The sequence below is a fragment of the Balaenoptera borealis genome, assembly GCF_965194805.1.
Source record: "Balaenoptera borealis genome assembly, chromosome: 5".
NCBI classification, from domain to species: domain Eukaryota; kingdom Metazoa; phylum Chordata; class Mammalia; order Artiodactyla; family Balaenopteridae; genus Balaenoptera; species Balaenoptera borealis.
This window is the reverse complement of record NC_138862.1, coordinates 81,645,107-81,701,009: the sequence shown is the minus strand read 5'-3', so window position 1 is coordinate 81,701,009 and position 55,903 is coordinate 81,645,107. Positions and strand designations below refer to the sequence as shown.

Here is a 55,903-nt window from a genome sequence, read left to right as displayed (position 1 = left end):
TACAGATCTTTCACTTCCTTGGTTAAATTTTTTCCTAAGTATATTATTATTGTTTTTGATGTTATTGTGAATGGAATTGTTTCCTTTATTTATTTTTCAGATAGTTTGTTTTTAGTGTATAGAAGTACAACAGATTTTTGTATGTTTATTTTACATCTTGCCAATTTACTGCATTTGTTGATTAGTTCCAATAGTTTTTTGGTTGAGTCTTTAGGATTTTTTAATATAAAATTATGTCATCTGCAAATAATAACAATTTTACTTTTTTGTTTCCAATTTGTATGCCGTTTATTTCTTTTTCTTGCCTAATTGCTTTGGCTACAACTTTCAGTATGATGTTGAATAAGACTGGTGAGATTGGGGGATCTTAGAGGTAAAGCTTTCAGTTTTTCACTGTTGAGTGTAAGTTAGCTGTGGATTTGTCATATATGGCCTTTATTGTGTTGAGGTATATTCCTTTTATACCCAATTTGTTGAGAGTTTTTACCATGAAAGGCTTTTTCAGCATCTATTGAGATGATAATATGATCTTTATTGTAATAAGATGATAACTTTCATTCTATTAATATGGTGAATCACATTTATTGACTTGCATATGTTGAACCATTCTTGCATCAAGATAAATCCCAGTTGGTCATGGTGTATAATCCTTTAAATGTGTTATTGAATTTGATTTGCTAATATTTTGTTGAGAATTTTTGAATCTATAGTCATCAGGGATAGTGGCCTATAGTTTTCTTTTTGTCTAATGTCCTTATCTGGCTTTGGTTTCAGGATGATGATTATCTCATAAAATGAGATTGGGAATGTTCCCTCCTCTTCAATTTTTTGGAAGCATTTGAGAAGGATTGGCATTAATTCTTCTTTAAATATTTGGTAGAATTCACCAGTGAAACCATCTGGCCCTGGGCTTTTCTTTGATTACTGATTCAGTCTCCTTAACTCTTTGTTGGTTTGTTCAGGTTTTCTATTTCTTCATGATTCAGTCTTGGCAGGTTGTATGTTTCTAGAAATTTATCCATTTCTTCTAGGTTATCCAGGATGTTGGTATATAATGCTCATAATATTCTTTTATGATTCTTTGTATCTCCACGGGTATGAGTTATTAATATCTCCTCTTTCATTTCTGATTTTATTTATTTGGGTCTTCTCTCTTTTTTTCTTAGGTAGTCTAGCTAAAGTCTTGTCAATTTTGTTTATCTTTTCAAAAAGCCTTTCTCTCTTAGCTTTGTTGATCTTTTCTGTTGTCTTTGTAGTCCATATTTCATTTATTTCTGCACTGATCTTTGTTCTTTCTTTCTTTCTGCTCACTTTGAGCTTTGTTCTTCCTTTTCTAGTTCCATGAGATGTAAAGTTGCTTTTTTAATTCAAGATTTTTCTCCGTTTTAATGTAGACATTAATTGCTATAAAGTTTCCTTTTAGAACTGCTTATGCTGCATTCCATAAGTTTTGGTATATTGTGTTTCCACTTTCACTTGTTTCAAGATTTTTAAAAATTCCCTGTTTATTTCTTATTTGATCCATTGGTTGTTTAGGAGTGTATTAATTTCTACATATTTTGAAAACTTTGTTTTATTCCTGTTATTGATTTCTAGTTTCACATATTGTGGTTGGAAAAGATACTTGATATAAATTTCCAATCTTCTTAAATTTGTTCAGATTTGTTTTGTGTCCTTAACATATGACATATGTACTGGAGAATGTTCTGTGTGCGATTTAGAATATGTATTCTGGTGCTGTTGCATGGATGTCTGTTATGTTCATTTGGTCTAAAGAGTGGTTCAAGTCCAAATTTTCCTTATTGATTTTCTGTCTGGATAATCTATCCATTGTTGAAAGTGGGTTATTGACCTCCCCTGCTATTATTGTATTGCTGTCTATTTCTCCCTTCAGATCTGTTAATATTTGCTTTGTATATTTAGGTGCTTTGATGTTGGGTGCACATTTATACATTGTTATATCCGCTTGATGAATTGAATGAATGGCTTTCTTATCTACCACAAATTTTGCTTTTATCCTGAAGTTGAAAATTATCCTTTCATTTTTTAAGTTTTTCATATGCATATACCTAATTTCCCCCAATTACTTGGAAAAATAACAAATCATCTCTCAATGATTTTTCCAAATGCGGAAACTACAGTTCCATTTTCTTTGTGGAGACTTCCCTCCAAAGGGGATGTGGGTATCTCTAGACTGGAGACACAGCTGTCATCCTGGGCTTCCCTTTGCTGTTTTTCTGGCTGGAATCCTCAATCTCTTAGATTCCATTTCTTTCTCTTTCTTGGGTTATGCCCTAATTTTGCCAAAGCCTATCTCCTAGGGGATTCCTTAAAAGTCATGTAGGGAAATTTTTCTTTAAAGAGAGTCTTTGTATGTCTGAAAACATCTTTATTCAATCCTCATAGTTAATTAAGTTTGAATGAGTGTAGGATTCTATGTTGAAAATAATTTTCCTCAGAATTTAAAGGCATTTACCCACTATTTTCTGGCATCCAGCATTGTTTTTGAAAAGTTCCATGTCGTTCTGATTCAGTTATCTGTATCTTTGAATGGTACATGTGTTCTCTCTCTCTCATGTCCTCCTCTGTTTCTCTCCTTCCCTCTCCTTCTGCCCCACTCCACCCTTTTAGGATTTTTTTCTCTTTTTTTAGTATTTTTAAGCTTCTTGACATGGATTTCTGTGCTTGGGTACTGAGTGGGCTTTTTCAATATGAAGACTTTTCCTTTAGCTCTGGGAAATTTCTTTATACTATATCTTAGATAATTTTCTTCCCTCCATATTCTCTGGTCTCTCCTTCTGCAACTTCTGTGATCCCCAATCTCCTGGAATACTGTTCTACTTTTTTCTTATCATCAATAATTTCCACCTCTTTGGTTTTTGTATTCTATTATACTGTTCAGAGGTTTTCCTCAACATTACCCTTCAACCTTTTATTAACTTCTATTCCACTCATCATGTTTTTAATTTTGAAGAGCTCTATCTTGTTGTCTGATTGTTCCTGGTTTTAGATGTAATATTCTTAGTTCATAGGTGCAATAATTATCTTATTACTCTGATGCTTTAGTAATAATTTTAAAATATTTTTCTTCTGTTCCCTGTATAGTCTATCTTTTATATAGATCCCCCCCCACTTTAGCTTTTCTTCCCCAGACATTCCTAATGGCAGGTCAAAACCAGGTGAAAAAAAATTTTTTTTATCACAGCTGTGTCTTAATTAAAGACAAATCATTATTTAACAATTTATAATCACAGAATGGAAACTTTCAGGAACACATTTTTACATGACAGAAGAACCTTTGTTTTACCAAGGATCCACCAACGGTCCCTCAAACAGGCTGCCCCATTTCTCATACTCCCCATCATGATTTTAAACCTTCTTTATTTATTTATTAAATTTTAAACATTTTTACACGAATTTTAAGGGTTACGTTCCATTTATAGTTATTACAAGATATTGGCTATATTCTCTGTGCCATACGGTACATCCTTGAGCCTATCTCACACCCAATAGATTGTACCTCCCACTTTTCTACCCCTTCATTGCCCCCCACTCCAGTTTAGCTTTTTAATTGAGGTATAACTCACTTACTGAAATCTATAGAGAATTCAGTTATACAGCTTGACAAATTTTACATATCATTACATTCATATAACTGTACCCAGATCAAGATACAGAACATTCCAGTAATACAAAAGGCTCCCTCATTTCCCTTCCCAGGGAATACAACCCCCTAAGAAATAATCACTTTCTTTTTTTTTTAATTAATAAATTAATTAATTAATGTATTTGGCTGTATTGGGTCTTCGTTGCTGCCTGCGGGCTTTACTCTAGTTGCTGCGAGCGGGGGCTACTCTTCGTTGTGATGCGTGGGCTTCTCATTGCAGTGGCCTCTCTTGTTGCAGGGCACGGGCTCTAGGTGTGCGGGCTTCAGTAGTTGTGTCACACGGGCTCAGTAGCTGTGGCTCGAGGGCTCTAGAGTGCAGGCTCACTAGTTGTGACGCATGGGCTTAGTTGCTCCGCGGCATGTGGGATCTTCCCAGATGAGGGCTCAAACTCGTGTCCCCTGCATTGGCAGGCAGATTCTTAACCACTGTGCCACCAGGGAAGTCTGAAATAAATCACTCTTAATGATTTCTATCAACAGCAGTTTGTTTTGCTTGTTCATGAACTTCCTATCACTGGACTCATATAGTATGTCTCTTCCATGTCTGGTTTATTTCATTCTAATACTATGCCTGTGAGATTCATTCATGTAATAAAATTTAGCAGTTAATTATTTTTATGGCTATATAGTATCCTATTATATTAATATATCACTATTTATTCATTTCCTGTTGACACATCTTTGAATTGTTTCCAGTTTGGATATATTATGAATAAAGCTACTATGAACGTTCCTGTACATCAGATGTAAGCACTCAGTTCTGTGGGGTACATATCCGGGAGTGAAATTGCTAGGTCAGAGAGTTTATGAAGGTTTAGCTTTAAAATATAGTCAAATAATTTTTCAAAGTGACTGTATCAATTTACACTCCTGCCGGCAATGTATGAAAGTTCCAGTTGTTCTGCAGACTCATCAACGCTTGTTATTGTCAATTTTTAAATTTTAGTCATTCTAGTGGGTATGTGGCAATATTTCATTGCAGTTTTAATTTAAATTTCCTTGCTAAGCTTATTAGCTATTTGCATATCCTTTTTGTACATGAAATCCAGTTCAAGATTTTGTCCACTTTTAGAAAATTGGGTTATGTATTTATTCTCTATTCTTTTTTTTTTCAATATTTCCATTCCCTATAACTGTATTATAATTGCTATAATTCTATCCTGTTCTAAAGGAAACCTGTCTTAAATGTTAAATTGCCCAACTACCTGTCTTTTTTTTTTTTTTTAATTTATTTATTTTTGGCTGTGTTGGGTCTTTGTTTCTGTACGAGGGCTTTCTCTAGTTGCGGCAAGTGGGGACCACTCTTCATCGCGGTGCGCAGGCCTCTCACTATCACAGCCTCTCTTGTTGTGGAGCACAGGCTCCAGACGTGCACGCTCAGTAGCTGTGGCTCACGGGCCTGGTTGCTCCGCGGCATGTGAGATCTTCCCAGACCAGGACTCGAACCCGTGTCCCCTGCATTGGCAGGCAGATTCTCAACCACTGCGCCACCAGGGAAGCCCTATTCTCTATTCTGAGTAACAAATTAACTCAAAACATACTGGGTGAAAACACTAACATTTATTATCTCAGTTTCCATGGGTCAGGAATTCTGCAGTGGCTTGTATTGGTGGTTCTGGCTTGGGTTTTCTCATGAAGTTAGAGTCAAGAGGTTAACTGGGGCTGTAGTCATCTGCAGGCTCGAGTACGGTTGGGGGATCCACTTCCAACATGGCTTACTAACATGGCTGTCAAGTTGCTATCAACTGTTGGCAGGAGGCCATAGTTCCTTGCCACATGGATTCTTCATAGGATAGCTTGACTTTCCTCACAGCAGTGTTGCTGGCCTTGCCCAGAGCAAGTAGCTCAAGAGAGAGCAAGGCAGAATCTTCTATGTGTTTTCTGATACAGCTTTTGAAGTTACAGTTTGTCATTTCTATAAAACTGTTGGTTGCATAAATCAGTCTAGTTCAATATGGGAGGAGACTCATTAAACAAGGGTGTAAATACCAGGAAGCAGTGACCACTGGGGCTATTTGGGGAGCTGGCTTCCACAGGTTGTCTATCCTTTTGTGCGTATTCTGACTAGAAATTCTGTGAGGTATGACAAGTCTGTCAGAGTGACTGGCCTTTTCAGTCTCTTTTTAAAAAAAAAAAAAATTTATTTATTTATTTCTTTATTTTTGGCTGCGTCGGGTCTTAGTTGAAGCACACGGAATCTTTGGTTGTGGTGCGTGGGCTCTCCGTTGCAGCATATGAGCTCCAGGGCCTGTGGGCTCTCTAGTTGTGGCGCGCAGGCTCCAGAGTGCGTGGGCTCTGTAGTTGCAGCATGTGGGCTTAGTTGCCCCACAGCATGTGGGATCTTAGTTCCCTGAGCAGGGATCTAACCTGTGTCCCCTGCATTGGAAGGCAGATTCTTAACCACTGAACCACTGAAAAGGGAAGTCCCCCCTTATCACTCTCTTAATACTGCCTTTTGATGACTAGAGGTTCTTAACAGCTATGTTAAAATTAATCCATCTAAAGTGTACAATAGTTTTAGTACATTCACAAAGTTACACAATCATCACCCCAGTCAGTGCTAGAATATTTTCATCATCCTTAAAGGAAATCCCACACCTATCACTAGTCACTCCCCATTCCTTCTGCAAACTCCCAGCCCTAGGAAGCCACTGATCTACTTTCTCTGGATATAAAATTGCCTGTTCTACACATTTCATATGAATTAAATCCTATAATAAGTTCTTTTTCGACTCACCTCTTTAATTTAGCAAAATGTATTGAAGGATTATCAATGTTATAGCATGTGCTGGTATTCCATTCCTTTTAATCGATTATAAAGATATATTTTATTTATTCATTTACCAGATGGAGGGCCATTTGTGTTGTTTCTACTTTTTGGATATTATAAATAATGCTACTATGAATATTCATATATAAATTTTTGTATGAACATATGTTTTCAGTTATCTTGGATAAATACCTAGGAGTGGAATTGCTGGGCTGTGTAACTCTCTGTTTAACTTAAAAAAAAAAAAAGACTTCATTCTTTCAGAGCAGTTTTACATTCACAGCAAAATTGACAGGAATGTACAGAGATTTCTCATATACATCCTGCCCCCACACGTGCATAGCCTCCCCCATTATCAACATCCTCCAACAGAGTGATGCGTTTGTTACAATTAATGAACCTACATTGCCACATCATAATCCCCCAAGGTCCACAATTTACATTAGTTTACTCTTGGTGGTGTATATTCTATGGGTTTAAAAAAATGTATAATGACGTGTATTTACCCTCATAGTGTCATACAGAGTACTTTCATTGCCCTAAAACTCCTCTGTGCTTAGCCTATTCATCCCTCTCCTTTGCCCCCAACCCTTGGCAACTACTATATTTTTACTGTCTTCATAGTTTTGCCTTTTCCAGTATGTCATATTAGTAGGAATCATACAGTATACAGCCTTTTCACATTGGCTTCTTTCATTTAGTAATATGTATTTAAGTTTTCTCCATGTCTTTTCATGGCTTGATAACTCTTTAGTGATAAATAATATTACATTGTCTGGATGTACCAGTTTATTTATCTATTCACCCACTGAAGGATACCTTTGTTGCTTCCCACTGTGGGGAATTATGAACAAAACTGCCAGAAACAGGGGTTTGAGTGGACCTAAGTTTTCAACTTCTTTAGGTAAGTACCAAGGAGTGTGATTGCTGGATTATACAATCCAAGAGTATGTTCAGTTTTGTAAGAAGCTGCCAAACTGTTTTCCAAAGTGTCTACCATTTTGCATTCCTACCAGCAGTGAGTAAGATTTCCTGTTGTTTTACATCCTCACCAGCATCTGATGTTGTTGGTGTTTTGGATTTTGGTCATTCTAATAGATGCGTAGTGGTATCTTGTTTTAATTTGCATTCCCTGGTGACATATGATGTGAGCATCTTTTCGTATGTTTATTCACCTTGTGTATATTTTCCCTTTGGTAAAGTGCTCTTTGGCCCATTTGTTAATTGAGTTGTTCATTTTTTTATTGCTGAGTTTTAAGAGTTCTTTGTATATTTTAGATAACACTCCTTTATCAGATGTGCCTTTTGCAAATATTTTCTCCCAGGGTGTGGCTTGTCTCCTCATTCTCTTGACATTATCTTTCACAAAGTCGAAGTTTTAAATTTTAAATGAGTCCAGGTTATTATTTCTTTCATGGATTATTCCTTTACTGTTCTATCTAAAGAGTCATTGCGATATCCAAGGTCATCTAAGTTTTCTCCTATGCTACCTTCTAGAAGTTTTATAGTTTTCTATTTTACATTTAGGTCTGTGATGCATTTTGAATTAATTTTTGTAAAAGGTTTAAGGTCTGTGTCTACGGTTTTTTTTTGTTTGTTTTTTTTTTGTTTTGTTTTTTGCATGTGAATATCCAGTTGTTTCAGCACTATTTGTTGAAAAGACTATCTTTTCTCCATTGCATTACCTTTGCTCCTTTGCTGAAGATCAGTTGACTTTATTTATATGGGTCTATTTCTGGGTTCTCTATTCTGTTTTATTGATCTCTATTCTTTCTCTAATACCACATTGTATTTATTACTATTAAGTCTTGAAGCCATGTGGTATCAGTCCTTCAAATTTGTTCTTTTCCTTCAATATTGTGTTGGTCATTCTGGGTCTTTTGCCTCTCCAAATAAACTTTACAATCATTTTGTCAATATCCATGAAATAGCTTACTGAAATTTTTATTGGGATTGCATTGAATCTATAGATCAATTTGGAAAGAACTGACATCTTGACAATATTGTCTTCCTCTTCATGAACATGGAACACCTCTCCATTTATTTATTCTTGGATTTTGTTCATCAGAGTTTCATAGTTTTCCTCATATAGTTCTTACACATATTAGATTTATACCTAATTATTTCAATTGTGTAAATGTACTGTGTATTGTACAATTTACAAATTGTACAATTTACAAATTGTGTAAATTGTACTGTAAACGGTACTGTAATTTTAATTTCAAATTCCACTTAATTGCTGGTATATAGGAAAGTGTTGGCCTTTGTATTATTAACCTTGTGTACTGCAACCTTGCTATAATTGCTTATTAGTTCCAGGAGGGTTTTTTGGGTCAATTCTTTAAGATTTTCTACATAGACAATCATGCCATCTGTGAACAAAAAGTTTTGTTTCTTCCTTCTCAATCTGTATATTTTTATTTCCTTTTTTTGTGTTATTGCCTCAGCCAGGACTTTGAGGATGATGTTGAAAAGGAATGGTGAGACATCCTTTTCTTGTTCTTGATCTTAGTGGGAAAGCTTCTAGTTTATCTAGTACAATGTTAGCTGTAAGGGTTTTTGTAGTTTTTTCTTTTTTTTTAATCAAGCTGAGGAAGTTCCCCTCTATTCTTAGCTTACTGAGAGTTTTTATCATGGATAAGTAAATTTTATCAAATGCCTTTCCTGCACATGATCATGTGATTTTTCTCCATTACCCTGTCAATGTAATGGATTACATTAATTGATTTTTGAATTGTGAACCAGTCTTTCATAACTGGGATAAATCCCACTTGGTCATGGTGTATAATTCTTTTATACATTGTTGGATTTGATTTGCTAATATTTTGTTGAAGATTTTTGCATGTGTGTTCATGAGAGATATTGGCCTGTAGTTTTCTTGTAATGTATTTGGTTTTGGTATTAGGGTAATGCTATCCTCATAGAATAGGGAGGATAGTTAGAAAGTACTTCCTTTGACTGAAGAGAATTGGTACAATTTCTTCCTTAAATGTTTGGTAGAATTCATCAGTGAATCCATCTGGGTCTGGTACTGTTTTGGAAGGTTATTCATTAGTGATTCAATTTCTTTGATATAGGCCTATGCAAATAATTTTTTTTACTGTATAAACTATTAACAGACAATGCCCACAAATTTATTTCTTCTTGGACACACCCATGGTGTGGCCATGGCGACCTGTGGTCTTGGTGTGCTGGCTTTGGACACAGAGTCCCCAGAAGTAGAACAGCCATCTGTGGGCCCAAATCTTCTATTTTTCTCTTCTGTGGGTTTTGGCAGATGTGTCTTTTAAGAAATTGCTCCATTTCATCTAGGTTATCAAATGTGTGGGCATAGAGTCGTTCATACTATTCCTTATCCTTTTTAATGCCCACGGGCCTGAGATTACATTCCTTTTTCTATTTATGATATTAGTAATTTGTGTCCCCTGTCTCTTTTTTAAGTTAGCCTTGCTAGAAGCTTATCAATATTTTTGAAATTTTCAAAGAACCAGCTTTTGTTTTGCTTTTCTCTATTGATTTCCTGTTTTCAATTTCATTGGTTTCTGCTCTAATTTTTATTATTTCCTTTTTTCTGCTTACTTTGGATATAACTTGCTCTCCTTTTCCTAATTTCCTAAGGTGGAAGCTTAGGAAATTGATTTTAGACCTTTCTTCTTTTCTAATATTCACATTCAATGCTATAAATTTCCCTCTAAGCACTGTTTCCATTGCATCTCACAATTTTTAATTCAAAGTATTTTAAAATTTTTCTTGAGATTTTCACAATGACCTATGTGTTATTTAGAAGTGTGTTGTTTAATCTCCAATTATTTGGGGATTTTTCCAATTTTCTGTTATTGATTTCTATTTAATTCCATTGTGGTCTGAGAGCAGGCATTGTATGTTTTTTTTTTAAATTTGTTTAGTTTAATTTTACGGCCCAGAATGTTATCTAGGTGAACTTGAGAAAAATGTGTATTCTGCTGTTGGTGGTGATGAAGCTATCTATAGATGTCCATTATATCCAGTTGATTGTTGGTGGTGCTGAGTTCAGCTATGTCCTTACTGATTTTCTGCCTGTTGGATCTGTTCATTTCTGAAAGGGGAGTTGAAGTCTCTATCCAAGCTAGTGGATTTATCTATTTCTTCTTGCAGTTCTATCAGTTTTTGCTACACATATTTTGACGCTCTGTTGTTAGGTGCATAAGGATTCTTGTATCTTCTTGAAGATCCCTTTATCAGTATGCCTCTTTTTATTAACCCTGGTAATCTTCCTTGCTCTGAAGTCTACTCTGTCTGAAATTAGTAAGAGTACAGTAAGTCCTCTACATACGAACAAGTTCTGTTCCGAGAGCACATTCATAAGTCCAGTTTGTTCCTAAGTCCAACAAAGTTAACCTAGGTACCCAACTAACACAATTGGCTGCAGTGTACCAGCTATATCACTGCTTTTATGCTTGCTTCCAGACATCATGGGCTTGAAATAAAGATACTGTGCTCTATACAGTAAAGTACACAAAAGCACAACCACTTGTAGAGGATGCACACACATGACAATGTACACTAGACACATGAACTGACGTATGTGATTGGACATGCAAATGCACATTTGCATCTTTGAAAGTTCATAACTTGAAGGTTCGTATGTAGGGGACTTACTGTACTCCTGCTTTCTTTTCATTAGTATTAGCATGGTACATCTTTCTTCATCCATTTACTTTTAATCTATACTTGTCTACAATAAACCCACTTTATTTTTTTGATCCACTTTGATAATGTCTTTTGTGTATTTATACCATTGACATTCAAAGTGATTACTGATATAGTTACATTAACACCTACCATGTTTGTTACTATTTTTATGTGTTACACTTGTTCTTTGTACCTATTTTTGTTCTTTTTGTGGTTTTGAGCATATTTCCATTTTCTTTTCTTAGCACATCAGTTATACATTTTTACTTTTAAGTGGTTATCCTAGAGTTTGCAATATACAGCTAATCCAAATCCACTTTAAAATGCTACTACACTGCTTCACCAGTAGTGTACTTTTTAATAAAGTAATTATAGTTCCTTCCTAGCATCCCTTGTATCATTGCTGTCATTATTTACATATAAGAATATGCAAATATACACATATATGACATATGTAAGCATAATCAAACACACTATTAACATTTTGTTCAAAATAATTGTTAGGTCAATTAGGAATAAAAAATTTTTATTTTACCTTCACTAATCCTTCTTTGATGCTCTTCCTTTATGTAGATCTGTTTATAATCTATATTATTTTCCTTTTCTCTCAAGAGCTTATCTTGCAAGGCAGGTGTACTAGCAACGAATTCTTTCAATTCTGATAGTCTGAGAGTCTTCACTGTTCACTTTTGAAGGATAATTTCACAAGGCACGGAAATTCTACATTGGTGGGTTTTTTTCTCTCAACATTTTAAGTAACACATCACTCTCTTCTTTCATGGTTTCTGAGAAGTCAGATATAATTCTTATCTTTGCTCCTCTATAGGTAAAATGCGTTTTTCCTCTGGCTTCTTTCAGCATTTTTAATCTTCAATTATTTGCAGGTTGAAAATGACATGCCTTGTTGTGGTTTTGGGGCATTTACCCTGTTTGGTGTTCTGAGTTTTTTGGATCTGTGCTTTGGCATCCAGTCTGTTCAGGCTGCTCTAACAAAGTATCATAAACTGGATTGGCTTATAAACAGAAATTTCTTATAGTTCTGGAGGCTGGGAAATCCAAGATCAAGACACTGGCAGATCCAATGTCTGGTGAAGATCCACCTCCTGATTCAGGTATCTTTTCACTGTTGTGCTTGCATGGTGGAAGGAGCAAGGGAGCTCTCCGGTGTCTAATCCCATTTATGAGGGCCCCATCATCATGACCTAATTACCTCCCAAAGGCCTAAGCTCCAAATAACATGACATTAGAGATGAAGTTTCAACATATTATTCTGAAGACAACACAGTCTATAGTACACATTAACTTGGGTAAATTCTCAATCATTGTTTAAAATATTTCTTCTGTTCCTTTCTTCTTTTAGTATTACCATTACATATGAGCTATACCTTTTGCAATTGTCTTAGTTCTTGGGTTTTGGGGGGTTTTTTTTTTTCAGTTTGGCAGTTTCTATTGAGAATTCCTTAAGCTCAGCAATTCCTTCCTTAGCTATGTCCTGTTTTATTATCTGGTAAAGGCACTTCTTTATTTCTGCAGTGTTTTTGATCTCCAGCATTTTTTGATTTCTTCTTCGTTTGCATCTTTGCTTGCATTGCCCATCTGTTCCTGCATGCTGTCTACTTTATCCATTACAGTCCTTTGCATATTAAACAGTGGTTTTAATTAAGTTCCCAGTCTGTTAATTCCAACATCCCTGCCATATCTAAGTCTGGTTCTAATGCCTACTGTCACTTCAAACTGTGGCTTTTGCCTTTTAATATGCCTTGTATTTTTTTTCCCCTGTTAGCTGGACATAATGTACTGGCTATAAGGAATTGCTGTAAGCCTTTAGAAATGTGGTGGTAAGGTATGGGTGGAAGGAAAACCATCTGTACTCCTGTGATTAGTGTCAGTCTTCTAGTGTGCCTATGCCTCTGCCCTGTAAACTTCACAAGTGCTTCTGAGCCCCTGCCCCCACACACCACCACCATTCCTGGCCTCTTATTTGGGACACGATAGCTAGAGCAAGCTGGAGTTGGGTATTTCCCTTTTCCACGTCAGCTAGGCTCTGATAAAATCCCAGCATGTTGGGCTCTGGTTAAATAGTTTCTCCTGGGGCCAGATCTTTACAAGGTACAGAATGCTCTGGTGAATGGTTTTTGCAGAGGTTTCTGCTTGTGGGTTTCAACTCCACTAAGTTGAGATTCCAATGTATTTGCCCATCTCTCCAATTTGGGGGGCAGCAGTTTGCCCTATGACCTTACCTCTCTTAACGGATGGAAAAAGTGCTATTGATTTTTTGTTGTTCAGCTTTTACTTGTTGTTAGGATGGAGTGGTGACTTCCAGTTTCCTTACACGCAGGACTAGAAGTCAGAAGTAATTTGATAACCTTTAAATTCAAATAGCACATTTAGACTGGAGAGAATTATCATGATATACAATTATCAGATAATTTGCTTTATATTGCCTAACAGGACAATCTTTTTGCATGGGGAGAGAAAAGAGATACAGTACTGGTCTTATCAATCAGATAATTTTTAGCTTTAAATAAACTATATAGCCATTACATTGAAAAAATAAAAACAAACTTAAGGAGACTCTTAGCTTTTAATAGCTTCGGGAAATTCAGTTTAAAACTTTTTGAAGGTTAAAAAATTTTAAGCTGCTTACATTTTAAAGTATGTTTTAAAACAAACTGTAATTATAAAGGGTCAAGCAGGCAATAAGCAAGAATCAGCATTAGGGAATTGGTCCCAAGCCTAAAAAATACAATAGATACTCAGTTCCAAGTTTTCTGTCTCCATCTTGCCTCCTTCCTCCTCTCCACAAGTGGCTTATTGTTGGAATTTCTACTCCAGTTTACTAAAGCTGAGGAAGCTCCTGCTTCTAGTATCCAAAAGAAAAGTTGCAAGATGAGGTTGGAGAGACCTGGTGGGTTGAGGGGTTAGTGAAGGTCCTTGCAGATCACTAAAAAAAAAAAATTGGATTTGTATCTAAATGCAAGAGGAAACCATTGAAGGATTTTAAAACAAAGGGATGATGTGATCTGATTTACCTCTTAAGACACTGACTGCTTAATGAAAAATGGATTAGAGGGAATACAAATTGAGACTAGAGATGGCTACCAATTAAGCATCACTAATGACAAGGAGTTACTTATCAGTCAAGATTCTTGATTATAAATAAAAGATACCAGCTGACTTAAGCAGATACAGGAGATTTTTGGGGTCTGTTTTCAAGTTTGCAGACTGCAGGAGGAAAGGAGAATCAGGCCTGGAAGGAAGTTTAATAGCCACATCATGAAGTCAGTCTGGTGAGGTCATCACCACTGCCAAACTGTGGACACCACAGCCTGTCCCACTGCTGCCACTGACACCAGACAAGGAATCTGCCGGCTAGAGAGATAACCACCTCCCTATCCCCTAGTTCCACACTCCCCCTCACATATTGCTGACATGTTTAAGGCACTTATCATCCACTCTACTCACTTGAATAATTTTCTACTATCCCTACTTCTTGGGTTTAAGGTTTAAAGTTTGCATACACCTGACTGACCAAGCCTAGGTTCACAGGCATATGCTCTAGATGCAAAGGATGGGTAAACAAGCATCTGGGATTTGGGGCATCTATGGTGTTAGGTGGGCTCTGCCTCTCAGCAGGACTCAGTTTGGGGAATATCCCAATGGTAGGTCTGCATGCTGGGAAGCTGAGAAAATGACACCTATCTAATACCAGCTTGGAAAACTTGCTTTTGCCTATGAGAAAAGATGTAACGTTATTACAAGCAGAGGCTTTAAATGTACTTGGATGATTGAACGTGATCTTGTGTTTCCACATCACAGTGAGAAATGTGCTGGTTTGCTCACTCTTCCAAGGAGGCTGAGCCATGTGGAACAGATGCACACACCTGCAGTCTATCAGTCAACCCCAGCTGTCCTACAGATGAGTGAGAGCCTGGATGAGATCAGCAGCTAAGTACCTGTTGTGTGCCTCTGAGTTAATGACTGATTATGCAGCAACAGTTGATCAGATACACTCAGAGTATTCTGAGATTCCCCCAAAGGTGACAAAAAAGGTTGGCAATTAAATGTAAGAAAGCTTTAATTATGGGAACAAAATGTTCCATAGTGTGAACAGTAAGTCTTAAAGGGACCTGTTTGTACCAAATTCTGTGAGGGAGTGACCATTTACCTTCCATACACATGGTCTTCAAAATTCTTATGCTTATATACTATTTTATGGCTTACAAAACCCCTTTTTGTAAACCAGGTGACCACCATTACAGCACACTAACAGATTACTACTTGCTTTCTTATCCCAGAACAGGAAAGGAGTCTCACCACTCTTCAGCCTATCTCAACCTGTCCAGTAAGTTTAGCAAATTTAGGCCTACAAATAATGCCTACACTCCATTACCAGTATTTTTAATCATCTGGTTACCCAGATTAGAGGCAGAATGACATCATGATTAAGAGTACAGAGTATGGATTGAGACTGGTTGAGTTCAGATCCCAGCATTGCTGTTTTAATAGCTGTTTGACCTAAGGTAAATTACCACACCATTTTGATTGATGCAGACTGAACATATTAATATATGGGAAGTGCTTTACAAAGTACCTGGGACACACTATACTGTATTTAAGTAACAATACAAAGGTCAGCAGGCTAACAAACTTTAATTACCTGCCTATAGCAACTTCCCTAGAATTGACCATGAAAATAACCTAAACTAAGAAGAATGTGCATTTCAGGCACCTTCAGGGCAAGTGTGGAGATGATCACTCCATTACCTAGTTACTCACTTCAATTTATCTGCCAGGAATACACAATTTATCTATTTAAAACATCAATAACAACAAAAAGAACTCTTAATTATATATGTAGCAAGGTTAAAACAAAATCTTTATAAACTGAGTTGTACCAGCCTTTTACTCTTTCCATTTGCGTTTATTTAAACACAGTTCTCAAAACATTTGAGTGAAATTGGGCCTCCTTTGGTAAGCAAAGGACCTGAAAATAATATTTAAAAAATGAACAGGCAAAGTCTTCAGTTCATCCACAACACAGGTGTAGTGTTCCCTTCTCTTTTTCTCAATCTCTGAAGCCCCCAGTTTTTCCATATAATCTAAAAGCTAAAAGAACAAGAGTACATTTGTGGTGGAATGTATTGTCACTTGCTGATAACTAGTTGAAATACCATTATCCCCTTGTAACAGCTTTAAGAAATAGCCTTTTAAAGGCATTCATTGTGTAACTCTTATTCCCTGCTATATATATAATACAGATTATATAAACGCCGACAAATTCACATTTATATTAAGCATTAGCTGTACTGAAAGATCTTTAGGTCTAATACTAGCAGTATAGAGTTACAGAGCATAATTTATCACTTAATTGCAGGTATATTAAGTATGGTATGTTTTATGGACTGGAGGAAAACGGGCATTTTTGTCTTGAATTTACTACTGACAGTCTATTCTGAACAGTTCTGCTAACGATTGATATGTTAGAAAGAAAAGTAAAAACCAAACTTTATTGTTGCTTTTTGCCATTTGGTAGCATTTTACACAGGCTTCGATCTTCAGAATACCCTGGATTCAGTAGAAAAACCATTTAAATGAAGTTTTGTACAATAGAAACTTCTCAGCAGTCAAAATTTAGACTGTAAAAAAATACATGCAAAACATACTTTTCTGAAAACACTTAACTTTGAACAAAGCACCGAACTACACAAATGCAGAATGAAAACAGCATTTCAACTCCACCAAAAGTAGTCATCATAAAAGGTGTAAAAGTCACCTAACTTCACTAGGCACTGTTCACTTTTTAAACAGGAGACAATAAAAAATATTGTCCACAAACAATATCCCAACTCTAGGGCAGGTTTCAGAAAGTCTTCAACTTCATGCTTTAATAGCGACCTAGGAAGAAAAGAAACAAATACGCTTCAATACTCAAGTGTGTACTTTTAATGTTGAGAATTTTAAACTACTCTGCCATCAGGAAATTCCTATGCACCAGATTCTCTCCTGTGAAAATAGAGGAAAACATTCACATAAAGATTACACTAAGACAACCAATGTTAAACAGAAATAGCTGGGAGTATATCTAACTCAACCTGAAAGCTAAGGTTTTAAGTCACTCAAATGTTTCCAAGCTGTACAAACATTACAAGGACTCCTAAAAAGAAAAGCTACGAATGGTGACAGAATATATTTACTATTTTAATAAGCAACAAGAGTAAGATCCAAGGGTTGTTTTCCTATACTTCCTTGAACCAAAAGTTGGAGATAAATATAGATAAAACTAATTGAATTCACCCATTATCTGCTGTGTTTGGTAAGTCACAGCAAGCCATGCTATTATAATAAAATCATATAAATCAATAAAAACTTACGAGGTGAGTATGATCGAGATCTGGAACGTGATCTGTATCCTCCACGACTATAGTAGGGAGAAGGTGACCGTCTTCTGTAAACAAATGTCAACACCATCTAAGACTACTGATATTACATATGATCCCTTTGTCACTTTCCAAAACTAAAAGACCCTCACTGACCTTGAAAAATATTGCATTAGTCACAGGATTTCAAGGTCTGTTTTAGTCCTGAGAATGAAGCACACTATCAGGCCCAGTACCAAATAACCCCTCAAACTATCAGAGGTTGAATACTCCTTGCTATATTTGATCCACTGATCATCCGCTAATTAACATTATACTTAACAGAATTTAAAATGGCTTAGAGAAGGAAAAAAAAAAAATCTTTACCACTAATTTTAACTATACGCTATGAGCACCCAAAACAAAATTTCATTCATAGTGCTTCAAAGTGATTTAGTTCTGCGTAAGAAAGATCAACTTGAATACTCACTTGCTATTCTGAGATACTTATAAAAAGCTAATAAAACTATCAGGAATAATATTATCTTAGTTTCTGCCATATCTCATGTTAAGGTACAAAATGGTACCACTGAGTAAATGACCTAGTGTAAGCACAATTAATTTCTGTGAACACACAAATTAAGCCATGTACACACTGTCATTTGGTTTCATTTACAGTATATTCATAAACTTCATGCAATCCAATTCTGTGTAACGCCAACTATAATTTACCAAAATACTAATAACGAAAATGTCTTTATGTGAGCCATTCTACTATTGTACAGATTTTCAAATCTTCTCCTGGCATACCTGTATATCTGATCCCTGTCTTGAGCAGCTCTCCATCCTCCTCCTCCTCCACCTCCTCCTCTGTGAAGGCAGAAAAGCAACATATATTCATTTAAAAAAATTTTGAAAGTATACAATTCATGCAATAAAATTAAAACTCACAGAAGTGAAAGCTAGCTGCTTTTGCCACCTCTTTACAAACTGGCATAGAGCTCTCCCTGGTGGTTAAAATGAATATCATTAGAAGTAAATGCTCATATGAATTAAAATAAAAATAAATTATTAAGACCCTTATCTTTGCAGCCTCCACAAATCAATCCCTTAAGTGTCACTCAGTACAGAAATGCCACTTTTAAGAAAGTTTCTTTTTGTCAGTGTTAAATGTCAGGACTGTCAACTTCGTAAAACACTACTGAATAGTGTGCAAAAAAAGACATCCACACCTCAACACCACACTAAAATAAGGTGTCATGGATTAACTGTTGTGGTCAATACTTATTACACAATTTACATTTTGACAAGCAAGGCAGGGTCTGAATTACCTGCTGTTGCTAATAAAATAGAGAACTTTACTTCACTTTTGCCTTTCAAAGTATTCCCAGTGTCATGAACATTTCCCTGCCAACCCCCAAAAAATATATCAGTATTTTTGGTAATAAACTTCTTACCATTATTACACTAAATTATTGTCCTTAAATAATTACTTCTTTGGATTCTTCCAAGAATCAATTTCCCCTGCCCTTTAGTGCACGATTCCTTAAGATACCAAAAATTGCTTTATAAAGCAATAACATTCAAAATACAGCTTATGAAACTCACTTTAAAAACAAAAAAGGGGGGCTTCCCTGGTGGCACAGTGGTTAAGAATCTGCCTGCCAATTCAGGGGACACGGGTTCGAGCCCTGGTCTGGGAAGATCCCACATGCCGCAGAGCAGCTAGGCCCGTGAGCCACCACTACTGAGCCTGTGCTCTGCAATGGAAAAGGCCACGACAGTGAGAGGCCCGCGCACCGTGATGAAGAGTGGCCCCCGCCTGCCGGAACTGGAGAAAGCCCTTGCACAGAAACGAAGACCCAACACACCCAAAAATAAATAAATAAATAAATAAATTTATAAAAACAAAAAAGGGGGGGAAACCTGAAGTATAGTCTATAATTTTGTTTTCACTGTCATGTTTTGAAACCAAGGATTTCAGTTGGTTTACAACTTGTTTAAAAAATATACATACGAAGATAAATTAAAAAGACGTATAACCATAAAATCTAGTTTAGGGGCTTCCCTGGCAGTCGGTGGTTAAGACTCCGTGCCGCCAATGCAGGGGACCCGGGTTCGATCCCTGGTCAGGGAACTAAGATGCTGCATGGTGTGGCCAAAACAAACACCTAGTGTAAACTCTGGGCCTGGATTTTAGTATTAAAGGTAATGACTTGTATCAAAGGGTAAAACTCAGGTATGTATAGTACTGCTTTAAATTATGTTGCAACTGATTCAGGAGAAGAGCTGGCTTGTCCTTCAATTTTTTGGCAACTTAAACTTTGTATTATGCTTAACTTACCTGTATGACCTGCTGTAATAGTCCCGATCATCGTAGCCTCGATCATATCCCCTGTCGTAGTAATCTCGACGGCGTGAGCTGCCACTATAAGCAACAGTAAGTAAGATTTGTACGAACTTAAAATCTTACCTATAATAATGGTTAAGTTTCCAGCATGGGAAAAATGGTCTGGTGAAAATCAATTACCCAGCAAAGCCAAATCTATGGCATTTCTTTATGATAAAAGTGGGATGTGATCTATTAAATGATACCAATCAAAATGTGTGGTACCAACAGAATGTTTCCACTGAATATACTGTATTGACTTTGAGTTTTAGCCAGTTTGAAATGCCAAAGATTCCCCCCCCCCACCCCTAACTACGTGTAGTTCTTGGAGGAACTGAACAAACTCAACTGTCAGTATTTTTAACAACCTTGAAAATAAACTTACTAGGTAGGTCTCCCCATGTAAATTCCTGGTGTTGGGGTATGTGGTCTCTTTGTTATAGAGAAATCAACTCTGATCCTACGTCCATCAAGCTCCATTCCATTGGCACGCTCTTTCGCCTTCAAAAGGTATGTAAGTTGTTATATACACCCTGGACAAAGCCCCAAATTATCCAACAGCTATAAACAGGGTCCAACTGGATGTTTCAGCTAGGCCACAACATTATGGCTGACAGCTTATTAATAGGCTTTTCCGCCTATTAAATCTTTATTTATAAAAGCTAGCCCAGAAAAGCTTACCCAAAAAACCACAAAAGCCAATTTAACCCATGAAATATTTTATCTAACACAGTGCTTGTAGCTCTAAAGCAGTACATAGCTGGCAACTTATGACCCATGAGCTAAGAATTTAAATGGGTGAGGGGGAAAAAAATCAATAGTATTTCATCATAAATGGAATTCAAAATTCAGTGACCATAAATGTTTTACTGAAGGATAGCCCCACTCATTAATTTGCATATTATATGGCTACTTCTACATTACAATGACAGGGTTGAAAAGTTGTCATTAAGATCTTATGGTGCACAAGGCCCAAAATATTTACTGTCTAATCCTTTACACAAGTTTATGGCTCCTTGCTATGGAAGCAAAAGGTTGGGACGAAGAAAGCTTGAATTACATATAGTTCTCTTATCTAGAACACAGACTGAATAAAACAGTATGTACTTAAGAAAAAAATATCCCATTCCAAAGACTTAGCAGTTTGTTCACAATTTAAAGAAACACCCCTCCACCTAAATAGAATTTAAACTTCTAATTCCAAGTATGCTATTTTCTAGTTTGATTGTTTCTGCCTCAAGATAGTTTCTGGCACTACTGATTCAGATACAAAATATGCTATCTTTAGCAAAAAAAAAAAAAATTTAGGGAAACCAGGAAGCTTATACTGTTCAATTATTACCAAAATGAAGTGAACGACATATTAAAGCATCCCTTAAATCTCTTAAATTATAATTACTTGCATTTCAGCTTTCAATTTCAATTCTTCCTTTAGTAGATCAGCTTTATTTTAAAATCTATGGTTTTTAAAAATTAGTATAATCTTGACAAAGTTACATATACATATAAAAGAAAATGTATAACCATATAATCTCATTTAGAACTCAATTACTCATCTCAACATTGACCTCAGATGGCCTGTCATTTAAGTTTCTCAAGCTTTTCCTTATACTGTATCTAAAGTCCAGATTTCTTAAATGTGGCCTAGATTCTCACACTGAATTTTTACTTTAGTCTACATAATAAAAAATTTTAACTGGCAGTCCAGTGGTTAGGACTCAGTGCTTTCACTGCCATGGCCTGGGTTCAATCCCTGGTTGGGGAACTAAGATCCCACAAGCCATGCAGCACGGCCAAAAAAAAACTCTAAATATAAAATCACTTGCTAGTATACATTCAAAACCAGTTCCTTTCTCCTGAGTCATAGTCATAGCTTTATCACTTTTTAATGTTTTTCTCCATTTTAGAAAGTAATTTGGGGGGGACTTCGCTGGTGGCGCAGTGGTTTAGAATCCGCCTGCCAATGCAGGGGACACGGGTTTGATCCCTGGTCCAGGAAGATCTTACATGCCACGGAGCAACTAGCCCATGCGCCACAACTACTGAAGCCCACGCACCTAGAGCCCATGCTCTGCAACAAGAGAAGCCACTGCGATGAGAAGCCTGCGCACCACAAGAGTAGCCCCTGCTCGACACAACTAGAGAAAGCCTGTGCCTAGCAACAAAGACCCAATGCAGCCAAAAAGTAAAAAAAAAAAAAAAGAATTTGAGGGCTTCCCTTGGTGGTGCAGTGGTTAATAATCTGCCTGCCTATACAGGGGACACAGATTCAAGCCCTGGTCCAGGAAGATCCCACATGCTGCAGAGCAACTAAACCTGTGTGCCGCAACTACTAAAGTCCATGTGCCTAGAGCCCATGTTCCGCAACAAGAGAAGCCACCAGGATGAGAAGCCTGCACACCGCAACGAAGAGTAGCCCCCGCGTGCCACAACTAGAGAAAGCCCGCACACAGCAACGAAGACCCAACGCAGCCAAAAATAAATTTTAAAAAACAGTAATTTGATATAAACAGTGATTAAATATTCCAAATGAGTATTAATATTCTTATATTTTAGAAATATCTGTATCTAGACACATATCACACCTGGAAACAGTTGACTATGTTGGGATTTACTTCAAATAATGTGGTGGAGAGGACTGAGTTGGAATATAGAACCAAACTGTCATACTTTTCTGTTACTCTAACAAATATTTGAAAATGTCCACATTAGAAGGTTTTTAAAAAAAATTCAACATTGATCAGTATATCTTCCCAAACGAATGTATTTCCTTTAGCTCAAGCTATATATAGTTACTAAAGCAAAAACTGTCCTTATCCAAGTAAAAATAGTTAAAAATAGAACTGGTATTTTTAAAAAGATACAAGACTTTTACTTACTTCCTTGGCATCATCTACATTTTCAAAATATACAAAGGCAAATCCTCTTGAACGTCTAGACTGCTGGTCATATACAATAGACACATCAGCAATTGGGCCATATTTAGAGAACACTTCTCTTAGATCTCTTTCTGTAGTGTATAAGCTCAATCCAAATACTCCAAGACAACAGTTGGGATCAGGATTTGCCTAGAAATAGAAAAATGGATTTTGAACTTTAAAACGTGTCATAAATCAAAGTTAAAAAAAAAAAAAGGAACTATGCATAAATTAGCCAAAAATGTCACACTAACCCTAAAAGATAACGAAATAAAATGCTATTCTAAATTAATGTTACACCACCACCACAAGCATGTTTAAGAACGTGTAGGGAAGACGGCAAAAGGGGTAATTTCAACTTAGAGTCAAGTGGACGGGAAACAGCAGCTCATACTACTGAAAAGCACCTGACATTTTTTTTTTTTTGGAGATTGGAGGACAATTTGCCCAAGGGATTCACCTTCTAGGGCTTTATTCTAAGAAATGGCCACACACTCAACAATATGCACACATATGGATAATCAGAATGGCACTGTCTCTATAAACCAGAGGGGGAAAAAACGGCATACTGTTAAAATGTTGAATTAAGATATACCACTCACACAATGGGAGGCTCTAAATCGCCAGAAAGATATAGAAGAGCATGTTCAGCCTGATTTTATTTCTATAGAAACATCATATACATAAAGCGTTTATATATATACACATAAATGTAACCAAAGATGAGTACCAAACTGTTTTTAACAGGTATTAAGTAGCTTGCAATTATAACCGTAAGGAAAATAATGAACCAAATGTTGCTGACACTCACACTCCAGTTGCCGTAATGAATTTGCCCAAGGTTTCATTTATGTCATACATACATTTACTGCAGTCAAATTCCATCCCACTTTCAAAAACAAACACTCCCTTTAGATCTACTTGTATTATATTATACAATGAAATCACAATATGAAAACACTAAATGCCATCTCATTTGGAACTTCTTGTAGAAGATAAAGCCTCAATACCTGAAAGAAACTTGCTTAAAAGTAAATGGGAGGGGCTTCCCTGGTGGCGCAGTGGTTAAGAATCTGCCTGCCAATGCAGGGACACGTATTCTAGCCCTGGTCTGGGAAGATCCCACATGCGGCGGAGCCACCAAGCCCGTGAGCCACGGCTACTGAGCCTGCGCGTCTGGAGCCTGTGCTCCACAACCGGAGAAGCCGCAACAGCGAGAGGCCCGCGCACCGCGATGAAGAGTGGCCCCCGCTCGCCGCAACTGGAGAAAGCCCTTGCACAGAAACGAAGACCCAACACAGCCAAAAAAAAAAAAAAGTAAATGGGAGGGCTTCCCTGGTGGCGCAGTGGTTGAGAGTCTGCCTGCCAATGCAGGGGACACGGGTTCGAGCCCTGGTCTGGGAAGATTCCACATGCCGCGGAGCAACTAGGCCTGTGAGCCACAACTACTGAGCCTGGGCACCTGAAGCCTGTGCCCCATAACAAGAAAGGCCGCAACAGTGAGGCCCGCGCACCGTGATGAAGAGTGGCCCCCGCTTGCCGCAACTAGAGAAAGCACTCGCACAGAAACAAAGACCCAACACAGCCAAAAAAAAAAAAAAAAAAAAAAAAGTAAATGGGAAAAAATCAGGACAGCATTCTGTAAAGTGTATTAAAACAAACCCAGAAAACTTGAATAACATTAGTATGAAACATACAGACCTATGATCTAGTCTACTAATAGTAATGTATAATAGAGATTTTTTTTATTTGATGGGCTGTTAATATGACAATACCTTGTTAATGTGACAATATCTTAAATGTGACCAATAACACAAATGTAGACAATTACGTGGGTGATGTCTTTTAAAAAGAGACAATCTCAAAACACTAAAAAGGCTCTACAGGTAACTCATGCTAAAAGCTCCACTGTCAAATAATATCAGTTCTAACATCAAACAAAACAAAAAAAAGAAGGGAACATATTATTTATTATTATAAAGTGATTTAAACAGTCCACTGCTTTAAAAACATTTTTTTCATCTCACCCGATTCCCAACATGACGCCTGCGAGTAGACATGGGAGAATGACTGTGGCTATGCCGTCTTCGATAATCTCTACTGTAAGATCTGCTACGGGATCTTCTATGGGAGCGGGACCGAGATCGTGACCTTGTATAATGCCTTCGAGAACTTCTTCTGGATCTAGACCTGAAAGACAAAGGCTTCAAGGTTATGACTAAATAGCTAACAGTAAGATATGGCTTTCAATTCTTTCAATACTCTATTCTAGAGTTAAACTACAAAAGTTGGAACACACAATTCAGGCGTATAGCGGGATCGATAACTTTTCTTCTGTATATAGTCATTTCTACTCTGTTAGGAAGAGTTCCAAAAGCCACTACCAACTAAAGCTCCCTTACATCATATCTTAAAATAATTTAGAGATTAATCTTAACACAATTATCTTTCGAAAACCATAAAACATGCATTTCATACTAGCTTGATTTGCACCCACCTTTACCCCTCAGAATATCACCCTCTATTTTTCTGCTTCTTGCATTATGCCCACTATTCACTTAAGATAAAATCACCATCACAGTTTTCTCCAACAGTGTCTTAAAACCAGTTACTCTTAACTACAGTGATCATATGAACTGTCATTTAAACCGAGGATACATTTTAAGAGAGAAAGGGGGCGCTGTTAATTATGCCTTACAATAGGCATAAACTCGGGCTGACCTGGGCAAACCAAGATGTATAGCTTACTCTTGACGAACATTAAAAAAAAAAAAAAAAAAAGCGCTGCATTAAGGTGTTTTTGTTTTATACATACATTTGTCATACTAGACTATACCTATTTATCAAGAATTGCAGTTACTGAAAGCCAATGTTCTGCAGTCTATTTGCCATACTAATAAGCAGTTCACTTAAACTCAGTGAATCCTCACAATTCTGAACAACTGGTACTATTACTAATTCGCCTTTTATAGATAAGGAAGCTAAGACTGAAAAAGGTTAAGTAATCTGCCCTAGCCAGAAAAAAATAGAGGTAAGATTTGAACCCTAACGCCAAAAACCCAGGCTCTTAACCACTTAGTCTTCTATCTCCCAGATCTTAACGATTAAGTTCATTTCTAGTACCAATATTAAATAAGCCAACAAATGAACTGACCCTCTCTATCTTCCTAGTTTACAAAAGCACGCACCAATTTGAAAGCTAAGAGTAACAAGAAAATCCCAAGACAGTCTTTCTTACCTAGATTCAGATCTGGACCTGGACTTTGATCTGGAACGCCTGGAATCTTCCTTGGAGCGAGACCTTGCAGGGGTATGCCTTGCAGATTTCCCAGATCCATGAGCACTTCCACTTCTGGAAGCAGAACGGGATTCCTACACGTAGATGTCAAAAGTTTAATTTGTATACTTTCTGGGCAACTTTAAAAACAAATAAGCTGTGGTGAGATAAATGGTGAGGGAAAGCAATCCCCTTCCAAGATAAGAAAACATAGGTAAGGGCAGGAACTGAATATACCTGGTATAATAGTTACGTTGCTCCAATTGACATAAGCCAATTAACTTGAACTTCCACCTTTTTTTAGGGAGCAGGGATAAGAGTTAACTGACCCCACTCTTCAGAAATGGGTGCCAAAGCCAAGCAGTTAAGGGAACTGCCCAAGGATTGTTTTGGGAATGTTACTCCATAAAGACTAGGGTGAGAAAGAACCTTATTAACTATGACACCTATACCTCACACCTATTTCAATCAAGTTGCCACCAACAAAAAAAAAACCCTATGAAATTCATTAAAACTTACTGTATAATCAAGTTTTATTTATTGCTGAGTGGGAAAAAAAGACAAGGACAGTAACTGTTTCAAGTCCCAGAGAAAGGTAGAAACCTAGTGGAAAGCAAGAACCAGCTTGAAGAACACTAGATCTGTAGAGCCTGTCCATCTAACCATGGTAGGAAGTCCTTAAAAAATCTCAAAGCAACCAGATGGAGCTATAACAGAAAGGCAGTGAATTAACTGCAGAGGTAAGAATTAACAGGGTACCAGAGATCTTACTCAGTTAAGTGTAGATGAGCCAGTGCCAATCGATGGGGAACTGAGAATAAGCAGTTAGAAAAGTTACATAAAGGACATATTAAAACCAAAACAGTTTAGATCATGGGTTCCTAATCTAGGTTTAGGAAGGGAAGTTCAGGAAATCTAGGTATATACTGTATACCCAAGCTTTCCCCTATCGTAACTGGAACCAGCTGGTAGGTAGGTAATACAAAAAAGACTTCTAAAAGAAACTAGCAAAGAAATGGGTAAACAGGATGGATAACTAGTTCATCAGTGAACCAAAGGCATATAATTAGTGGAAAAAGCAAATATGTATAGAAAGAACTGGGCCTAGGGAAATGTTCTGCCAAGACACCAAAACAAATAGTGGAATGGACAAGAGAATCCACTCAGTCTGATAGCTAACCAAGGTAACATCAAACCAAGACAACCTTTATTCCAGGTTATCCATCTTCAGCAAATTAAAAGGCATTAGTCTAATGAATCTTCCTGCCCAACACAGGATAAACAGCCAGACTCAAAAGGAATCAACATTACAGGTAAGTCACTGTAGGGGTAAGAATCAATGTTGAAGTTGCACAGAAGTTATCAAAGAGACCTCCCTGCGTGGAAGACCCTCAGAATAAATACTCTGGCCATTCTTGAAAGGATAGAAAATACGAAATTCTTTTAAATCACAGCCCAAAACATTTTAGAATATGTTCTGTGACTTAAGAGCATAGTGGAGAAAATTTGGAAGATCCTTCCTATGATGCAACACAGAAGAGACAAATTAAAGCTTAAAGTTTAGAACAGGGAACATAAGAGTTAACTCAGTGGGCAAAATGAGTTCTGGTCTCTACACCCAAAACAACTCTAAAAACTTTACAGTAAGATTTCAAAGTCATTATGAAACATGGTGTGAAGTGACATGAAACACGACAGCCCCCTCTCCTTCCTGGCATGAGTTAGTAAAGAGATTCAAAGATGGTCCCTAATTATTAGTGAAAACAGCTGATTTTACCATCAAGGAGTGGTTAGAAGTGGTTAAAGTGGTTTGGGGACCCCAACCAACAATCCCTTAGCTTTCTCTGGCAAATATTCTGAAGAGACATTTTAAAGGACAATCCACCTCCTCCTCCTCGAACAAAGAAGTTCTCAAACTGGGGATGCACTTTCTGCCATCATTTCAACAGGCAAAAGCTAATCTAGAAGAGAAGGTAGAAATAGGGACCCAAAAGCTATTTACTAAATACCTTTGTTTACTCCAATGCTAAAAAGATTACTTCACAGAATGATCATGACTTTTAATGGAAACCAACGAAAACAATTTGCTCTGGCAGGAAGAGAATATGGGTGCCTCACAGTAAGAGTTAAAAGATTACCAATAAAGTAACTGTAGTTAACAGAATCAGTCTAGGGATCTGAAAAAGGAAGAAAGAGTAGAAAAAGTCAAGATCCTCTTTTAAGCCTCTTGCTTCAGTAAACAGAAAAGCCTTATTCCAAGCTGAGATGCTTTACCAGTCCAAGAGGAAAAAGAAAGTACTTCTAGCCTCAGAATAAACCTTAATGAGGTTTCCCCATGAAATTCTAGCAGATCAAGGGTCAAAGATACAGTATTTGTGAAATTATCTTAAGACTTTTCACTCAACCTCTAAAACTAATTGGCTATATGCAGATCCATTTTGTGAGCAATCACTTCTCAGACCAAGAATAAGGGAAACCACCAGAATGCTAAGATTTTTTTCCCTTCTGTACTGACACTTGTTAGGCTAACACAGAAAACAATGCCTCTACCTCCTACCTTTCTTGTCAGGGGTAGTCTTAAAGTTAAACCTTTTTGCAGTTATGTTGGCCATTAGCTGGTTTGGAACTATGTGCAAGGATATTTAGCCTGTCTAGAAGAAATGACAACTAAAATTATTAGCCAAATCTAAAAGCATAAAGTTAGCTTTAAACCTTGGTCCATGGTCAAATCTGTAAAACCAGCTGGAAAAGCCCCTACACGCAAGGAAAATTTCAAGTCCACTTTCAGGGCTGTCAAAACAATAAATGTCAACACATTAAAATCCTACCAAAAGAAGCACTACTCTGAACATCAATATCTCAAGGAAAAGGGTCATATACTTAAAGTTAGCATGAATAACAAAGCCAAAATTCCCTGAAAGCTGCTCAGGGAATCAAGTTCTTATAGATTGGATCTTAATCATATACTAATATACAATCTATACGGAACACATCAGGGAAAACCAAACTCAACCTTCCAACAAAATACCAACCAGTGTCTACCTATTCTGATAATGGCAGTATCTTAGAAAAACTTTCTGAAAGAAATGAAAGTGGGAAAAACCATCCAATCACTAGGTTTCTCATACATTTTAAAAACTAGATGCACTAAATTACATTTTGAACAGTGGCTCTTAGAGCTATGCAGTAAACGTACCTAGCACTTAAAAACACATCCCTAACTAAAACTTATGTTAGGTCTGGAATTGAACATCTGTATTTCTTAAAAACACCGTAGGTGTTTATAATGCTTAGTTAAGGCTCACTGACTTAATCAATTTCAAGCTTTATACTTCTTACCTGATTTTTTTCCCCAACAAAGTCATTTTCCTGAAACCTTGTTTTTTGTTACCTTCTCTGCCCCCACCTGCCCCCTGGCATTAATCAGCCCTCCTGAGGGCATGTACCTTACACCTGTCCCAGGATAAGAGGCCTGTCTCCCCCATACTCCCCAGACAGGGGGTAGAGGGATGCACTCTCATACTCAAAGATGCTTTGGCCAGGGCAGGAGAGGACCCTGAATGGATGAGATGGTCCACTAGCATCAATGTTTATTTTTGGTTTACATCTTTCCAGCTTATGCCATATAATCGAATTCCAAACTGCTTCTTCCCCTTAGATGACTAACAGGTCTTTTCTCTATTGGACCCCAAGGACCTTTCAGATCTCTTGATAAAAAAATCCATGAGCTTAAATAGAAATATAACATCCACTCTCATCACTTGCCTCAGCTTTCTGCCTAAACTGTAATTCAGAATGCAAAATCAACATTACCAATTTAATGTTATTAGTTTACATGTGGCAAGTTTTACAAAGCAATAATCGGGACAAAGCAAATACTGGAAACTATTGCCTATAAATGGAAATAATTTTCTTCTGCTTGCAAGATACAGAAATATTACAAAAGCACAAATCTGACACTAACAGGCCCTAAAATCTCAGAAAATGGATTCCTCTAGAATGTCATTTAGACCACTTGTTCCAAAAGCTGTTAAGGTCTGACAACTCTCAAAGTTTTTTAGGCTATCTTCATTTCAGGGAGAAGTGATAGCCTTGGCTTTCCCAATAGGGTAGAAGCCATCTGTTGGTTGGCTACTACTGGGTATTATTTTGACACATGCACTTGTCCCATCCAACTGAAAGTAACAAGACTGCACCAATCATTTTTTTCTATTCAGCTAAAACATAACAAACACACAGAAGGGAAAATGACAGACTTTGGCGTCTATTTCCCCAGTAAGTGGACGGAGTAGGGAACCAGAATAAAGCTACTCTATGATCTGTATCTCTCACATCATTTTAACGGTTAAGTGTTAATAACAGAAAATGAGAAAAGGGAAAAAAACACCTACTACTTTTGCCACTTTTCAGTTAGATATCCTGTTCACTTATGTGACCCACCTCATTCTAAGGGAAGTCCCTATAACTTTTTAGCAGTAACCCCAGTCACTGAGCTGGAATAACAATTAAACAGAAAAGAATTAAGAATCATCTTGTGAATTTAGCACACATGCATCTTAAAGTTAGGGCCTAAGTGGTCACAGCTTTCCACTACTGCCATCCAGAAAGAAATTAACGCTTTCATAAACGCGAAAAGAAACTATCCTGTCCAATGCTTTGCTTGGATTTTCGGGGTTTGGTTCTATAACCAACCTGGTGACATTCTTTAGGAAAACTTCGACAAACTTAAGAAAACATTCTACTATGTATTGCTCTGTACTGAACGATAGGGGTCTGTGCATTAAGAGTCCAGGGGGGTGACACAGACAGACCACCAACTCCAACTCTGGAGGTACTCACTCATGCCCCAGGACCAGCAAAGTTAGAGATGAAAAATTCAGGAGACAACATGAAGCTGGCTGTTACCCAAACTGAAGAGCTCATTCCTGCCTCCTATTTGACTACAAAGGGTTATTATTATTTCTTAAAATTGCATTTCAATCATTTGACTAAGAAGTTAAAATTAGAATTACCTAATTTAAACGTTTCCCCTGGAAGGCACTTCTTTACCCTGTATATATTTCTTCTATTAAACAAATAATGCATGCATGTTTAGCAAAATATACAGGGACACATAAACAGACTAGTAATTACTTAGCGTAGTGCTTTCTGATTCCAGATTACTTCTTATCTTAACTTCATTTTTATTTCTTTTCTTCATTCTTCCGTTTCAAATTCTGACTTCTTTCATCTTCCCCACTTCACACAAATTGCTCAATATTCTACAAGTGGGACTTCTGGTCTGATAATTAGCATGCATTCTTTCTTTTATTTTTTCAAATTTCAGCTTCACTTATTCCTGAGCTTCAAATACTCATTTATAAAACTTGTCAAATGACGACTTCCGCATTTTCCTTCTTCAACATTAACCTTAATAGAAAAAGAACAGGATGAAGAATATTTTAAAACTCCAGGATAAAATCCAGTGCCAAAACTGAAACTAGAAAAAAAAAAAATCCCTCGTTGTTTTGGATTTTTAGAAAAGCTAGAATACGCAGCTCAAAAAACTGAAACTAGTTTCCTGTTGGCTCTAAAATATATAATCAATCTCTTTTGTCTACTCCAAGTAGATTTATCATGCTTAAGCTGAATGTGAAGTGCACAACTGAACATTTACTGTTCAACTGACATTTTAAGAGCTATAATTACATTTCACACTTCTTATCGTATTCATCAATAGAAAGTATGTTCAGTGTCAAAAGCACATCTCTAGTCAAAAAGTGACATGTAAATACAAAAGTGCAAGAAAGGAAAGCACGGACAATTCATTTGCACAATGATGACAAGGCTGAGGGGTGAAGAAGTTTACAAATTGTGACTAAGGGCAAGATATGTATTTAACGTCACACATTTTTTTAAACTGCAAAAGTAGCTCTGTAAAAAAACAATTATCAGGGAACTTGAAAATTTGGACTATAGTGTTCAACCCACCCCTAGAAAGCTGCTCTAGTGAGATTTTATAATATAAATGGCCCAACTTACTAAATTTATAACTAAAATCATTAAAAAGACCAAATCAAATCAACCAACTACTATATGCAAGTAGCTACGAAGAAAGCCAAACAAACTTGAATCCAACAGTGGTGTTTTCAAAGAATTTTTGGTAAAATCTCCCCCCTCAATGAACAAAGTATTAAAATCTTCTGCAGTCCAGAGCAATCCTACTTTTAAAGGTGGCAATATTGGGAGAAAATTACAGCTCACCTCCTGAAATTATTAAAAAGACTCAATATCACTTAACAGATCAATGAAGTATATAATAGTGTCTACTGAACACCTTAATCAAAATAACTGCCCTCATAAAACATCCTAGTCTCCCTGAACTTCACCTTATGATCTTTCACTGTTAACAATTTCCTCTCCTAGTTTTTCTGAAAATAAAACTTTCTGGAAAAAAAAAAAAAACAACAAACCAGAGACAGAGAGTGAGAGATAAATTTTTATACCTATCTGATCAAAAAGACAACCATGCATGGCTATGATGGAAGTGTTGTGATGTCTTTTCTAAGAGGGTAAGCATAATCTTCAGTCCAGTTTTTCAATGTTAATCATTGCTCATTTAATCCAGGGAAAAATTTAAATAACTTTTTATTTAAGGGAGTCACAGTAATTCGTTTTAATATCCATCACTAAAATGTAATGGGAAATGTTTACTGCCAGCACAAATGTAATCGTGGAATCAGAATGCCCAAGCAGGTTTCCTCTTAAGGCCTCCTAAAGTTTAAATACAGGGCTTCGGTGCAGAAGATGCTGGAATAGAGGCCAAAGCTCTAGATACCACAAGTTCTCAATATGGACCCCTTCCTGCTATTTCATTACTCCTTCCCAACATTCTCCCTTCTTTTATATTTGAAAAACAAAACACACCGCTAGATAATATAAATACTAGGTTCATTCAAACCTCAGCTAAGTTCAAGTGGCCACTTCATAAAACCAGAAGAACAACTATTGGGCTAATGTTATACACATATGGTTAAGAGATCCTACTTACAAATAAGCAGAAATTTGTCCCATCACCAACACAATTTTTGTTAAAATAATTCTAGGGACTACAACTGGAATTTATGTAACATTAAAAACGTGCAAACTCATTAGGTTGATCGACAAGGTAGTATTTTAAAAACTAGGAGGAGGTAAAGAAAAACTCATCGAATCTGCTATAAAGATCAATGCTAATATCAACGTAAGGACTATTCTATTTCTTTCTGCAGCTAAACTCTACCGGAAGGTTGGTTGGATAGAAAAATCCTCAAAGACTGAAAATTTCTGAAAAAACTGTCATCTGACACGCCTAAATGAGCTCTAAGCCCAAGCTTTTAAAAGACCTCTTGCAAAAACAGTACAGACTCTGAATTTACATTCATAAAATTCAGTGATTTCCAGAAGCGCAAGTATGTTTTACTGTTTCAGAAGACTACTTTTTAATCTAATATCTAAGGAAAAAAACAAAAATCCCAAAAAGGGTCCTCATCCATGCTGTCATATTCAGCAATCTTGTTGATAAAAATCAGAATGTAACCTCCAAAACCCAATTCAAAGCAAAGATTTTTGGGGAATTTAAAGACTGATTTGCTATAATGAAGAACTCCCCAACCCCAGCTTAAAAACAACACTAAGTGACACCCTCCCCCAAAAAACTAAATTGGGTGAACACTTAAAATTCCCAATCACCACATCACTGTAGGTCATAAGAAAATAATACAATTATGAGTAAAAAACTAATCAACATAATACGCAATGCTAAGGCTCAAAAGATATACACAACTGTAGCATTGTCCTCTTGGGCAAAATGTCAACAACTATGCAAGTATTAATATTTACCAGGCTTTGGATTTTATTGGAGATAAGGAATGGGAAAAAGCTGTACAAGGCAAATTCAATTTAACACACCTCTCATCTTCTGAATTCGTCTTCACTCTTTTCACAAAACCAATAGTACTTACCTTATAATTACTTGTAATTTCAGTATGAACATGCCACCTTCTAGTTCCAGGCCATATCCGTAACATTAAATCATTCTTAGTTAAGACCAAGAAAAATATTCTTCAACCTGGTTTCAAGAGACTTGTGCCTAACCAGACTCACACCAAAACAAAACTATTTCCTCCCACCAACATTAATTTAATCCTCTAGGAAGACACAGATTGATGTTTTAGTTTTCAAAATTTGGATTTAGAGTTAGGAGCTAAAAATAATTCAAAAAGACAACCCAAGATTAAGCAGAAGAGGAAAAAAACTGCAGAATCTGAAAGGCAGTTTGATGGGATAGTATCCAAATGCTATTCATCTCTACAAAGAAAAAGACTAAAGATAATATACCTATATTGTATACACATTACTTCTACAAAAATAGGCAACACTATCAAGAGTATTTATTGCAATCTTGATAGCAGACAAATTAAAATGATTTGGTCCATACAAATAGCGTTTCCTTAGTTTCTGGTTTCTCTAGGTAAAGACCCATTTGTACAAGCTGAAGAAATTAATTAGGAGGGTAGAACATTAAACCAGTGCCAAGAACAAACGTCACCACACCCTGAAGAGTGTGACCATAATTGGGCCTTACAAGATTTATTTATCACCCCCCTCACTATTACCATGCACCTCTAAACTTGGCTACATGACTCTATCATGTTCTTATTCTCCCAAATTGTGGCATGACATATCTGCTAAAAGCACCTCTCTTTATTCCAAAGGTGCTTTGCAAAAAATGTGAGCAATTTTGGGAAATGACTGGAAGAAATTAGAACTTGGAAATGAATAATATCTTACTTTAACATGGATTTGGCCAGATCAGGGAAGTCAGCTCTAATTAGAAACAGGTTTTAATTTAAATCTATCAACTCTGACATGAAAAATCCCAGATACAGGTTAAAAGGTAGATTCTACCTTAACTGAAAGTGTGAAATGAACCACAAAAATTCAGGAACGCACCCTAGCTGCACATTTAAAACAAGACAAAGGAACAGAAGGAACCACAACTCTAAGTTTCAATATTCACGCAGTAAGTGAACACGCTATCAACAACCAAGTCAAGGATAATTTATTGCTCGCACCCCACCCCAGTCTGTATAGGAATCGAACTTATAATAAAGTCTAAAGGAGAAGAAAAAACATTTCTAGAACGGCGGGGCCGGTGGCTATGGTGGGGCAGGAGGTGGTTCCAGCTGATAAAATTTTAGTGATTACGTTAACATTAGCTGATTAGACTGGTAGGTATTAGTGATTTACATCAACAATTTGTAATGTCTGAAAACTCAGAGTGGAATGAAAGTAATTTTTCAGGCTCCAGATAAGCTATTCATAGCAGGCCATGTCCAAGATTATTACCCCAAATGCAACGGTTTTCCCACTGTTTTCAGGCACTTTCAAAAGGAAGTTTCTAGCCAATCAGACCTGAGTGTTCTACCTAGTGTTTTTAATGGCATTATATTTAAATCATTCCACTGAACTTTATGGTTTTGCCACGCATTCTTTGGGAGTCCCAAACGTATTTGTTTTAGGTATAGTCTAACCATTTCAGGTTCCAATAAACCAACTGCAAAGCAATCTACATACAAAACAAACGCCAAAAAAAACAATGTGGAAGTACTCAACAACGTCAGAGTTCAGAAAAACTCTTCCAAGAAGTCAAGACTCTAAGACAAAATATCAATTTCTAACAGGTACCTTTAAATTTTTTATTACTTTGTCTCCTTCCATAAGAATTTATTGAATAACCATTCTATGTAACGGGATTGTGATATAACTAGGATGTATATTCTACTAACAAAAAGTACCAATTCAAAAACTTGATTAGCGGGATGACAATGTCTCTTGAGCTGCCTCAAACCAGGACCTAATTCTTGAAATTGTTTCCTCCCTTACGTAAAAAATACCCTAACTTTCCTTTGGTGAATTTTTCATCTTCTCAAGCACACCAGCACAAGTAACTTAATCAGGTTTATTCAACTGAGAGCTCTAGTCAGGGACCATTTTGTAGTCTCAAAACAATGCAAAAGTATCCTATAATTGTTTTAATAGCTGAAGACTAAAATTATTATTTGCTTTCCAGTCCAAACACCGACGCCTAGTTTCGACAGTATATTCAACCGGCAGAAACCATAACCCACAGCTTTAACAACTTGTGAACTTGATCCAAGCTTTCTCACCCTAAGACTGAGCTTAAAAAATAATCGCACACACACCGGTGACAGTGGCAATCAATCGTCTTACGGAAAAACATATAAAGCCAATACTGATCTACATAGGTAAAGGCGGGGCTGATTAGTTCAAACCAAATTAATCAGACTTGGCTCCAAAGTTACACGGTAAATTCACTAAGACTCGAAGAGCTAAGAAGTTTCTCTATAAAAACGCCCTTCTAATGAACCAACTAGGATTTGTTTCATGAGTTTGAGAAGATATTTAAATAGATTTACCTGACAATTACAGATAAACTGTAAAAACACCCAACCTAATCCCATCAAGTAAAAGAAAAAAAAAAATCAAGTTCCATGGTGCTTTTTATTACCCTTCTTCTTCTAACAAACCTCCAAATAAGCAAGATCCTGGCAAGACTGACATTTCTGCATCTTAGTACTCACGGACCCGCAACCAAGCTTTATATCATGCTTTCCAAGCCCGGGAACTTTCTTATTTCTGCAGTTTATCCAACCCTCACCGAACCCCACATTTTGGAGTGGAAACTTTAAAAAATGCACCAACACAACTTGTGCTTCACAGAATAGGAATGCCTCAAAACAAAGAAAACAACGGCGGCGTAAATTGCTGCCCGCCAATTTCTCCTCCACCATCTCGCAGAAAAAATTCTACTCCCTCAAACAAGAAAATCTCAGCGACCCCGTGGTCTACTCTGTATACCGAAAACGATATTGGGTTTGAAAGCCCTTTCGGTATCAAAGAAAAGCACTCCATTTAGGCCGAACACAAAGCTCGCGCGCAATCCCCTCAAACTAACGGGTCCAGAACTTAGCCTACCTCAGACTAGTTTCCCCGTTTTAAAAGAGGCCCCCAAGAACACCTTAGATTCCGATTCTTTCGGGGCCCGGAATATGATCCTGTCTTAACCTAAATTCTGAGCAAAAAAATCCCAACGAACGCTGCCTTTCTGCCCGCCCCCTCCCCCGCGGCCTGAAGGTTGTCGCGCGGCTCCTCCGCCATTTTGTGCCTCTGGCAGCGCGCCCGGCCCGCCAGCCCAAGATGGCTGCGGCGAGGTTTCACAGGAGAGCAACGGCGAAACGAGATACCGCTCCCCTCCCCCACCACGGAGGGGACGCAGCGGCCATTTTTAATTCCCCCCCACCCCCATAACGGAAAAAACCGCCGTTTCGCGTAAAAGGCCACCTAAACCCGCCGGCGGCCTCCTTCACGGATAAAGACACTATCCACGAGGGCTTTTAAACCTCTAACTCCCATCCCTCCCGGTCTCAGGCTTCGGAGTCGAAATCGCCCCAGTCTCCCGGTCCGAGGCCGACGGGCCTGGAAAGAGATGCAAGAAGCTGGGACCACACAGCCGCCCCCTGCACCACCGCTACGTACCCGCTCGCCGTAGTTCTGCTCGCCGCTGTCGCTCATGACTTCTAGCTGCTGTCGCCGCCCGACGTGCTTCAACCGAAGCTGCCAACCTCTTGCGCCTTCTATCTAGAGGCTCAACCGCGGCTCCGCACCACGCACTGGTTCCCGAGCCGCTGAGAGGAGAAACGCTCCGCACCGCCTCCGCTCGGGCTCTAAGTCTCCCGGATGTGACGCGGCGCTCTTTAACCAGGCCCCACCCCCTCCCAGAAGGCGCGCTTTCTTGGCTCCGCCCCTCCGCGCTCGGCTTTCCCTTTCCAGCAGTGGCGCGTCCCGAACTGTACGTGACGTAAGCCCCGCCCCTCGCGCCGCGCTAACCCCATCTCCGGGTCTTTTTGAGGCGGGAAAGAAAGCGCGCCAGTGGCCTCAGTGGTGGTCGCCACGGGGCGTGGTGATGTCACCGGCCACGCCTGACTCTCTTCTGGAACTTTCTGGGAAGCTGTCGTGGAGGGTGGGGGAAGGGAGGGAGGAGAGGCCCGCCGTTTCTCCCATCCTTATTTCCGTTCTTCCGCTTTGTTCGTTTCTCTTTTTTTGTGTCTTCATTTGGTTGGAGAGGGAGGATGTCCGTATACTGGGTTCCGTGCTTTACTTTGGTTTTCTGTAGCTTCAGTTGTGGATCTTTCCTACCTGAAAACCCTTCATTTGAGCATCTGTTAAATACCAAAGCACTTTACCAGATCTTGATGTACTGAAATCAGACACAATCTCTAATCTGAAGTTAGTGGTCTAATAAGGGAGAACTGTTAAACATACATTTGCAAACTAAGATTTTGCGTTAGAGAGATGTACAGCTATAGCGGTGTCACAAGGAGTGAAGATTAATTATGCCATCACCCAACAACATGACATAGTAGAAAGAGTCCAAACTTGGAAGTTCAGACATCCCTCTGGGCCTGTTGTTTCCCTTTAGAAAAAACAAAGTATGGTACCCAGCTGTTGAGGTACTTTGATACCTGTAAAGGGCCATTTGATTTTTTAAAACAGCTTTCTTGAGATATAATTCACATGCCACGCAATACTCCTGTTTAAAGTGTATAATTCAAGTGGTTTTTGTATTTACGGAGTTGTGCAACCATCACAATTTCAGAACAGTTTCATCACCCCCAAAAAGAAACCTGTCATTAATAGTCCTGGTACATCTTCCCCCTCACATTTCCCCCCCACCCCCCCCCCACACACAACCCTCCCAGCTCTAAGGAATCTAAAATCTGCTTTGTCTATAGTTTTGCCTATTCTGGACATTTCCTATAAATGGAATTGTATATGTAATATGAAATCCTTTGTGACTGGCTTCTTTAACAGTATAAAGTTTTCAATGTTCGTCTGTGCTGTAGCATGTATCACTATTTCAGTCCTTTTTATTGCTGAGTAATATTTCGTTGTATAAATGTATCACATTTTATTTATCCACTCATCAGTTGGTAGACTTTTGTGTGGTTTCCACTTTTTAGCTATTATGAAGTATGCTGCTGTGAACATTCATGTACAAGTTTTTGGATGAACATATATTTTCAGTTCTTTGGGGAATATACCTAGTAATGGAATTGGTGGGTTGTATGGTAACTCTATGTTTAACTTTCAGAGGAACTGCCATTTAATTATAGCCACCCTAGTGGGTGTGAAGTGGTATGCCATTGTGGTTTTGATTTGCCTATCCCTAATAATGATGTTGAGCATATTTCATGTGTTTATTGGCCATTTGTAGATCTTGTTTAGGGAAATGTCTATTCAGATACCTTGCCCATTATTACTTTTATTATTGAGTTGTAAAAAGTGGCAGTTTGATTCTTGCTTGTTTAAAATAGTCATCTGGGGACTTCTTGGTGGCGCAGTGGTTAAGAATCTGCCTGCCAGTGCAGGGGACACTGGTTCGAGCCCTGGTCTGGGAAGATTCCACATGCAGTGGAGCAACTAAGACCATGTGCCACAACTACTGAGCCTGCGCTCTATCTAGACCCTGCGAGCCACAACTACTGAGCCCACGTGCCACAACTACTGAAGCCTGCACACCTAAAGCCTGTGCTCCGCAACAAGAGAAGCCACCACAATGAGAAGCCCGTGCACTGCAACAGAGTGGTCCCTGCGTGCTGCAACTAGAGAAAAGCCCATGCACAGCAACGAAGACCCAATGCAGCCAAAAATAAATAAATAAATAAATAGTCATCTGGAACAGTATTAGGTTTTTAAGGTACCTGAGACCCAGAGATTTCATGATGACTTAAGGTGACAATTGTCCTCTCTTTTTGCATACTCTCCAGAGCCAACCTCATCTGCTTTCATGGTTTCAATCAGGGACCTATATGATTACGGTTTCCAAATCTGTATTTTTAGACTTGAACATCCCCCACCCATCCAGTTCCATGTTTAAATTCTAGTTGGAATATTTACCCGGATACTTCAGAGGCTTACAAAAATTAGCATATCCAAAATTAAAATAAGCATTTTAATAATCTATTCCTCCTTTGCCCTCGAAACATCTCTGCTAAAACTTTCTTCTCTCTCTCCCTAATTTAATTAGTTAACACTTCTCATCAATTCCACTTCCCATACATTTTTAAAATTTATCTTTTTTTTCTCCATTCCTCTCATCACCATTTGTCAGGGCTTCATCAACTCACTTATCTGGTGAAGTGCATATTATCTTAGAAACTAAAGTGTTTGTGGAGTTTTTACCTCTTTAAACACTGTATTTCAAGTTCTAATAAGAGGAAATCAGGTTATAAAAAAATAAAAATATAACCTTGGACCTGGAATCATAGTTCACAAAGATGAAATGATAAAGGGTGTATCTGAGAAAACAACTCTAGTACACTTTTCTCCAATAACTGTGTTTGGAATTTTGCAATGATCCCTTGTGCTTTTGTGCATATAATTTCTAATCATTTTATCAGCTAGGCTGTACCATTTCTAAACTTTTTTGTATCCTCCCTGGGATGAAGAGATTAAATTTATTTCCTCCTTTTTAACACCTACATACTTGTCAGTGTGATGTAATTTAAAAATTAAGTCAGGAGCAAAATGTTAATTGTAAAATCTATGTGAGTCAGCAATATGGGTGTTCATTGTACAATTCTCTTCACTGTTTGAACATTTTCATAATAAAATGTTGAGAGAAAAAAATGTAAGTCAGGTCATGGTATAACATGCTTTGAAACCATCAATGGCTTCTCAAAACTTTTAGGACAAAGTCCAAAAACCTTAATACAATCTGCAATTCACTGCATGATTCATTCCTTATCTGCCACTCTCTCCCTTGTTTGCTATGCTATAGGCATACAGTTTCTCATGCCCCATGTATGCTCAAAAGCTGGACCTCTGAATGAGCTGTTCCCTCTTCCTGGGACACTTAACAACTACCTTCCACCCAGCACACACCTAAACCTGGGCTCCTACTCAGATCTCAGGCCTTGTCTTGCTTCCTGGTTTAGAATAGATCAGATCTCTTGTTTATGTACTCTTATAAGCACCCCTCATATTGTTCACAATAATTGTAATTAAACAATAGTAATTATATAATTATTTTTGTGATTTTGGCTTTTACATCTGTCTTCCCCACTAGACTAAATTCCTTGAGGACAGGGCCCATGCCTAGTTTGTCCACCTTTATACCTAGTACCAGTGCCTGGCACGTAGTAAACCTTCAGTAACACTTGAGTGAATGAAAGAAAGCAAAGTATGAATTTAAAATTTAAAACTAAAATCTTAAAATTAAAATGGGTAGGCAATAGCATGCCTTTATAGGTCCCTGAGAAGGGGACTGACTTGCTGAAAGGAGGGAAGATTGTCCTGGCAAAGATATGGACGTCAGGCTGGAGGGTTTATGTGTCAATTCATGTCTATATCTTCAGCACCTTGCACAGGGCCAGGCTGTTGAATGAGTGACCTTGTGGAACATGGTTCCTGTACAGTAACTATGAGGTGAGGAGGACTGGACTCCCATGGCAGCAAGAATGGAGATTAAGCAGTGCGTGGGGAGACTCTGAAAGGGTGGACTTGACTGGTCTTGATGATGGGAATATGAGGAGAAAAGGAAAAGAGATAGTAAAAAAAAATGACCACAAAAATTTTATGTCTTGGTTGGTGAGATATATACAGGAGTAAATAATGTGCCCACTTGCGAGTACTCTCTAACTGAGGCTTACTCCTACAACTTAGGGGAAAGCCAGAGGCTGGCCCCAAATTTAATTATCATGTCCCTTTATAGAATCTAGGCCCTCTCCCCCAATGTCCCTTTATATTAAACTTTCTCTATTCATATTACTATGTGGCTTATCTCTCCTGATTGGACCTTGACTGATTCAGAATTGCTCACAGGAGGGGTCCCCCAAGATACTACTGGGATGTGGAAGTGAAGGAGGGAGAAAATCTAGACCAACTTCTGGGTTCTGGCTTGGGTGACCAGGTAGAAGGACAATGGTACCATAATCTAAGGGAAAATAAGGGAAGGTGGGGCAGAATGATGAGTTCAAGAAACATCCAAATGAAGATATCTAGTGAGTACTGGTTATAACAGTCTGGGGCTCAGGGTAAATCTGGGTGGAATATACAACCAGAACTAGGATTACCAGTATAGAGATGGTCAAGAAAACCTTACACTGAATAAGGAAGATCCTCAAAGGAGTGATGTGAGGATGTCCTCATGTAACAGAGAAGAACAAACTGACTCCATATTGGATCTATTCTTTTAGCTCTAACCTTTGTGCTCTGGTGCCTGTGCTTAGTCATGCTGGCTCTGTACCTTCCTTTAAAAGAATGTTGCCTATAGCCTGAAATATACATAATAGCCCTGTCTCAAGGCTCCTTCTCCCAGGCTTGACCTATAAAGCCATAACACTTTTCATTCATATAAAGATAAAGAGTTGTAGATCTTTCATATAGAGATAAAAAGTTGTAGAACAGAAAATAACATTTGTCTTATTGGAGGTTTTCAGGAACATAGTGACTGGAGCTACATGGACAGCTACAAGATCAAAGGATTATCACATCCCCTCTGGGGTCTGGCTGGCACCAAGAAGTCTGCAACCACCAGCCACACCCCCTTCCCTTTTAGCATAAAGAAGCCTGAATTCTAACTTGGGTAAGATGATTCTTTGGAACACTGCCGTCTTCTTGGTATGCTGGATTTCTGAACAAAGTTGCTATTCCTTACCCCAACACCTCATGTCTCTATTGGCCTATCATGCAGCTAGCAGTATGAGCTTGGATTCAGTAACAGAGAACTAATAGCAGAGAAAGTGACTGAACACTCATTCATTGCTTGGAAACATGAATATGGAAATCACAAGTTGGAGACTTAGTTAAGGCTGGTTTTCATGAACCAGCTTATTTTTTATTTATTTATTTGTATTTATTTATTTTTTTGGCTGCTTTGGGTCTTCGTTGCTGCACGCAGGCTTTCTCTAGTTGTGGTGAGCAGGGGCTACTCTTTGTTGCGGTGAGTGGGCTTCTCATTGTGGTGGCTTCTCTTGTTGCGGAGCAAGGGCTCTAGGCGTGCAGGCTTCAGTAGTTGTGGTTCGTGAGCTTTAGAGCACAGGCTCAGTAGCTGTGGCACATGGGCTTAGTTGCTCTGCAGCATGTGGGATCTTCCTGGACCAGCGCTCAAACCCGTGTCCCCTGCATTGGCAGGCGGATTCTTTTTTTTTTTATAATGAGTGAGTTCTCTTTCTGTTTTTTTTTTTTTTTTAATTATTTATTTATTTATTTTTGGCTGTGTTGGGTCTTCGTTTCTGTGCGAGGGCTTTCTCTAGTTGCGGCAAGCGGGGCCCACTCTTCATCGCGGTGCGCGGGCCTCACTATTGCGGCCTCTCTTGTTGGCAGGCGGATTCTTAACCACTGCACCACCAGGGAAGTCCATGAACCAGCTTAGAACTGAGAGGAAATTAGAAAAACATTTATTATTATTATTGTTGGCCACACCACGTGGCATGCGGGATCTTAGTCCCCCGACCAGGGATCAAACCGGCGCCCCCTGCAGTGGAAGCACAGAGTCTTAACCACTGGCCCACCAGGGAAGCCCCTAGGAAAACATTTAGTTAGTAATGATGGCTATGGCTGTATAATGTAAATAATTGTGGTGAAACAACCAATCATTTTGGAGAGTCCTGAGCACTAAAGAAAAACTCAGCCTATGAAAAAATAAAAGAATTAAATTAGACACCTTCTCCAGATACCTAAGAGAAACCTGGGAAAGGGATAAAAGTAGCAAAAATTAGAATACCAAAATAACAAAATGTAGCAATCAGACATTTAGCATATAAAGAAAACATTTGCCTTAGTATTATTATTACATTACTAATGTAGGCTGAGGATAAAAAAATTCAAACAATGTGCAGTGTAAAAAGTGAAAATCCTTTTTCCTATTCTTTTTTCTTTCCAGCTCACTCCTCAGAGGTTACCTCAGTTAAAAATTTAGTGTATAAACCTTTAGACCTTTGATAGGTAAAAAAATTTTTTTTGAATTTTAATAAAACACATATATTTGGACTTCCCTGGTGGGCAGTGGTTAAGAATCTGCCTGCCAATGTAGGGGAGACGGGTTTGATCCCCAGTCTGGGAAGATCCCACATGCCGCGGAGCAACTAAGCCTGTGTGCCACGACTACTGAGCCTGCGCTCTAGAGCCCGTGTGCCACAACTACTGAAGCCCGCACGCCTAGAGCCCACGTTCCGCAACAAGAGAAGCCACTGCAATGAGAAGCCCGCGCACCACAATAAAGAGTAGACCCCGCTCACCACAACTAGAGAAAGCCGCGCGCAGCAACGAAGACCCCACGCAGGCAAAAATAAATAAATAAATAGATTTATTTTTTTCAAAAACACATGATATCATGTTATACATATTCCTTTATTTTAACATACTATTCTGAAACTTGGCTTTTTTCACTTAGCCATCTAAAATACGCTAAATATCTTTCCATATTAGTATATACAGATTTAGCTCAAATTTTAAAAATAGTTACATGGTATTCCATTGTAAACATGTACCATGATCTATTTTACTACTCCGTTTTTATGAAGATGAGAAGCCGGTATTTAAAGAGCAGTGAAAACAGTGTTCCTGGGAGGAAATCAGCCAGGGCACAAATGCACTAAAGTGAGAACGTTTGTCAGTTTCCAGGAGCCTAGAGACAAGATCACGGGATCCCTGTGAGCACAGCTGAGTACCGGAGGGGGCTGGTGGTGCTGAGAGCAGGGTCTAGACTGTCTGGGGTTAAACACTGCCTCCACCATTACTGAGAGACCCTGGGCGAATTTAAACCCTGTGCCTTGTTTGCCTTGTCTGTAAATTAGAAATTATAAGGATACCTACTTCATAGGCTTCTTGTTAGGATTCCTTGAGTTAGTAAATATAAAACATTTAGAGTAATTGTCAAGCTGATAATAAGTTAGCAATTATTATGTAGGTCATAGAAAGGGTGTTGGATGTTATTTTATTTTATTTATTTTTTAACATATGCAATTTAAATTAATTAATTAATTATTTTATTTTTTGGCTGCACTGGGTCTTTGTTACTGCGCTCAGGCTTTCTCTAGTTGTGATCAGCGGGGTCTACTCTTCGCTGTGGTGCAAAGGCTTCTTTCTCATTGCGGTGGCTTCTCTTGTTGCAGAGCATGGGCTCCAGGCGCGCAGGCTTCAGTAGTTGTGGCACGCAGGCTCAGTAGTTGTGGTGCATGGGCTTAGTTGCTCTGTGTCATGTTGAATCCTCCCGGACCAGGGATCGAACCCATGTCCCCTGCACTGGCAGACAGATTCTTAGCCGCTAAGCCACCAGGGAAGTCCCTGGATATTATTTAAATGTAATGGAAAGCATTGAAATGTTTTCAGCAGGGGAATGGCTTAACTCAGTTTTTATTTTTACAGGACCACACTCTCCATTGGATGGAAAATGGGTTGGAGGAAGGTGAAAACTAGACCAGTTAGGAAGCTATTGCATTGGTCCAGGAAAGAGACCATTGCAATAGGGTGGTGGCAAAGGAGATGGAGAGAAATGGACAGATTTTAGATCTATTTTGGAGACAGAATTGAGCGGACTAGTAGGAGGGTGAGGGGATGGAGACGTGAAGAAGCACTCAAGAAAGGCTGTGGGTGCTCCAGACTGAGATGCGGGAGCCTGAAAGGGAAAGAGTTAAAGACAGGAAAGGGGGAGGTGGGAGGGGGAGGGGGGGATTAGTGTTTGATTTTGAACTCAGTAAGTTTGAGATGTTATGATCTATCAAAGTGGAAGTTGTCAAGTAGGCAGTTTGATATACAAATACAAAATTGGATATACATTAAAGTCATAATATATCTGGACTTCATAAATCATATTTGTTGTCAATCATGAATTTTTATTCTGCAGGTAGTTATTAAGCAACAAATTATGCATTGAACACTAAAATATTTTGTTGGCAATGGAACATTTTAATTGGATTCTTTTCTCTAATTAGAAAAGTGATGTATTTTGCATGTATACTATTGACTATAATATTCTACCATATGGCTGCACATAATTTAATTGTTTCCTTGTTTTTTCTAATTTTTCGACATTTGAAATAATGCTTCAATGAATATTTTTTGTACATAAATCTATATCTGAGATCTTAATTTTTTTTTTTTTTTTTTTGCTTAGGATAGGTTTGTAGGAAAATAAATAATTTGTCAAGTGTGATATTTTTTAGTATTTTTTTTTTTTAGTAGTACAATATTATTGTCTATATTCACTATACTGTGCATTAGATCTCTCTTTTTTAGGACTTTTGAAGCATATCGTCAACTTACTTTCCAGAAAAGTTGCACTAATTTACACTCCTAGTCACAATCTATGAAAGTTCACCATATCATTCATCAAAATTAAAATATTCGTTAAACTAAGAGGTGAAACATGACATCTGGTAGTTGTTTAATTTGCATTTCTTTAACAACCAGTGACAGGATTATCTCTGCTAATCTCCTATTACTTTTACCACTGACAGATGGCTGTGATTCTCCTGGCATGCAGTCTTCTCTCTGCCCTCATTATCCCTTTCACCTGGTTTATTCCTACCCAATTCTTCACTTTCATCTCCAGTGACACCCCTTCAGTTCTGACTGCCCTCCTTCCTGCCTCTAGTGTATGTCTATTTTCTTTGATTTATGTTCTCATAGACCCATGCTCCTCTCCTTCAGAGAACTTATTTCAGCTTGTAATTATATATTTATTAGCAGAAGTGTTTTATTAATGCTTATTTTCCCCCAAATCCTAAGCTTCAAGAAAGTGCAGGAATATTTTGTTCATCATTGAATCCCCACTCCATAAACAGTTGTGGAATGAATTGATAGACAAAACAAATGAATAGGAGGTGGGAAGAGAGAGGCACTATAATTGGGTAACCTGGGTCACGTGCCTACCCCTGTGCTGGGAGGTAGGTCTATTACTGAGAAAAGAAGCAGTGGCACAAATAAGGTTAATGGGAAATTACTGTGAGCTGGGCAGCTGTCCCAATTTGTATTGACCACAAGACATTCTAAATTTTCTTGTAGTCAGAACTACAGATTTTCTTTGTTAGGAAAATCTTTATTACATATAGGCTGAAAAGGTTCTATCTCATCCTGAATAAAATTAATGTACCCTTACGTTTTCCTCTAGGTATTTCCTTTTTATGGTTTCCTTTAAACATTTGATAGCAGTTGGACAGTTCTCATGATGAAAATGTAGAAAAAAACACAAACAAGGTTTGGCATACAGGAATAAATTTTCTGAACTGGATAGAAGTGAAAGAGAGAGTAAAACTCTCTTTGTGTTCTTATACATGACATATCAGACAAATCTGATATATTTTTGGGGGGCGGGCCACACTGTGTGGCTTGAGGGGATCTTAGTTCCTCCATCAAGGATCAAACCCGTGCCTTCTGCAGCGGAAGGGTGAAGTTGTAACCCCTGGACCACCAGGGAAGTCCCGCCTCTCAGTTTTCTTATGGAGACTCTGGTGCTATAGCTTTTTTGATACCCTCCCTATTAAGGTCCTAAACTGGCTACAAGTGTACTGAGAGATTTTGTTTATGAAGTCTTTCCTTACTCATAATTTACAAAGATAATCTATACTTTCTTCTACTTACTGTTTTCATCTGTCACATTTAGGTTAAATTCCATCTGGAGTCTACTTTTGTGTGTGGTGTGAGATATAGATCATTTTGTTTTTCCCATATAGATATAACCAGTTTCCCCAACATTGGATATTTAAATAACTTGTCTTTTCCTATGTGGTGCTGCTTTCATTGTATATTACATTCCCATACATGTTTATCTTGAAGCTATCTATTCTGTTCCATGGGTCTATCTGACTGGGCTTACAACTATACTGCATTTTTTTAAAAAATTGGGCTTCATAATACATCTTTTTGTTGTTGCTGTTGTTGTTTTGCATAGTACATCTTTAAAACTGGTAGGACAATCCCCCTTTTGTGATGGTCTTTTTGATGTGTCACCTTGGCTGTTTTTGTTTTTTTTTTAACCACTATGCACTTTCCTTGGCTGGTTATTTACTCAGTCAAAACGAATCTAGGTGTTGTTGTAAAGGTATTTTGTAGATGTGATTAAAGCCCATTAATCTGTTAACTTTAAGTAAGGAAAATAATCTTAGATAAACTGGGTGGGCCTGATCCAATCAGTTTAAAGGCCTTGAGAGCAGAGCTGGGGCTTCTCTGTAGAAGAAGACATTTGTCCTCTGGACTGCAGCTTCGGGCTGTACCTGAGAGTCCCAGCCTGTCCTCTGTGACAGCCTGCCCTATGAATTTCAGACTTGTATAGGCAAACCCAAAATTATGTGAGCCAATTTCTTGCAATAAATTTCTTAATATATATCTCTGACTGGTTCTGTTTCTCTGGTTTAAGCCTGACTGATACGTCCTCTTTATGCTTTTACATTTTTAATTTCTTTTTTTTTCTTTTGTTTTTTTCTCTTCATTTCTTATGTTTTTTTTTTTAAAACAAAGATTGACTTAGTTATTTGTAAAACTTTATTCTATAAATTTATTTATTTATTTATGGCTGCGTTGGGTCTTTGTTGCTGCGCGGGGCTTTCTCTAGTTGCGACAAGTGGAGGCTACTCTTTGTTGAGGTGCGCGGGCTTCTCACTGCAGTGGCTTCTCTTGTTGCGGAGCATGGGCTCTAGGCGCGAGGGCTTCAGTAGTTGTGGCACGTGGGCTCTAGATCACAGGCTCAGTAGTTGTGGCACATGGACTTAGTTGCTCCACGGCATGTGGAATCTTCCTGGACCAGGGCTCGAACCCGTGTCCCCTGCATTGGCAGGCGGATTCTTAACCACTGTGCCACCAGGGAAGTCCCAAACTTTATTCTTCTAAACAAATCGTAGAGATGTTTACTGAGTTCCTAAAAAAATCCACGTGAAATTTTGATTGCATCAGATTTATTGGTTAACTTGGGGGGAACTGACATCTTTATAATATTGTTATCCATTCCAAGAGGATGGCTGCCTTTGCATTTATTGAACTTCTATATATCCTTCATAAAAGTTTTAGTTTTTTTTTTTTTCACATCTTATGCAGTCTTCATTAATGTCCACATACTTTACATTTTGGGGGCTTATTGTGAATAGTATTTTATTTTAAATTATATTTTCTAGTTGGTTATTGATGCTGTGAGAAATGCTATTGGGCTTTTGAAAGGTTGATTTTAATATGCAGAGAACTTATTGACCTTTCTTATTAGTTCTAACAGTTTGTATCTAGATTCTATTGCTCTTTCTATATAGGTGATAGCAGTAGTCTTATCTCTTCCTTTCCTGTTTTTATGCCTCTTATATCTTGTCATTACTTGATATAAGGTAGAAGGAGGGATCTAAAGATTTAAAGAAATGGGAACCTTGTAGTGGATTTCTCTTTTTCAGTCTGTTCACCTACCTTCTAGCTATGTCCTGAAAGAACCCAGAAGATTGTTCTCTCACTAAAGGAGAAATACTTTCATGAAATGAATACTGACTTCAAAAAATAGAGGTATAGTGACTGTTCTTTGTCAGTAAAAGCTTTTGTGGATAATATGAGGTAGAGGATGACCCAATATTCCTAATATGGACCAATAAAACGAATGCCAACTAGTCAAGATATTCCTGGAATTACTATAGTTGTTCTGGAGGTACTGGCCATTCACAGGATTCAGAATCACACCATCAACATTTAAACCAGAATAGATCATTTCTACCATGTGGTGCCAAACCTTAACCAGTACAGATATGTTTGGAAAGCACGAGGTCCAGATGCCTAGATTTACATCGGCTCATTTTACCCCAAACATTTTATTAGCTTCTCAGTAACGTGTTTCTGCATTTTTGGCAATGGATAATTTGCACTCCACTTACAGTGTTTTGTTGGAGTTTTACCATCGCAATTTTACCATATTTAGCAAGTGACATAAACCCTGTACTGGATTTCTGACTTATAGACTAAGAGTTATTATGGGAAGAAGAGCCAGTGGAAGCCCCGGGAACTCTCGCTTCCTATCAAAATGTGGAATTTTGTAGAATCACAGGCATTAGTGCCCATACCAAAGGCTTCTGAGATACAAAGATGGCAATTCCTATATTAGACGTGTTTAAAGCACCAGTTTGACAGTGGAAAAGGCAGATGAGTCTTAGCAGGTGAATATCAGCGGATTATCTTAAACTTAATCAGGTGATGACCACAATCACAATTGCTATTCCAGATGGGAGCTTCTTCGGGGAGGAAATCACACAAGTCCTGGTGACTGGTATATAGCTATTTATCTAGCAAGTTATATTTATTTTTGATTCCAATAAACTGAGGATACCTTTAACCTAGAAGGGACAGCAATACACCTTAATTGTCTCCCATTGAGGTTAGGTCAACTGGCTGTGTGCTACAGGAAACTATTGTTTCATCAATCCACAGGTTGGTACACACTAGTCTATTACATTGATGACATTTGGCTGCAATGACCTATAGAACTGTAAGCAGTTACCCTAGATGCCTTTGAAAAAAAAAAAAAAGAAAAAAAAAATATATGCCAGACGGTGGGAGAAAAATCCCATGAAATTACAACGGTTTGTTGTCTCAGTGAAGTTTCTGGGGACCAGATGATTTCTTTCTAAATGGAAGGACTAATTATTGCGCCACTAAGAAAGAGGAATAATTCTTGGTGGGTTGTTGACCAGAGCTGCCATGTTTAGTGGTAAAAGTTCATGGAAAACTTCAGTAATCTTACACAGGCAGATGTAATTCTAAGATTAGTGGTAAAAGTTCATGGAAAACTTCAGTAATCTTACATAGGCAGATGTAATTCTAAGATGTAATTTAATTCCACTAAGATTTCAAGTCTCTGAGGAATAAAAGTTTGATCAGCTGAGATTCTGCTGGCTATAGACAAAGATAGGGATGGGTAGTTGAGAAGTCAAGTTATAAATACCAACTGTGGCCTTGGATTCACTTGCAAAATTGAGAACTTTAAAATCTACTGGCATTTTCAGGTACATATTTATGTATTTTAGAATAGTTTTTGTCTTTGTTCTCCCTTTCCCCCAATATTTTATATAGAAAAAGATGCCTGTTAATTTTATAATTTAAAGAATAGTGGACAAATTTTCAAGAGAATTAGTCAAATTCTTTAATTAAACAATTGAAGAGAATTAAGAGACTTAAAAGACAGATAAGCATCACTCCAAGATCCTGGATCCTGGGTGCAATAATTGAGATTTTGGCTTAAGCACTTTCAGGAATAGCTAAAGACCTAAGAGGTTGTTGCATTATGTTAGATGTTATTTTCTTTAAAGAGGTGTAAGTGTGGGAAGAAACATACATGTTGATTTTGGGAAGCCAAAGGGGTAGACCATCGTGGAAATTCGTCTCTCACTTAGCATCTGAATTCCTTCCCTATGTTTGGGGGAATCGTCACACGCAGCAGCATCTGCCTCCCATTATAGAAGCCATGGATCCCAGATCTCTGCTTTCCCTGCAACCAGCAACCACCCCAGTCTTGGAATCAGAAGTTAGTGATACATCAGTACCGCTTTTTTAGAGTCCATATATATGTGTTAGCATTCAGTATTTGTTTTTCTCTTTCTGACTTACTTCACTCTGTATGACAGATTCTAGGTCCATCCACCTCACTACAAATAACTCAATTTCGTTCCTTTTTATGGCTGAGTAATATTTCAGTGTATACGCCAATAAGGATGTGAAGAAAAAAAAAGAAGTTAGTGATACAAAGAAACTGATGTTGTACTGAGTACATTCTGGAAGTGGTAGCAACACAGCAGCAGCTTTCTAGTTGAGGTTTTACTGGGTCAAGTTAATTACACCTGGAAGTAAGAGGCAAACTTAGGCAAGGAAGTGCACAGCTGAATGTTGGGAGCAGAGTTCTGCCCAGTCTCTTCACTGGGTGGACGGAAAAAGCAGACTCCTTCCATCAAGGGGACCCTAAATGAATGCTTTGACATCAGCTTAGGACGCCTTCAAACCACAAAGAAAAAGGCATCACTGACTCTTCTCTTCGAGCACATAGTCTCTTTTTTAAAATAAATTTTATTTATTTATTTATTTTTGGCTGTGTTGGGTCTTCATTGCTGCGTGCCAGCTTTCTCTAGTTGCAGCGAGCGGGGGCTACTCTTTAGTTGCGGTGCACGGGCTTCTCGCTGTGGTGGCTTCTCTTGTTGCGGAGCGTGGGCTCTAGGTGTGCGGGCTTCAGTAGTTGTGGCATGCGGGCTCAGTAGTTGTGGTGCACGGGCTTAGTTACTCCATGGCATGTGGGATCTTCCTGGACCAGGGCTTGAACCCGTGTCCCCTGCATTGGCAGGCGGATTCTTAACCACTTCACCACCAGGGAAGTCCCCAAACACTGTTCATTCACTTTTTTTTTAACTGTGTTGTATATTATATCCCCAGAAATTATTATCTTATAAATGAAAGTTTGTACCTGTTGACAGATCTGTTCTTTGTTTCTATGAATTCAGTTTTTTTAGATGCCACATATAAACAAGGTCACACAGTATTTGTCTTTCTCTGACATTTCACTTAGCATAATGCCCTCATGGTCCATCCCTGCTGTCATGGTGTCGCAAATGGTAAGATTTCCTTTTTGTGGTTGAATAACATTCCACTGTGTGTAGATACTACATTTTCTTTATCCTTTCATCCATCGATTTACACTTAGGTTGTTTCCATGGGTTGGCTATTGTAAGTAATGCTGAATGAATGTCTCCTCAAAATAGTGATTTTGTTTTATTCGGATATACACCCAGAAGTGGAATTGCCGGGTAGTATTGTAGTTATGTTTTTAATTTTTTGAGGAACCGCCATACTGTTTTCTGTGATGTCTGCATCAATTTACATTCCCACCAACAGTGCGCAAGTGTTCCCTTTTCTCCACATCCTTGTCGCCGGTGCTTGTTATCTCTTGTCTTTTATTTTTTTCCCCCTGTGCTATATAGTAGGTCCTTGCTGGTTATCTATTTAAAATATAGCAGTGTGTACATGTCAATCCCAATCTCCCAATCTATCCCTCCCCCCAGACTTCCCCCCGGTAACCATAAGTTCTTTCTCTAAGTCTGTGAGTCTGACAATATTTTATTTGTGAGATTCTTCCAGGTTGTTGCATGTTGCAATAGTTCATTCTTTCTTGTTCCTGTAAGGTATGCCAGTGTATGAATATGTCACACTTTATCCAACCCACTCTTGATAGACATTTGGGGTGTTTCCAAATTTTGGGTACCATGAACTGTGCTCTATGTCCTCATAGATTTTTTTAAAAATTTTGTTTAATTTATTTTTTAATAAATTTATTTATTTAGTTTTTGGCTGCTTTGGGTCTTCGTTGCTGTGTGCAGGCTTTCTCTAGTTGCAGCGAGCGGGGGCTACTCTTCGTTGCAGTGTGTGGGCTTCTCATTGCGGTGGCTTCTCTCGTTGCGGAGCAAGGCTGTAGGCGCGCGGGCTCAGTAGTTGTGACACACGGGCTTAGTTGCCCTGCAGCATGTGGGATCTTCCCAGAAGAGGGATCAAACCTGTGTCCCCTGCATTGGCAGGTGGACTCTTAACCACTGGACCACCAGGGAAGTCCTCCTCATAGACTTTTAATTTTCTTTGCAGTCAACTCTTACGATGTGCGTGTCATAGTACTATGCTGTAATCAAAGTGTGAGAGCAATCACTGTCACGCCAAGTCCTCTGGCTCTACCACCAACAGATTGCATAAAATCACTCAGCTACTCTTAGGCTGTATATGTGTGAGTGTGTGTGTGTGCATACATATATTTCTTTACAACATGGAATCACAACATATATGTGGTTCTCTATTCTGCTGATTTCGTATAACTTTATATTGTGAGCATTTTCCCCTATTGTGAAAATTCTTAGAAAACGTAATTTTTAATGGAGATATACCATTCTGTCTTACGGCTTTGCCATCATGTATTTAATTAATTCCCTAGTGGCAGACATTTAGATCATCTCCAGTTGTTTTCAATATGAATAACGCTATGGATAAACTTCCTTGAATATAAATCTTTGTCCATTTTGCACGTCTGTTTGGAATGGCACTGAGAACTCTCCATACGGCTAGGGTATGGCTGTATGTAGCTTAGGGTAGCAGAGGTACCATATATCTTTCCTGTGACATGAAATGGACAGATGTGCATGATCAACTCTTCCAATCTGTAACAACTCCAGAATTTACCCTCAGTTTCCTTATGGGTTATGCAGTAGAGTGGGGCAGTTGGGAGAATCGCTTCCTCTTGCAAGGATAATCAGACAGGAGCAGGTGATATGAGTAGGAGGGTGGAGGGACAGGCAAGGGGCAGACAGCCTGCAGACCCACGATCTTCCCCCTGTTTCGAATCCATCTTCATATCCTTTTGGCAGAGGGCCCCAGGTATTCCTGTGGTAGCTGCTATTTTCAGCTCCTCTTCATCTGTGCTGCAGAGTCTGTGCCCTACATCTTTCCCATTAACCTCACTCCACCAATTATTCATTCATTCATTCAACAAATATTTAATGTGCACCTGCCATGTGCCAGATATAGCTGTACGCATTGGATATACATACAAGTGAATAAAACAAAGTCAGTGCCCTTGTTGAGTACACAGTCTAGTTGTTGGGGGGCGGGGAGCAGAAATAAACACATGAGCAAATAAACACACCTGTAACATGTCAGGTCATGAACGTTATGAAGAAAAATAAAGCAGAGTATGAGGGAAGGAGAGACCCATCTTTAATCCACAAATGTGTTCAAGTGTTTCCTGATGAAATAAAACTTTATTGCATCTTGTAACCACAGTTCACTCTCATTTCCTTTATAGGGAGATATCGACACTTGCTTTCGTCACTTCCTCACCTCACAATCTCTCAACCAGCTGCAGCCTCAGACCCAATAGTTCCAGTTCTGAGCTCATTCCCCCCACCCCCAAGTCCCATTCCTGCTCCTCCAGTTGGCAGAATTATATTTAGTCCTTTCTCACTTTCCCTTTCTCCACATCCAATCAATCATGAAGACCTCCTCAACTTACCTCCTAAATATCTTTCACTTCACCCCCATTGTCACTGCCTCTATTGGTTTGCTAGGGCTGCTATACCAAAGTACCACAAAGTGGGTTGATTAAACTACAGAAATTTATTGTCTCATAGTTCCGAAGGTTGGAAATCCAGATTTTGGTAGGGTTGATTCCTTCTGAGGGCTGTGAGGGAAGGATCTGCTCCAGGCCTCTCTCCTTGGCTTGTAGATGGCCACCTTCATGTTCACATGGTGTTCTCCTTGTATCTCCACATCATCTTCCCTCTGTACTTATCTCTGTGTTCAAATTTCCCCTTTTTATAAGGACACCAGTCATATTGGATTAGGCACACTCTAATGATCTCACTTTACCTTGATTACCTCTGTATATACTCTCTCTCCAAATAAGGTCACATCCTGAGGTACTGGGAGTTAGGAATTTTGGAGGGACACAATTCAACATAGGAATTTTGGAGGGACACAATTCAACCCAAAACATTGCCTTTGTTCAAGCCTTTGTCATTTCTCACCTGTATCATTTCTTTAGTCTCCTTAGGAGAGTCCCTGCTTCCAGCATCATCTTCTTTCAACCCACCCTCCACTCTGCTGCCAGAGGACCACATAAAACTTGCTGTGGCTGCCAGGAAAATTCAGGCTTCTTGCCAATGCCTACCAGCCCTTTGTGTTCTGGCTTCTGCCATCCTTCCTAGTCTTACTTCCTACCATTCATATAGCATTACTGCAGCCATCGTTGAGCTCTTTGCCATGAT

At 38.3% G+C, this 55,903-nt stretch overlaps 1 protein-coding gene across 5 annotated transcripts; it reads right to left on the bottom strand.

Annotated features, from left to right (window-relative positions):
- Nucleotides 1-16,011: 16,011 nt before the first annotated feature.
- Nucleotides 16,012-37,839, bottom strand: TRA2B (transformer 2 beta homolog). 5 transcript variants are annotated; one of them, XR_014244921.1, is made up of 10 exons: nt 37,632-37,839; nt 26,013-26,146; nt 24,802-24,964; nt 22,736-22,924; nt 20,242-20,357; nt 19,812-19,895; nt 18,278-18,337; nt 17,645-17,692; nt 17,483-17,556; nt 16,012-17,006 (listed from the first exon to the last, which is right to left on the bottom strand). XR_014244921.1 is itself a non-coding variant. In XM_082392999.1 (9 exons), the coding sequence occupies exons 1-9, from the start codon at nt 37,665-37,667 to the stop codon at nt 16,996-16,998; spliced, it is 867 nt and encodes a 288-aa protein (XP_082249125.1). In that variant the 5' UTR covers nt 37,668-37,839; the 3' UTR covers nt 16,012-16,995. The 5 variants fall into 5 exon arrangements, 3 of the variants coding, with proteins under 3 accessions (XP_082249125.1, XP_082249126.1, XP_082249127.1); XR_014244922.1 differs by having other exon boundaries at nt 17,483-17,553; XM_082392999.1 differs by lacking the exon at nt 17,645-17,692.
- Nucleotides 37,840-55,903: the final 18,064 nt, after the last annotated feature.

What these genes read in the sequence shown, in the direction of transcription:
- TRA2B (XM_082392999.1), bottom strand. Translation starts at nt 37,667, where the DNA reads ATGAGCGACAGCGGCGAGCAGAACTACGGCGAGCGG. An exon ending in GGCGTCATGTTGGGAATCGG is followed by an intron (nt 22,925 to 24,801) that starts GTGAGATGAAAA and finishes TTCTATTTCTAG; the next exon opens with GCAAATCCTGATCCCAACTG. An exon ending in TATTACAGCAGGTCATACAG is followed by an intron (nt 18,338 to 19,811) that starts GTAAGTTAAGCA and finishes CTGCCTTCACAG; the next exon opens with AGGAGGAGGTGGAGGAGGAG.